The 72,089-nt window shown below is 31.4% G+C and overlaps 2 long non-coding RNA genes across 2 annotated transcripts; both read right to left on the bottom strand.

Annotated features, from left to right (window-relative positions):
- Positions 1-14,469: 14,469 nt before the first annotated feature.
- On the bottom strand, positions 14,470-62,002 carry LOC126551259 (uncharacterized). The gene is made up of 6 exons (XR_007605130.1): positions 61,839-62,002; positions 38,069-38,239; positions 24,283-24,558; positions 21,611-21,834; positions 16,240-16,357; positions 14,470-16,161 (listed from the first exon to the last, which is right to left on the bottom strand). It is a non-coding gene; the product is annotated as an uncharacterized LOC126551259 (long non-coding RNA).
- On the bottom strand, positions 29,185-33,133 carry LOC126551261 (uncharacterized). Its single transcript, XR_007605132.1, has 4 exons — positions 32,789-33,133; positions 31,631-31,825; positions 31,059-31,230; positions 29,185-29,585 (listed from the first exon to the last, which is right to left on the bottom strand). It is a non-coding gene; the product is annotated as an uncharacterized LOC126551261 (long non-coding RNA).
- Positions 62,003-72,089: the final 10,087 nt, after the last annotated feature.

The raw sequence follows: 72,089 nt of genomic DNA, 5'->3' as shown, positions 1-72,089 counted from the left end.
TGTGTAAAAAAACATTATTTTGAGTACAGGATATATTATAATATTATATTATTATGCAAATTTAAGAAACATTATCTAATCCTGTAAATAGTTTAATTCGTTGTTATTCGTACTGTTATTTCAATAAATTCAAAAAAACAATATTAATAAGTTATTAATAATAACTATAACGGACATGCATTTGTAGAACTTGGACTAGAAAATAGTGTGTATAAATCAGTCCATGTCCATAAAATCAAAGAAATCATTTAATACAATTAAATAATTATTAATTTTAAAATGTTTAAAAAAATTATAAAAAATGTAATTTATTATTATTTTATTTTTTTATGGCAAAATCAAAAATTTTAGATGTATACATATTAAACGTATCCATTATCTAAGCATATATTATCATAGCAATATTTTATCATCAAAAGCATCAGTAATCATAAATTTCCTTAGTTCGTACTAGTATATATTGTATAATGTGACCGTATAATGAAGAAAATAATTATTTGAATCCAATCTATAGACCGTTATTATGGAATTCTTTGTCACCATTCCAAGAAGGAAAACCTAAGGATTTTACATTCAAAGGTTTAAATGATGAGATTTCACGACTTATTAACAGAAACGTATTCATTCATTTGATTATACAAGGTAAAAGATCTTAAATTCTTAGAAAGCCAGACACAAAAAGTCAATCACCTCTTTTAATCGATTCCTTCGTTTGTCGATGGGTTTTGGTTCACTAAATTCGTATGGTTGTTTGATCGCTGTTACTACGGACAGATTATTATCTACAACTACTCCGTGCCTCCTCCCCCACATTATTTGCACTTTTGACGAGCACTTAAATAGAATTCAAAGACTTAAAACGATGAATAACATTCGCAAAAAGTATATTATATATATATTATATGTTTAATCACGTGTTTTTGTAATCTTGATTTTACAAAAACCAAACATTCAATACGACTAGAGCTTTTGAATTATAATAATACTTCACCGCGCAGTCACTGAAAACGACGTAGTCACCAAAGTTTGTTTCAACGCGGAAGAGTCATTGCTGTTTATCGTATATATTTTATTATAATAGTAATTATTGTAGTAACTAATAATAGTATAATAGTAGTATGCTGTGGATGGCCTTGTCGTACAGGTGGTTTCCTCCGATTTCCATGATGTGAATATTAAACTATACTGCCGCTGCCACACCTTGGAGGTATATGTTTTTTTTGTATATATATATATATATACACATATATTAACAGCAGTGGGTACTGCGCATCTCATCGGTTATTATCATTTATATTATTATTATTATTATTATTATTATTATTTAGTGAACATTTCACGCCACCATCGTAACGAAATCACTGACACAGTAATACTACGATAATATTATAATATAATATTATATCAGCGACAATAATATTTTTACAATCAAACCAACGTAGTAGGTGAAAAAAAATTACTATCACACAAATTATTTAGAACCCCAAAAGATAGTTTCGTAATAAGTCAGTGGTTTTCAATACAGTCCACATTTCAGAGTAGGTATCAATTATTTATTATTAGTGTTAGCATTGAATATATTATTGTTATTATAGATTATGGACAGAGCGGTTTTAATTTTACAACAACAAATGTGTTGTTTTTTTTTTTTTTAATTTTAATACCTAAATATAATATGTTAAGAAAAAGTTTTCTATAGTGATACAACACATAATTATTATTATCCTCTGTAGTGTTCTTTTTGCTTGAACAAAACAATATTTATGGATCGGAGATTATTCACTAATGATCCATCATTACACTTGATTGTTTAAATATCGTTTTAACACAAGCAATTTTTTTGCGAGGCGAATACTGTATAGTTTGTAATTATTACTTATTAAGCTAGCAAAATCTAAATCTTATAAGAGCCCGGGCAAAGAAAATATTATACATTCGTGCAAGGAGTTCTTCGTTTCACCCAACAACGTCTCACGTGCTGAAGACGACTCAAATTATGGTAGACTTAACCACGGTGCACGTCTCTGTCGTATTCAATACTGTAATACCGTCTTAAATAGGACATATTTCAACGATTTAAAACCTCCCTCACTTTTAGATGGATTATTGAACGACTTACCGTCCCCGAGTCCGAGATCGCTTTATCCCACATACGGATTTAATACGTGAACGACCCGAGTTACCCTTTGAATGATGGACCGTTAATTTGATCATTCAACTGGACGTGTCGATTACACCACATATATAGCCATCTACGATCATGTGTAAAGGGGATATACTCGTATTACGCCGCGGTCGATGAGCTACTACACTACCTATAATATAAGATAATATTTTATTCACTTCTCACCCAAATACCGTACGAAGGTAAAGCTAAATAGGTTATAACTTATAAATACTATTGTAAACGACCATATGTCACTTAGGATGAAAATACAATGATCATATTATATCATTCTTATATGAGATATCGTCGAGCCTTTTTAAATGGCACCCTCGTAATTCTACTCTGTGAATCATAGTGGCAGGGATCGTTATATGTGACTCATATCTGACTGTTTTTCTACGACATGAGTATTGTGCAAAGTTTGGACAATACGATAATAAGTAACAAAACTATAACTTATTGTATACCAAAAACATATACGCCCTCGCTGCAAACATGAACGGAATTGTTTGAAAGTAAACAGAAACTTAATTGAAATCTAACGTTGTTATGATATTCGTGACTTGTAATTATAAAAATTCTTCCGATTTTCATTTTTAACGAATCACCTTAGAATTCTGCTAAGTATGAAAAAACCGATTCCTAGAAAAATCATTGACCGACGGTTCAGATACGTAAAAAATCGCATTTTTAAAATTAGTGATTCTAAACCAACCGGTTCTGAAGGTATTAAGAAATGTTCAGATCTATCAATTTGACGATTAACTGATAACCTGATAACTATAAATTTGTCACGTTGGTATTTTTGCAATATCTCAATACTAAATCCGTAATTTAATTTATCATACTTTAAAATTGAATACAAATAATATTATATATCAATATAATATTAATAATTATACTTCGTGTACTTAACTGTTAAAAGGGTGCTTCTTTGTCAACGTCAATCTTTCCGTTTTTTTTTTTTTTTTTACTGTCAAAATCTATGTATAAATATAAATAACATTACTTTGTATTTCCGACACAATTTACAGTGAGTTCAAACCAGTATTATATTCAAATACTACTAAAATAATGAAAAAAAGAAAACTCTTTTAATATTAATTTAATTTCAATAGTAAGATTTAAAATTTAAGCGTTTTATAAAATGTATTTATTTTATTTTTCTTCAAAAATAAACCAATATTCTTGTACTTAAATTTCACAATTTACAAAAACGTTATAAATATTTTAGAAAAGTAAAAATTTATATTTAAATACAAATATCCTATGTAAATAAATATTTAATGTAAAACGATAGTAAAAAAATACGGTGTTTGTTATCATGTATGAAATACATTATAAAAAATTAACATTTTTATTTTTTAGCAGTTACAGTACAAACCATAGTAGCACTTTAAATAAAAAACTTAAGCCGACAATCACATTTATTTTTCTGTACATGGTTAACGTTTTAATTGCATGTGTATCGGTGAAAAATATTTATTCGTTTGTTGCGTGAACAATTTTGTAAAGAGTAAGTACATATTTCAACCATTGTGTTTTACATCACATTCTTTGTATACAATTATAATATTTTTTTCTTATAACACATTTTTTTTAAAATATTAAAACTTCTTGACAGAGTAAATTAAATTATTGTTTCCACGGAAAAAATCATAATATCATTTATATTAAACGTGTCTTATATAAACTTCAACAGAAACACAAGAAAAACCATACAACTTGAATTTCATTTGATATAAGTACAAAATATTTCGTAGTTTTAATGTTTGAAAATTCTTCATAATTTCTTTAAGAAAACCTGCACCTAAAAAAACTTTAAACCAAAATTCTATACATTTAATTTATTTTTCCCCCAATTTCTTATGGTTACTTACAAAATCAAAAAAAACCTTGAAGAAAATTTCAATTTACTATGAGGATTATTCTCTAAATGATAATATTAATTATGATCAATTCATCATCAACGAGGGCGTTCACTTTAACACTCCATTTAATTATAAAACGTAGACTACTAAACACGCTATATTGTTTTATCATTAAAACATGAATGTTTTTACGTCAGTTCTTTATGAAACAAAAATAACAAATTCAAACTTCACAGTGCATAATTTATTAAATTCATTTTACACCATTTTACACGAATTTCATTTCTACATACAACATATATTTTATTTCGTTTAAGTGTAATGTGTAAAGTTTTATTTATTATTATTTTTTATTATTTTAACAGAAAATTTGTTGGAACGCCTCTATTAAAACCAAAACACATCATAGACACATTCGCTTGTAATATAATTCATTATACCTATCGTTTTATGGCCATGTATATAGTATATTAACACATAATATTCTTATATTAGTATATAACAGGAAGAGATAAATAAAAATAATGTTGTTATTCTATTTTGAAACATATCAATAACGTATAATATTATACAAGAATAAAATATATATTATTTATGTAATAAGTTGAACTAATTAGGTAATTGATATATTAAATAAAAAAATAAATAAGTATACAATATTTATCATATAAAAAATAGCCACTCAATTAAAAACAAAAAATAAATCATAAAAAAACTCGTTGTCCTAGTAAGGGATTCCTAGTTTCCCTAATTGCAGTATAATGGTTTAAGACTTTGTTGTAGGTACCTTCATGTATCGTAGCCGAGTGGGTTATTTGAAAGCTTAGTAGTTTTGAAAAAAAAAATTTTAAACTGATGGTATTAATAGTAACAAGTAAAGCTCCTAAGGACAGACGTGCCAAGGTCGTGGGCGAATTCATAAGTACCTATGTAATTTTAAACAACATGTGTTATGTTTATTATTCCACGCACATAGTAATTACAAATGAATTAATTGTATAGGTTTTTTCACTGTTATTAACAATATTAATTCGAGTTTTTTGTACATTTAAAAATAAATGCAATTTTATCCGTCCTAAAAGCAGTATCTCGAATAAGCATTGTTTTTAATTACTATTGAAAAATTCGAAAATGGTTCGTGATAAAATTGATAATCTACCGTAATTAAACATTGTGTTAGTTTCTCAAGAAGTCTGAGTATTAATTTATAGTAACGATATTTTGATCAAATATCTGTTTGTCGAATATTCATCTTATGTAAAATCGATTAACAATATGATAATATAGCTGTTAAGTTTTGAACCATAATATGGGTGGTTAACGGTTTTTACTTTATTGAATTAGGTAATTGTATTTAGTGTGATGATAAAATGCGTACTTAGTATTGGTAAACTAATTTATTATTAACGATTTTTCAATACTTCAACCAAAACATTTATTCATTAATCATAAACATTTTGTATAAATAAATTAAATATTTAAATAACTTGAATTTATCGTGCAAAAAATGTAAAAAAAAAAATTAGTAATGATTTACTTCAAAAAGCTTAGAAAATGTATCATTCTATTTTAAGGAATTTAACAAATAACTTAACTAAAGTTGTACATAAATTTAAAAATAACAATTATATTAAACATTTTACACTTCAAAGATTCTAGAAAAATACTACTAAGTATGAATTATATATTATATATGCAATTTTTTTCAATGATTTCAATTTCTAGTTTGAGTTCAAAACATTCATATAACTAAATACCTTTAAGTACCTATAATTTGCATGTTTGAATAAGCTAAACAACATTTTAATATATATTTAAACGTATTATATATATAAACAAAACTTTTCATAAGACTATAAAATATTTTTATACTTGTCCAACTTTGAAATTATAGTGGTCACTGTTTAGAATCGATTTTTTCCTAATTAAAAATGTATAATATGCAAATTATGAACCATTTATATTGTTAGCCACAAAATGCTGATGTAATGAATACCTATAATGAGTTTAGTTTAAAATGCGCTTAAACCTATAATTATTTCAGTCAGTGAACACGAATTCTTACTTAAAATGTACAGTCAGTTCTTATAGAATAATACATTTAGCTGTTATTCTTGTTCTTATTATTTTGTTCAATAGAATGTTTGTTCCAAACCATTTATAACATTGAAATTGTCTGAACAATATAAAGCTTTTAAGAACCTATTAAATTTTTAATAGAAATAGAATTAACCTGAAACAAGTTTAGCACCTATTTCATAACTGCCCACTTATATTTATTATTTTTTTTATTTTTGAAATATATATATAATACACAATATATGCAAATTTTTTTATCATGCTACTTTTTTGTAAATGAATGCCTCGAAAATATCCTAAAGCGACTTCAACAAAAAAATCTGGTTATTATAATAGACTTTTTAATACTATGAAAATATATATCAATTATTCATTTATTTTTTGTTGTGTTTTGTTTTTTTTTTGTATATAAGTTTATTGATGTATTTTTTTTTTTTTTTTTGTTTAACATAAAATAGAAAATAAATTCCACTTGGTTCAAAAAATATTAAATACTGATATAGGTGCAGAAGTATCGAGCACAATGATGACCCACAAAACAATATCGGTTTCACATTAATAGGCCTATTCTGTTCTCTTTACCAAACAAATACCGCGAACAATGCTCAAAATCAATATTAAATAATAAATAATACGCAATACAATTTATCAAAAACGGAACGATGGAGCGATCTCGTGAACATATTTTTCTATATAATATTGAATGTTTTTTTTTCGATGTATTGAATAGAGATTATCTTTACAGATGGTCCAGTGAATTATACTGTGAACTTTATTTTATAATAATATAAGACTTGAAAATAAAAATATATACACATACATGTATAAAGGAATACAACCTGCAGACTGTCTGAATGCGAAAAAAGTGTCCTTGAAAACGCAATTGCTTATATGATAAAAATCAGAAATGTACATTGCCAACATTCTGTATGAAAAAAAAAAATGATCAAATACTTGCCCTTTAGACCAAACGAACATTAAATAAATTATTTAAATACTGTAATGTCGCAAATAACATAATACAACCCGTGAACATTGCTGTACACGGCCGAGTATAAATTAATTATGAGTATATATATATATATATATTTCACTGACCAAGTATTGCAATTGAAAGTGCACCTAAACGCGATTTATTACAAAATGATACGTACACATACCTGTTTGTATCCCACAAATTAAAGATTACTGATATAATAATATGGAAATTATGTTTAGCGATAACCGCAGTCCGATCGATTTATAATATGCCTAACTAGTATCTATACATACCTAACGTAGATTATAATTCATAATGGTCTATAAAAACCACCAGAAGATCGACGATACCTAAAAGAATGAATAGTTTCGATTTACTTGGCGGGTCTCGTAGAGTTAACATAATCGAAAGACTCTTTTGGGAGTAAAAATTAATGAATTATGAAAAGTTCTCATCATCGGCGAGTGCAAAATAAATTCGTAGGATGTTGTCTGCGGCGTGTTACTCGAGCGTGACCAACTCGGCGTTTAGATATGATTCGTCGAACACTGGCGATGCCATTTTGCAACTGCAGTGTGATCATCACACTGCAGTACCGCCGATCGAAATTTATGTGGTGTAGACTGTATAAAATGCATCGGGGCCGGTCGATTATCGGATTTAGTGATCAGGACGAGTGCGACGTCATATTATTATCGTACAAAGCGCACTTTTCGACACGAGCACTCGACTCTGTATCGATGTACCTGCAGATAGACGAAATTAATATATTATATAGTTCGCGACATATCATGTATTTTATTATAACACTGTCTGCGAACTCGTCCCAACGCTCGCATTCCACAATACCGTCGTCGGTAATAACGATGACGACGATGATAATAATATAGCTCAGCTGTAGATCTCCACCCTTGTGGTGTGGAGATGACGCTTCGTCCTGCACGTATAGTGATGTCTCTGAGCGCCCAATTATTTGGTTTGTAATCGTCGTCGTCGTCGTCGTCGTCGTCGTAGTATACACGCGGTCTCTCTCTCTCTATCTATCTCGCTCTCCGTATATATATATATATATATATAGGTATGTGCACAGAGTAAACAAGACGTATTAAATACACACTCGCACAAGGCGCATCACACAAAAATATTATACAGAATATACGCGAGTGTGTATATTACGCGACGTCGCGTTGTTTGTTTTGTCGGTATCGGTTTCGACGAGGGTTGACGTCTGCTGCACCGCGCCGGCGTCGTCGTTTCTCCATACACTGCACCGGCAGCTACGACGACGACAATATTAATATATTGTACGCACTCGGAGTGCGTGGGGAGCAACTCAAACCCTTTATACGCTATATATATATAATACGTAAATTATTATAATATACGGATACACCGTAAGCTGCACCCACACACCCGCACGCGAACGCCTAGCGCGTTTATCCATTAACGTCGCCGGGTAAGGACTCCGATGAGTAACGCGTTCGTTTTTTCCTGCCGCGGATCCTTCCGCCGCCGGTGGTAGCTCGCTCTCGACAAAAACGGTTTCGATTAAATCGTTCGTTTTGACCGTGGTCATGTCGGTGTATAATATATATACCATACTCGCGTACTATACTATTACATTGTACACAACGCTATTTCGTTATTGAACTCGTCCGTAACTCGTACGAAATACAGCGAAAAACACCATAGCGGAGCGGTTAGGTTATGGTTAGACCGTTCGTTTCTGATGTTTAGCGTTTATCCGTACCTACGTTTGACCGCCGTGTACCAAGCGCGCCCGCGAAACGAGATCGATGCGACAGAGGAACTAATGGCGCGTGCTTTACTGGTTATTATTTTAGTCGTGACACTTATTACGCGCGGTAAACAGCGCGCACAGACGTTGTAGGTACGAAAAAAAAAATAATAATAGTATAAGACCGACGAACGATTCGAAAGTCAGACCGTCACATACGCAATTGCCCATAATATCGTTTCGGTCGGATGTGTCTAAAAACTACGCCGATGCCCGACATGTCCGGGATACACGCTGCTCGAACCGAAGGACGCCGATCGAGTGCCCCGTCGTTATTATAATTGTTTTACGATTTTGTTTTTTCCAGACTCGAGTCGGACTGCAGTATTATAATAATATCACGTGATATTAATGTGGTCACGGTGTACGTATTTAATAAAAAAAAATCGTTCGCGACAAACTCGTTTTCATTTTTCTTCTTCACCTCCCCCCCGTTGTTATCGTTCTGGTTTCACGACCCGGTGACACGGTAAACACAATATTATAATATTATTGTGCGTTATATACCTACGCGCTCGTCGTCCTATCTCTCCGCTTTTTTTTTTTTTTTACGCGCTGCTGTTGACGGGGAGAAAGCGCGCGTGGGCGCTCGCGTGCGCACCTTTTGACCCGGCGACATTTCAGATTCACCGCCACCGTCACCCGTTTGTTTTAAATTATTGTAAATGTATCTCCGCCGCTGCAAAACGTGATCCACTTTGTACGATGAGAGAAGAGAGCAAAACGCATACTAAAAAACTCTATACGACAACTGCGGCGGCGGCGGGGTCACGCGGCACGAAGAGCGTATACGTTATGAGTACACGACGTTTATTTTATTTTAAATATACACATACGCGATCACTGTGAAAAATTATTTAAATTCAGACAAAATGTACAGCACTGCACCACACTTTCGACCAGGATACTCGTTCTGAGACTTAAACACTCGTACAATCTGCCGAATTATCGGTCTAAATTTTATTTCAAAAATCTGTATATGATACTCGTTTAGATTTAATTTTTAAATTATTATTATTGATATTATTATATTCAATTTTACGATCATGTATGCAATGAATAAGAACAACACAGTTCGATTCTATCCAGAATAAAGGACACAACGCAATTCCTCATATACATATTCGTAAGTATTTGCCAACTAATGGCACAAATCAGCGATAGGTTTATGTGCGTCAACTACGAAAATCAAACATCAATAATTCATACATTGAATAACACGTCTTATAATACCTTAATGTATGTGCCTATCAGACAGCATTTCTATCCGTCGGTATTATATTATTTACAACTCGATCACCGCATGCTAAAAAAATAAAACAAAAAAATCTCAATTTAACTGCAATCGAATTATATACTTAGCTTATTATTATTGAATTATCGATATTTAGCCCTATCGTACATTATTATAATTGTTCGTGGCGTGTCGTAACCTTTGTAATATGTAATTTACATTTTTCAGTTTTATAATTGGACAAATCATGTAATACTCAAATGGCTATGAGCATTGACCGCTATTTCATTAATATAATGTTTTTATTACATTCAATTAATGGCATTAGTTGTTTTATTTTCCTTGAAAAATAAGCAAACAGCCTTAGTGTTTAGTCAAACGTTCAAATTCTCAAAATACTTATAATGACGATAATTTATAGATGTTTTTTTTTTCACCAATTACTATACACGTGCCTTTAAATACGTCGCATTGATTTATGCGTACAAATACTTGAATTATAAATTTTAATTAATAACCCATCCTTCTTTAACTTATCACAACGATATTGATTTGTTAAGTATAAAAAGAAAAAAAGAAATGTAATTGATGTTTATTTGTGAAAAAGTAGGTCAACAGTTATGTAGACAATTATGCGATTTTATTTTTTCATGCGATAATAATAATACTTGCAAATAATGGTTTAATAATATGAATTTTTTTAAGCTTATCATTTTTACAACATGTTTATTGTTTATATTAGGTGTGTTCGTAGAATATTATTATTATTATTATTATTATTAATATTAATATTAGTATATGATTATATTATACTATGATAATGACTTGTATCATACAATTATTCTAATACTGTATAAAAATAGAAACATTTATTTTTACTTCAAACACATTAAATATTTTTAAATTAAATTTCAAATATGATCGATATTTTTAATAAACTATTTGTTTGTTGGATATTTTACAAAACGAAATATAGAGCCACATTTGTCAAAATCTTACTGTAATATTGTAAATTTTTGAGAAAATCAACAAAATGCGATTTGTGAAGAAACTAAAATATACCCAAAAATCTGTCTGCTGTGTTTTCCTGTGTACATTTAAAAAAGTATAAAATAAAAACCCAAGAAATACTATTGTTTACTAGTCATTTTAACTAAAACCATAATAATGATATTATAATATTATACTTCATGGTATAAACATCCTATTTCTTCTTTCAGACCAAGCTTACTAGTGTTTCAAATGCAAATAAAACAAAATGTGTCCCAAGTCAAATTGGGTCAACCGCCTATTTAAAAAGGCATATACGTTATTATTTATAACAGAATTGTATAATATAATATTACTACGTAGGTACGTTCAATAAAAAACAGGTTTCTGTTTATATTTACGACTATTATTATCCCTCGTGATTGTATGTATCGATTTATGTACCTACGTCGTACCCATTTGTACAATATAATTTATACTATTGTTCAAATTTATTCTGATTATTATTTTATTCTATTGTACATCGGCTTTACGTTCAAAATCTATAAATGATAAATTAATCGATACTACTTAATAATATGTAAATATTGTAAGTACAATAATTAACACTAATAGACGATTATTATTATATTATTATTTATAGCTAAAAGTAGTATAAGAACTGTGGTGTATCTGATGTCAAATCAAAATGCCTTAGTAAAATGCATATTTTATGTTTAATTAATGACTCTCGAGATTTCATAGAAATTTGTTTAGTGTAGGCGCAATGAATAACATTTTGTATTTAAAGATATATTATTATAAATAGAACTTAATATATTAGATGTATATAGGTAACTATTTACATTTTACCATCTCGATCGAGTCGGATTTTTTGTTTCATAATATTAACAAAAACCAAATGTACTGCTTTAAAGTATTAATTGTTAGTTTTACCATTATACTTCCACTCGGAAAAATGTGTTTATGCATTATATATTGACAAACTACCCTTGGGGCTTGTGTGTAGCAATAGTGAGCGCATAATATTGTTATACCTATACGCTCGCACATTAGGAATAAAAAAACATAAAACAATTACCTTTAATATTCCGGTAAAAGGTATATTTATGACGCTTCGTATTTCGTTTATGGAACTCGGTGCTGGCTGCTGTTGTTATTTGTTCACAAACTCATGATTTTAAGTTGTTCTCCGACGTACCGTATATACGAGGATATTATTATAATGCATAAATGTATACAGTGGAACCGGTCCGAGTTCGTGGGTAGTGTTTTTTTTTCTCCTCTCTCCCTCGCACTACTTTTATTATAACTAAACTGTAATAACCATCATATTTAATAATGAACTATTAAATAATAAAATGAGGTGTATAAACCGAAGGGAAAACAATTATAAACGTCAGATCGTCGACGTCTGGTCTCGGCCTCGAGGCGTGGAGAGTTAGTTATGTGTATAATATATATTATAAACATATTATACATATATTTTATTACGATGATTTCTTCCTGTGATTTTTTATTTAATAGCCCAACGCGTTCTTCTATATCGAAGCCCCAAAACTGTAGAGTATTATTATTATTATTGTGTACACCGATATTTTTCGTCTCCCTTTAATTTCCGTAGGTGGGCCGTCGTACGTCGTCGATGGGATGACCGATACAAGCTGTATATTATATAGGTACGTGTTGTATAATACGACCTATGCGTTCAGTTTTTAATGTTCTAGAGACGTATAATACTCTAATGGTCAGAATTGTGTGAGGGTGAACCCGATGAACAATAAAACAATAAATCCATCGGGTACCTTCATGTTCGACGTTGTTGTGCTAAGAAGAGTAAGCCAAGGACCACCAAAGTCAAACGTCTGTAACGTTTATTATCGTTATGAATATTTTTTCTACCATTTGTCAAACCTAACGGTTATTTTATATTGTCCGATAATAAAAAATTATCTCAACTTAAAAATGCCTAATTTGATTCAATATTTAACGTCCGAACGTATTACTTTTTAATTTTTTATATGTACTTACTTTGTAAAAATAATGTTCCAGTAATTTGTTGTTAATGCACTGTCCATTATGTTTTTAAATAGTTTAGTTTGTATAGTGTTAAGAACATGTTGTAATTATTTCATATAATGTTTTAAAAAACATTCCTATACGAATTTAAACAATTTTCATTCAAGTTTCAAAATATTACATGAATATGCAATCAAATTTCGACAGCTAAAAATAGCACATACTTTTATTTTAGGCCAACGAGCAGAATACACTTTTAAATTACTTATTTACAACTTATATTATATGTGTTATATATTATCTAATTCAATAATTAATCACATTATATCTTATCAAGATAATTAAAAAGATTTGTTGTATTATGAATTAATTTTGATAAGTAATCGTATTACCTTTATTAATATTTTTTACACAAACAATTATTACCAAAGTGTGTTTTTTAAAGAACCACTAGTCCATTATTGTTTGAAGAACAAATCAAAGTGCATACCTAATAATAACTTCAAATTTGTTATTTGGTTGATTTACGTTGTTCGTCAAAACGACTTCTAAGATACCTAAACCTTTAAAATTATAAACACTAGATATATAATCTTGAGTTATGACTATACAGTACAAAATGTATAATATAAATTAAATTGTATACACTGAAGATTTATTTTTTACTAAGTTCTCATCTTCCGCTGTTTTGCAGCATGCGCGGTCAGAAAATCAACAACGAACGGTTTTTTATTGCATTCGAGAATCGTGATTGTACAGGGTGGTCTTAATTTTCATTTAGTAATGCCCATAAATCTATAATAATTTCTTAACACCCGAGTATTCAAATAGCAAAGTTTGACTGTAATATTGTAATTATTTGGTTCGACTACGTGTAATTTATTTGTTTTTATTTTTATAGCCAAAACCTTGTAGTAAATTATCAACGTTCAATAAAAATAAATTATGCGGAATACTTTATGTGATTTTGTTTGGAAAATATGACGAAATTTATTAAAGATTTGTATTTTTTTAAAGATGTATATCATGCTTACGTTTGTGTGTAAAACACATTTTTTAAAAATTGAATTGCCATCAACTTCAAATAGTTAAACTAAATTCGATCAGATATAAAATTATTGTATTTCATGAATATTTCACTCAGAAAAAAAAGAAAAGAAAAAGTATTAATGCTTTTATGTTCACGGAATTTCAACTATTTACTTTGAACAGATGACGCTTTTGATGCGCACCGAGGTCTAATCGAGATTTACGCATTATCACAATGAATATATTATAATCAATAAAAATAAATTGAATTTATCAAATGATCGCGCCAAAAAAATACATAATCCTCCCAGGTGATAATAATATAATAATAAAATTAAATTAAATTTTGTTCGGCGGTGAAATTCGTTTCATATCCCATCCAATACTTAGATTCAATACGCGATAACCGGTGATATTTTTTTCAAAGAGCGTATTTGTAAATAGGTCTTGTCGCTGTTCGCCAAACGATTTTTCGTCGAGTGAATATTGATATCGTACTAAAAGACGTTCGAGGAATCGTGTGGATTAATCGAATCACTGAAACGGTTTTGCATCTCTTACAATAGGCAAACTAAATTATTATAAAATCTGTACCCCCAAAGACCGTGGCAGTCAAATCGTAAAACTCGGTCGACCGGACTATGCGTATTATTATCGTGTACCGTCATTGTTATTGTTATTATTATTGTTATCAGGAGTCGGGTCAAAAAAATAATATATGTTTATGGTAAAATATAATCCGAATCCGTATGGTATACGTATACTGTACGTAAAATTCTTCAGTAACTTATGATGGTTCGTACGCACTTTTTGACCACCCCCCCCCCCCCTCAACCATGAAACTCGACACACAGCTCGATAAACCCATTCTTTCGGTTGAAAAATAAAATAAATGGGGGAAAAAAAATAAAAATAAAAATGTCATCTTTGCTCAGAGGTCGTCGTCGTCGTAGCGGCCAGTATTCCTCCTTGGTGCAGCTGTTTTTAACGCGTAGCAGTCCTTAATACCTGGCTGCGTTGGTTCGACGGATTCACTAAGCGCGCACCCAAATCATTAGCCATAAAATAATATTCTCGTCGTTTGGTATTGCTCGAATGATATCATATTTTATTATTGTTGCTATAATGTTCGCTTATACATATATTATATAGATAAATAATAACAGGTATCTACAAAAGCGGCGGGCAGATGTATGCGCGAGATATCGGCGTTGTTGTATACACGTCATACATTATATACATATTATATACAGAGAGTTTGTACGGCCGGACGAAGAGAGACGAAAAAAAAAACGAAGAAGAGAGATTTCTGTTTCGTTGCCTATATCATATTTTATGTAGCTATGGGCTATACCATCGTCTCGTCAATCAGCCGCAATGGTGTTCACGAAACAAACCGGCTTGCTTGAATACGACCCGAACAATAATATTATACGACGACGACGACGGCCGTTTGGGAACGCGCAACAATAATATAACCGACATCTAGATGCAACGATACAGAGTGGTCATAATTTAAAATTTAAATTATCAGTTCGATATCATAAAATATCGATAACTGTCCAAAGACAAAGAACTATAGTACGTCTTGATCGAAATACTAAGTGTTGTGACTTTGTAAATATGCAAAAAACAAACGATTGTAACGACTATTATTTTTTGTACCGTTCAAAAAAAAAAAATAAAAATGATCCTGTACGCTTTGAATTAGAATAATGTTTCACTCGAAGATCGATTATTTCACATACCAGCTATAATAATTAATTTACGAAGGCAGTTCGAATTGGTACTAAAAATACAAATCAGCCAATAATAAACTTTACTCCGATAATTGAAAACATCTAATTGAATCAAAACATTCTCCTCTTATTTCGTGTGTGGAAAACATTGTATACGTCGTGTAGTAAATAAATTCTATTGTTTTATTGGTACGCCTATTGATTGGGTTTGTCTTCTGCAGAGGTGTGTAGCCGTGTATAAATTGTCGTATGCATTCTGAAAGTAGATAAATATTGAATTTTAAAAAAGATTTTGAACAAAATTCATGTTTTAAAAACGATGAGCTAAATTTACTTTGAATTTAGTACATCGCCTTCTTGTAGAGCAAAATAAAATGTAAATTTTTACAGACGGTCGTTTAAAGATTTTTGAATGTGTTTTTACTGAATGGATTGTCAAGTGAAACAATTTTCTGTAAATACAATATTTAAATTTAACAGTTTTCAGTGAACTTATGAATAGTTAACTATACTATGAAATTTTGTTATAAATTATAATATTCCGTAACGATATATCGTTATTCTAATATTATATTATCGATCAAACGTTATAATATACATATATTTACATGATTAAATTGCATACGTATAGCGATATGAGTACACGACACGAGACAAAACCTTCTTAACGGCAAACACGACTTACGGGTTATTTTTTCTTACAGAATAATTATCTTTGAATTAAAATCAATATATTCTATTGGGAGTGTGTGTTTTATTTTTATTTTTTACGACTTCCACGAATATAGAACGTTTCGCATCACAAATTATGCAAAACAACACAACATACGCATACATTTTGTTATTAAATAACTCTGTTGAGTTAATTTTATAATATTATTATGTTCGACGTCGACTTCCGACCGTATCCGAGGTACGTCCTGAGGCGTACGTCTATATCGGAACATCGGAAACCGTGAATAGGATTGATCAATATTGACGGTATTACCTACGTACTGAAATTAAATTTGTAAAATACTTGATGAAGATCAGTTTTATGTATACACGATTCCGGCGTTAACGTGTAATGCGTATTCGCATAAATAGCGTATTGTATTCGATTGTTTTGCACGGTTAGGTTAGGTTTTGTAAACTGCTGTAATTTCGATGAATTCTATCGCTTTCGTTTGCAAAAAAAAATATACACCATTTTCGTGGAAACATTGCACATATTATTTAGTTTTGTGCGCCACAATCTATGGTGCCATAACATTTTTAGTACAGGACGTGTGCTTTCTCGTCAACTGTAAATAAGTCAAGCTTGAGCAGGACACGACTAATATATATATACACATATACGTATACGCGTATACAAACACATACAAAGACTAAAGAGCGTTCAGAGTGTTTCAACAATAAATGTCACCAAAAGGATACATACCATGGCTGAGTGATCGAAAAATGATTTTTTTTTTTCTATCACTTTTATCGTAAGTACCATAAGTAACAGCTATCCCGGACGAAAGAAAACGGATACGACTATACAGAATACGTACAGTTCAGAAAATTTCGTGTTCGGACCACTTCACCCACGAGTACCGTATTTATTCTGTTGATGACATTCGTCGTGTCCACACTCTGCAGTTCCTATATACATACATATATATAACTATATAACATCGCGGTATAAACGACTATAATAGTACCATACACACCACTGTCACTCTCAATCGTCAACAACGCCGATAAACTATGCCAAACCCGTCGTCGAGTTCGTCGTTACCTGCACAACGTTATAAATATTGTCATAATGGATTTGTGCAGCTGCAACGACGATGGAAGCGGTGTGCTCGCCCCGTAGATCTACCGAGACGGCACATATGTATACATCGTGCGGGCCCGGTAATCGGAGAGCGTTATTAATATTGAGCTGTACTGGCAAGAATGTATATATTATTCGTTAATAATATATACGTACGTCGTCTAAACCAGCAGCCGCGTTTCGACGGAGGCTGCCCCGATATTGTTACAATGCCACGCGAAATCCGCATCGCCATAAATAACGCAACCCCTACGACGACGATAGACCGTTTATATCCTCCTCCGTAGTCGAATAGTAGTATCACCGAGAAAACGCGCACTCCACTAGCTGTCGACTGGAATCGACCTGAAAACGTTAGGCTAAGGGTGTTACCCGACTATCGCGTGTGACGTATTTTAGAGTATGATTTCGAGCTGAAAAGACTACGAGCCAGAGGAGGTGCTCTTTCGTTCGCAAACGCCGCCGTTTACTTTTCGTGCGTTCATTATATTATGTATATTATATTATTAAGTATATAATATACCTACGTTTTTATATATATCGGTGAATCGATGGAACGACGGTTGTTTTTATTCGTCGTGTTTATTTACAATAGGGATGGGTTTTAATAAATATAATACTAAACATAGCGTATTTAAACATACACACACATCGATTAAACATCCCTTTGGATCGAGTAAAAAACCAAAAAAATGTCGATGTTTTATACATGTTTCCCGTCTGCAGCCCGATCGCGTTTTGCCGTATAGTAAATCCTGCACTAAATTATTGCAAAAACATTTCTTAAATAAATAATAACAAAAATAACCGACATTTAGAAACGTATAATATAAACAAAACTCATACAATCTGCAGACGATATAGTTCACATGTGTATATTATATATATGTGACCATGTCAGTATTTAAAAAAAAATCTATTCATGAGCAAAACATGACAAATACCTACATGGAGTTATATTTTTTTTAAATAAAAAATAATATTAATATACATTTTATAAGTCAAACATGTTTAGCTTCTAGTGTTTATTTAAATACAAAAAAATTGTCTGTTCTCTATTCCATACTTGAAACGGGATTTATTAAATTAATAATTCAAATAAAGTTTTAAAATAACATCATGAAAGTTTCATACACAGAATAAATGAAAATAAAGTTTGAAATACATAGTAAAAACAATCGTTAAACTATCTCAACTAAAACTCAATGCACTTTTAATTATTTACGACCAAGTCATAAATATATTTTATAGTTTACGTAGGTACTCTATATTCTATAGCCCATTATTCTCTTTAATTTGTGTACAATGTACTTGATTACTTGTAAATAATAAAACGTTTGGATTATTGTGAATCTTAAATACATTATTCGCTCAATGAATCTTATTTATTCATGAACTAGAAAAACTGACATCAGTTATGCATTATATTGCGTCGTACCTAAGTCTTATTCTAGGGTTATGCGAAAGTAACTTTCAACGTAGCAAAAAATTATAAGAGCGACGATTCGAATACCGACTTGCAAATATTTGATTTTCCTGGAAAGTTTTTGAATAAAATTCATTACATTTTCGATTGTGTACCCTTTTTACAATTTATATACAGTGAGTATACTGTATAGTCTGCAAACATGTGAGTGGGCACATGTGGAGAATGAGATTGATCAAATTTTTGGACGATCTGGGAAAAACCTTACTATTAAAAGCATACAATATATCGCGAAATCATATTTTAATACAATGAGTATAATTTCAAACTAGCATTAATTATTATCCATTTTCTACAAATCATTCTTACATAACATTTCGTTATTGTTATTCGTTGACTATTTTATATTGTATTTTTCCATCAGATTACCAATGTGGAGTTAATAAGTTGTTCAATTTGTCAGAAAATATCACAGAACGAATTGATAAGATCTAGTTTCCAAAATATATTGTTGAGACACAAATACACAATGTCCAGCCATTTAAACTGAAATCAAAAAAGGCGTCCTTGGAAATCGAAATCGATAAAAATCAGTGGCGCCGTACGAACTAGACACTCGGTCTACGAACAGGGATTAGAAGAAAATTCAGTAAATGAGTATTAATGTAAACCATTATTTCCCCGTATTGTTGGCAAATTCATTACTAAAAGCGAATCAAATGAAATCGAATAGATCAAAGAGACCAAAGAAAACAAATAAATAATAATCGCCGTAATTATTTTCATGATATTTCACTGACTTTAGCTTCTGGCCAACACGACTAAATTCCGTTAAATAACGCGAATCGGACTGACCGTATAGAATATCGATTTGACCATAGTCTCGATTGTAAACCGTCCGGAGTAGCGATGACGTACAGACGACGGCGATGATTGCAAACGAATCAAATAACCAATCATAAAACCAAAAATATCTTTATTATGCGTACATCTTTCAGCGGTGAAGATTTTGAATTTGAACGTATCTATTGGCAATAGTACGTGATATATTAATATACGATATTAATTTGATACATTATCGTGCGCGGTCGTTAAGATGTCCCGCTGGGAATAACTAGATGGAGTTTTGGAGGACGCGTAACACATTATATTATGGGAATTATTCATGGCATTGAATTTCCGAAAAACTGATCGGATCCCGAATTGACCGGTCGGTTATCCAATAATTTTTCAATAATCATTTTTAAACGCCCGTTATCGGCCGTAGACCGTATTGGTCACGGGTACACGGTTTGTAATATTATTGGTGACGGGGGCCTTGGTTAATTCCTGCAGCACGTTACACTGTATACACACAAATGCCACACCTATAATACACAAAAATGATAATAATATTGTAAGCCAAATTAATTAAATCTATGTAGGTACATGGAAAAATAACCGCTGGCGCCTTTCGATTATCTTCGGTTACCGCACGTCGTCTGCGACCGTATAATAATAATAATATTATATTATATTTGTATAAATTTCGACCCGAGTATACAATACTACGATATACCATCATACTTATGCCTTATACATACAGTCGACCGGAGTCAACACACCCGTTCTCAGAGGACAAAACTTCACAGTATTCAATTTTAGGTTGTTTTTTTTTTCTTTTTTGCTCCTACAAGCACTCCGACTCGTGTGCTGGCCGGACCGAGACCACATATCGTGCGATACAGACGATGACACGGAATAAAAACATACAGACGCACACACCGATGCGGCTTATAATGATTTCACCATTAATAATAATATTCTACCCCGCATCGATCTCCCGTAGGGAATTCATATTAGGCCTAAACGAACGCTCACGTATTATTATAAGTACCTGTATATACTACTACAACTGTAATATGGGTTCCTATAATAATATACGCTGATGATATTCTATAGGAATTTATGTGCCGCATGGACCAACCTCGTCGGGCTCCTGCGGGTAAAATGCTCACCGGCGACCTGGATATAACATATTAGACTACAGGAATCTTCTCGAGCGCGAGATGAAATAATAATAATTATTAGAAAACACGTAATTCGAGATACGGGTGATATTATTATGATAATAATAATAATATTATAGTGTCGTATGTACAGTGGAGTTCGACGGTTATCAGAAAAATACGATCGACCCAGCTGTGTGTGAATTCGTAATCCTACACTATAATAATATTATGCCTATTATCATATTATAATATGGGTACGATTTCGTGGGTGAAAATGAGCGTTTCCACGTACTTACGCAAACGTAAACAAACGGAATTGGAGAGGTAATCGTTAAAAAGAGGTTATCGTTTAAACTATAATAACGTATTTAAGTGCCTCAATGAATATTTACGAACATTTTAAAAAATTCCCTAAATATGTAGGGAAACAACGGTTTACAATAATCTACATTCGATCGCGCTGTATACACCACTGCTGTACATTTACCTGCATATTATTTTTGTCGATTTCAATATTGCTGAACTCTAGCATCTGCATGTAACTTTTCAATCATAACTTTCCGCTCGTGAAAATATACCATCACATCCAGCTTGCTCTAGGTTGTGATTGCACAGTTACTAGTCACGTTTACCTTTGGAACGGTTGTCTGACGAAAAATGGATTTCTAGTTCTTTTTTATAGTCGGCTTCTACTCATATTATTCATTATATCTGAAACACGTATATATATATACTATACGAGAAATTGTATCTATAATGCTTGGAAAATTGTATGTACACTCATTAGGTACGAAATCAGTAACCAAGTGTAGAATTTACAAAACTTTCATATAAAAAAAAAATCAACAAACTAAAATCATGCACTTAATAAAGATATATTTGTATAATTTTGATGGACAAGCAATAGTGAGGGGTCTGACGTTTTTAATAAAAAAATTACGTTTTTTAAAATCTAGAATATAGTTTTTATAATCGAACAGTAATGTTCTAAGTCGTCAAAAGTAAAACACTTATAGCGACTAAACTGATTCGCATAATGAAAGTAAATTTGGACAATATGATACCTAAATACATATATATTGCCAGCAAAAAATCTCTAAGGAAAACATTTTCCATACACCCACATATTATTATATCATGACGTTCAGGTAACACGTCTTCACCTGGTGACTTTTTCCTTGTTTATATATATGTGTATATATTTACAAAATACTACAATTCATCGCGAGTGTAAGAATAATTCGTTTTTTACATGACACATAAGGACTTGTATGATATAAAAAATCGACTGATAAAATGAAAGACGAAAATCAGGAATAGACGCAAATTATAACGGTCACTGCTTACAATGACGTGTTTATTAGTCTTCGCGCGATATAGGTACCTACCTCCTATTTACACTCACTGTTTTGTTTCGATGCGATTTTGGCGTAGGCAAACCGTGTCATTAGAAAGTTCACCGATGGATGACACAAACGAAGCCGGTCGAGGAAGGGACGGGCTAAAAAATATATTACAAACGTGCGTTTTTACGCACGTTTTGCCTATAATTATTATTAGCCTGTCGTATAGTATTATATTATAATCGTGCATGTGTGTGTATGATTTCGACGGTGCGTCAAGGCGTGCCCGAAAACGGATACAATGAAAATAAAAATAAAATATATATACAAATGTGTATAATAATGAAGTCACTCCACCCCGACAAAAAATGCGTGATAGACTATTGCGGTTCAAAAATTATCTATGTTTATGTGTGTGTGTGAAGATACCGTACAACTTTTAGGTTAATATTCGAGTTAAATGCACACCACATTCGTCTGAAACGTCCTTATAATATTTTTAATGTCAGATCATCCTTCGCGTTAAATCGCACTTGAAGCTATATCGACTTTAATTATATAGTTAACGTAGTGTGATATAAACACGTAGTGATGTGTTGTAACTCACCGAAAGTCTCGTCAACAGTTATTATATTATGATCTTTTGTTTCCCCTTACAGGAATCGTTCGATTTCAATAGCCAAATAACATATTTATTTATAAAAATTAATATCCGATTTAAATCTTCTTTATACATAATAATATAATATTCTATTCAGTGCTGTTTTGTTTTTGTTTTGGCGCACCATTAATATAAATCACATCCGATATGCATATTATTAATACATCATACTATACATAATAACGATGCTAAGCCGATTCGTTGGAAAACTGTTGGCCTCAGAGGTATTATACGTCTTGTTACGTGGAATATGCAATATTACAGAGTACCTATACAAAATAAGAAACGCGTATACTTTGTTTACTTTGTTAGTAGTGCTATACTTCTATACGATTTCCACGTAACTGTATTTAACAAATTAATAATAGTATTGTTTCAGAATTTATCAAAGTGCGCTGTATTGTATTTCTTTATTATTAAAGTTTCGTTTTTTTTGTGAGACGCTCAAGTGAAAAGGACCTTAATTGAATAATATGCCGAAGGTTAGACGCACACAAACAGTACAAAAAATAAAAAAATATATAAGCAATACCATAAACACAAATTGATGGGACAGTTCCTGCTTTATTAGAAACGAAACAATTACAAAATCTTGTTTATCTACCGTAATAATAACGCGCTTTGTAATGTATTTCAGAAGTATTTAACGTCTGGGTACCTATAAACATGCTATCCGTTCATAATTTAAGACACGTCATGTCCAATAGAATGACCAACATAGCTGCGCAGTGATAAAATTATACATTATTTCTCTCTCTCTCTCTTCCTCTCTGTCTTTCGTTCGAAATAACTATATTTCATTATGTGAAGCTAATTAGAATGAACGTGCCTCGCTCATTTTCATAATTTCTTTTTAATTTATACGTGGGTATAAAATATTAATCATGCGATATAAAAATCTACTTTAATGTTATAAGGCAATAAAATGTCCAACGATTATAAGGTAGTCAAAAAAGTTTAAAAAGGGTTAACGATTATTTACGAAGACGTTTCATGAGCGCTATAAGTGCATATATTAATATGATCACTTGATGTTTCAATAATATTTTGTTAACAAACATCGACGTCGTGATTAGCTCGTATAAAATTGTTATTGTAAGTAATTAATAATAAATTTAATATACAGACAAAGTATAACAAAAGTGTTATTCTTACTTTCTCAATTTTTCAATACATTGTTCGTCGTATCCGTCGCGTCGTATCGATCGGTGGACATCAGCCATCGCTCACTATACACAGTTACCTCCGGTGTTCGTATAATATTATATTATTCGTTTTCGGGTCGTTGACGTCTGTATTAAAACCACGACCTTATCTGTAATATTAGGCCGGAGCAGCGATCGCGGAACGAGCTTCCCAACGTTGCCGTCGTATAGTTGCATTCAATTTTCAATTCACGAATCGGTAATATTCTCCACCGGATCTGCTTAGCTAGGCACATGATAATATTATGTATATACTTTATGTTTGTTATATATATATATATATATATGTAGGTAAATAGGTTCAAATCGTACGATATTGAAGTTCCGAACACGATAATAGATCACGTAACTAAACGGGTGGTATCCACGCTACACTGATAGGGTCCGTTGAAATGGCTGAACAGTGAATAAAAAAAAAATACTGTACACGATTGATACCAATATATTATATATGTATATAGTACTTGTGTATGTAAATCGTATATATGTACACTGTACAGAGTAGGACACCGTGCACGGATGGCTTATTGGAAAACACGGAGTGGCGGCCCACGCTGCATACGTAATTATATAGCATGGTCTCACGAATTAATTTTTTTTTTTTTTTTATCGAAACCATCTCGACGGACGAATATTACTATAATAATTTGTAGTGCAATATACCTACTTATAATACACAAGAAATAATGATAATATTGTTATTTATGAGTTTATAACGTCGTTAATAAAATCGATTCAACGACATGGTGTTTTTTTTTTTTTTTTAATGTTTCCATAAAATCTCGGTCGTCGATATACATTGGCTATTGACATCGACGAACTTATGTAACATTTGGATATACACGCAAAAAATATAATTTGCACGAGAAACATGTAAAGCCGGTCACCTACCGCACGCGCCTCACGTGTAGCACAAAAACGTCACAAGGTATATCTACCTAATTTATTATACAGTTCGTGTTAAATCTGTACAACAAAATAAACGATAAATATACATCCCGGAAAAAGATAACTAAAAAATAATTTATACGCGTAATAATAAAATGTCCCGACTACAGAATATCCGAAAATTAAACGTATTCTTATTCTCCACTTTCTTAATTTGACAATGATATTAATATAAATAGAAATAATTAAGTATAACATAATTGTAATTACGTATAAAACATTATAATATTACTTATTAATTGGTAAAATATCATAATATATTATTAATTATTAGGGCTAGGATTTTAAAACATAATACCTAAGCAACTTTGTTTTAAAAAAGAAAAAAACCTGACTAAAAATTAACACGAACTAGTTATAAAAATGAATAAAAAAAATTGAAAAATTAAAAAAGGAATTAATTACCATGTATTTCTCTAGATTTTTAGTAGTGAAACTGACTCTTAATATTGTCCGGCGGAATATTTTTGTTCATAGAAAACGAATCTCTACATCCACTGAATTGATCGGTGCATACTTCATACAAGAGGTTTCAAATTACAATACTAAATCTTAAAATGTTGAAATGGTCGGTATCGATGTTATAGGCATACTGACCGTATAGGTACTGCAGGCTATATGTAGATCGACAATCTATATACTTTTAATACATTTAATAAACAAGTCGATAACGTAAACAATAATAATCTAATATAAACATTTAGTCCGCATTCTGGGTTTTTACATTTTCTTATTAATTCATTTTTTTATTATTACTATACTACTATAGTAGCATATAAAATTCTACAGCTGAAATAACTGAAAAAAGCAATAAAAGCATTTATTATAAAAAAAAAAAGCCGGAAAAAGCAAAAATAAATTGGTTTATTTGAAATCAGAAAGACGGGAAACGAATTTATGTATAAAAATTTGATTTCTATCTTGTATATAAAAAAATAAGCTTATGCTTTAAAATCCGAGCCCTATTAATTATGAATAATGAATCAACGGAATATTATATTTTATATTTTTTGTTATACTTTTTCTAAATATTTAATTACTATATATTAGTTACTGCTCTGAAATATTTTAAACAGATCTTCTAACATATTACCTTGTAATGATTTATATTGCACGATTTGCATAATTAGATACGTTCAACTGCGCGACGCTTCCGCGTTATTACACGCGTGCTAAACTCGTCGCGCTCTAACAATTGTTGCACGCATATCATTTTGTTTATAAAATACTTACTGCTAGTATTACACTTAAAGCTATAAAATCAATTAACAAAAATCTCAAAAACGACATCAGAATCATGATTTAGTCTTAAAAAGTCACAGTTAGATACTTAAACGTTAAGCCTTAATAAATAAAAAATAATCGTTGACGTTATCCTGCATATTTAAAACGAAAATTAATAAAAAAAATTCACTTTAAGGTTATTACTCGTTGAACTAAAAGAAAATAATTAAAATTGATTCTATCAGAAGTAAGTGCTTGGATCATAACAGATCCTTTTCTTTTGTTTTATTTGCGATATGAAAGCTTTTTGTTGCATTTAGAGATGCTTAAGTTGAAGCATAACCCTAAATAATCGTACCTATTGATTAGTTTATTGCGTACTTCAAATCTATACATGCAATTTTAACCTGAGATTAATTCTTTTGAAGGTTTTATTTAAATTGAAGTTTCTAACATTTTAGGTAAAAAAAATTTTAAAAATTCGTTATTTTTTCACTAGTAGGTATCTATATTAACTTTATAATAATCGAATTTATAGTGTGGTAGTTGAATGCATGCGATAAAAAACCCGTCAATACTATTCGATTTCTCTACACGTATAATGTTATTGCTATACAATATTAGTGTTTCCATCAAAACGAAAAATTAATGTGTAAAATAAAAATAAAGCGATCGAAGATAATTTTTAGTTCATGGGCGGGAAAACAGGCGATATGACAAACAAATCAATTGTAGGTAATTTCGTCGTAATTCAGATCAGATTGAAAACGAATCATTCTGAATCGTTAATAACGAGACGTTGGTTCATCGTATTTGCATATATGACAAAATCAAATTAAAATCTCGGCTCACGCGTTCAAATACATTTCTCATTTTCACAACCAGTCGATATTTATAATATTATGCACATAATATTGCCTATTATAATAATAATATATAGTTTGAGACTTACAACAATATAACACGTCAGTATTCGTGCACAGTCGTTTTTATTGTGCAGTGTTTTCTTGTTGAAATTAATCAATAATATATATATATATATATGTGATAATATGTAGGTTTATTATATAATATAATAATATTATACCTACTTAATCCTCCGCAATAAAATAGAATAAAAAAATCGTCGATCAGTCTACGTGAATATTTATAACGGCTATATTTCATTTTTATTCGAACACATAATAATATATGTAATTCTAAAATACTAAAACATCAAAACATATTTCACTCGGTCTCTTATTGGACTTGATGATAATATATGTATTTATGTTTATATATAGAATATTAACTTATATACACTTTAAAAAATATTGCCAGTAATTGCTTTCAAGAACATTATTCATTAAATTATCAAACTGAAGGATGATGTAACTAACCTTACACTATAATAATTATATGGTAATTGCTATAAATGTTTTTAATGTATATTCAATGTATGCATTTTATATACAATATATATATAATGTGCTTACGCTCTAGCACGTGTGTGTGTGTGTGTTTTTAATATTATTAACTCCACAACGATGTGTTTTTTTTTTTGTACTTTATAGTTATAATTTTATAACCATTATGCCGTTATTATAAATACAATTTATCATTAAATTATATATTTAAAAAAAAAAAATGAATAGTTAGTATAACTACGATGTTTTATATTTATATATAAGCATAAAAACAAATAAATTCATAACATTGCATGAATAAATTATGTAATAAAATATACGCGTACGTTACAAAATAATATCTAGATTATAATTGTGAATATTTCTGAAATTCGACGAAATAATATCATTAAACAATGTTTAATCAAAAACCAATTGTTTGTTTACGGCATTCATCTCCGGCATTGCGTATACTATGTGTGTGTGTGTGTGTGTGAATTATTTCCGAATATACACACGTCATATTATAATATAATATTGTTGTTATTAAGCGAAAATCATAATTGCTCGTAATAAATCGAAATTATTATATTAATCGCAATGCGGTACTATAGCTACAGTAATACACGTGGCCGATTTTAATTCACCAAAACGTGGTTGTCGTGTGTACCTATGGTTCGCTTCACGTACCCATACACACAATCGGAACAGTTTTTCGTTTCGTGTGTATTTAATTTAAACCGAACCGAACACGTATCTTATTATTTCCAGACGTCGAGCGTCATCGTCCCGAGGATTATCCATAATTTAATACTATATACACGGGGCGGATTGGCAGGACGTTATAATACTGTATATTACATACACATCGTGCATGCATATTACATGCGATCAATTCTCCGAAGAGGGTTCGAATGCACCCCAGCGCATCAATTTCGAAAATATGTCTTTCTCGTTTTCTACTCGGCTTGTAGTTTGTAATTTTTAACGTCGCACGCGTCATGTGCGGTGAAAAATAAAAACTATTGCAATAAACAACCGCTTTTCTTTCGCGGCGGCGTGGAACCCACGAGATTTTTTTTCCTATTCCCTTTGCGATGTATCTCATCGCACGTTATATCGTTATGTACCTACTGTTGACATTGTCAGCCCGGTCGTTCGAATGTTTTGCAACTAATCGCACGCACTGCCGCACACGGCAAAAGTTTTGCGGTGATCTGTTTTTATATCGATAAGTTGGTCTCGTTCCGTTGCGGACTCCGCTCGATCGCGGACTAGGACCGAACGCGCGCGCGGCGTTTATCGTGTGATTTTTAAAATTAAAAAGAACGCCGTTTTTATTGTTCTGGCCGGCCGAGGCCGTCGAAACCCAGATGCCGGTTGACGACATATTTGATGGGCTTAATTTTACGACCACTTGAGTCAATTAAGCTTGTATGGCTACGGTTATTTTGGCAGAGCTACAGTCGTGTTTTATGTCCTCTGGAATCGAAGGGTCCTCTATACGCGTATATGCTGTCCATATATATATATATATATATTTAAAAGATCCGACGACAATACAGACCGATATATATAATATGCTCACGCAGTACACCATAAAAACTAAGTTTTATATTTTTTCATCAGCGTTATTTTATTATTGCGTACGGTGAACCTTTCAATTCGCTCCGGCGTGTACGCACAGTTCAAAGCACTAAAAAAACGTCCAAATATTAATTTCGTTTATTTTTCCCATAAAAATTAGAAAATAATTTTACATCACGGTTGTAAAACAAGAAATAAATATATTTTCGTCGTTAACAAGTATAATAATGTGCACACGTACACTATGTGAGTTATTGTGAGATTTTTAGCGCTCTTCGCATTTTATTATTACTTTATTCTTTTTTTTTTTTTTCAGGTATTGGGTTATTGTTATTTAAATCCATATAGGTACGCTCGTAAAACCCGCCCATAAACTGTGCTCACCTTTGCGGATATATAGGTACATTTATTATGAAATATCATATAGTCGACTTAAGCGCTACAAATCATTTTTGAAACGTACGGTTAAAAAAAAAATCCTAACGAGTGTGTAGAAAAACTATTGTCGTCCGCCATTTCTCTATGGTCGACAAATATACAAACAACTGTAGCGCTACGTGTAGTACAGAGTGATGGAATAGATTGCATTATAGTTACACTGTAAACTACGAACATTAATAGAACAGCCAATGCACTATTTGAATATCCACCATACACGTATTCACAAAACCTAACCTATCAAAATTCAACAAAAAAAATTATTATCTTTATAATATTTTAAATATGGGCATAGATTTTCCAGATTTTTTTCATGATCTTAATATCGATAATAACCACATATTATTGTTTTTAAATAAAAAATTTAACCTATTCTACACACTAATAGGTACACGGCTAACCGCGCAACGTTTAAACAACAGTCATAAATAAAAATTGATAAACTCACTTGTATATTATAAGCCAGTAAACCGAACAATTAAAAACAACGTCGGTATAATTATATCAAATTAAAAATACTTAGTAGTAAGTACCTATTATATTATGTATAGGTAGGTCATACATTATTATTAAATATATATATTTGAGTGTTTGTTTGTTTGTTTGTTTATTCACCGGCACTATACTATATACCTATATATACTTAAATTAAATATTTTTGAGATATTGTTATATAGTAAATACCTTTATAATATTAAGTGATAATATTATCATTATGTATATTAATTATTCGCGGACGTTTTTAAGTGTTTTGACGTGTCAAGGACACGACAAGTATTACTGATGCCTTTTTTTATTACAATTTCTTGAAGAAACAAATGCCTATGCACAATTATTTGATAAGAAAACTTTAATATGAAACGTGACGGAGTGAAGCGAGGGGGAAGAGGCAATAACGTGGCAACACGCGGCAAACACGAGTCGTACACAGTATAATATAGTTAATATTAAAATAGCATATCAACACTGTATAATGTGTATGGGATACAACGCGCATAGATCATTATTATATTATTCAAAACATTTATGAATCGGTAACCACAGGTATATGACAATTTTATTATTGCGTGTCCGTCAATGTAAAAATATATAGACCAGAAAACAATCACAGATGTCTGTTTTATTTATTTTTTTAGATACGTACGTTTATATATCTACGTGTGCGTACCACGTGCTATTGCGCAAACCTCTCCGACTTCAATCCATTCGACTTAAATAGAGTTATTATTCAAATCTCGACTTTACATTGGTAATTTCGAATATTCCGTCATTCACCGGTCAATGAACTTTTTTTTCGCATAATATCGATGACATACCTTGATAATATAGTACATCAACAAATAAATAATAATCACATTACATCCATCAACCTGGTATTCCAAATTTAAATTTTATTTTAAATATAATGCTTAATGAACAGTAATTTTTAACTGAGAGTTAATATTTTATCATTCAAGTCACAATACAAATGCACAAATGCCATAACTCGGCACTCAAAAAATAAAAATATACATTAATGCCGGCCAAAGGATAGGAAAAGATAGGTTACAACATTTGACATTTTAATTACAAACTCTTACTAATTGAGAACCAAATTTAAAAATAAAAAAAATCGATTTGGGATAACAGGTAATAGATTTGAGAGCATAGGTGGCATTTGAGTGGTGCAATTTTTATTTTTGCATTATTCAAATGGCATAACAATTTTTGTCTTACCCTATACCAAAATACTGTAAGGTGTAGAATGGCCATAGTCTATAGTGTAAATCCTACACCAAGTGTGAAAATACGAACATGGTTGACAGGATGGTGTGCCCATAAAATACGATATAAGCTGAACAACGTTGCGGCATCAGATATTCGTCGCTTGATTTATTCGTTTGCTTTAACGATTCTCCAGGCCTGTGCGTTCTGAATATTAAATCCACCAAAATAATATACATAATTCGAAGCTAGCTTGAGTTAAAAATAGGAACATTAATGTATAGCGGGTGACCATAAAAATGCAAAATATCGTGCAGCAAAGCAGGGGTTCTAAACCCGCCCGCCATCAAGCCGAACAGCGGGAAAAAAAACAAAAAAAACTTGTAGGTAATTGTGCAACGGAAAACGTGGTGGAAAATAATAGTAAAACGAGACGAATAAAAAAAAAAATAGAATAAAAATTGATCGCGTGGTCACGCGCAAGCCAGAGATCCGATCGCGAAATCGTTGTGTGTTGGACGTTTGCCAGGGACGAGGTCAACTGGTCGAAGAAGGGTTTTAGACTTAAAAATCATATTTTTTCTACCTAGACACCACCGTTGGTTAAGCGGGCGTGTCGTCAAAACGATTACAGAAATCGTATGCCCAACAAACAGATAATAAAAAAAGAAACTATTAACTTTTCCAGAAACATCGTCCTTCGTCCAACGTATAGTTAGTATATACTTATTATACTTTGTGTTTTTAATGAGAAATGTTAAAAAAAGAAATTATATACATTTTAACATAATATCATATTATCACATATTATACAAACCAACATAGTGTAATGGCGTATTATTTTTTTAAACTTTGCCTATTTTTATATATTTCTTAAATGCTACATAAAAATCTACATGTTTATAGTATATTTATTTAATATTTTAATTTTGTATTTAGGTTTGGTATATACTATACAAATATTATCATATGATAGTGTTTTTACCATCATAAAAATATGTAATTCTATTAACTCGATCGGTGACAAAGACAACGTACAATATAGAATTAAATTAAAGTAAGCACAAATATAAAATCGGGCTTATTTGTTTTAATTTCTTGTATTTTTAAATATATAATTACAAAATACCTATTTAAAATACAGAGAAATATTTATATAATATACTTCACCAGTGTTAGACGTCCTCGTCGGGTGTAGTTACAGGTCACATAAAGTTATAAGCGCGTGTGTAAAACCGAATTTACGTTCAGCGTGAATGCAATGTTAAGTAACGTTTCAATAAAAATATGATTATTATTTTGTAATCGCATGCATCGGTATAATATTATTATTATTTTTCTATACGTCTGTCCTCGTTTACGAGTGTGTTTTAGATACCCACACGTTATATTCATACGGTTTTACCATATTGTTTGCGTGATAACTCGTTGCTACGAAACAAAGTAAAGCGTACATATAGTGTTATTATTGTTATAACATTATCATATCAAATATTTTGTACATTGCCGGGTAATATTTAGATATCTGTTTGGAATTCGCGCAGACCATCACATATAGGTAATACATAGATCAGTGTTGAATCCAGACAATTTCTCTGGAGGGGCTTACTTTTTTTTCTTTGGTGAATGGCGATACAGTCAGTAGATAGTTCCTATATACTGGCAATACGGTATAAAAACATTGATATAAATAAATTATATTTTATCGAACGCCATTAGGCGTGGTAATCGCGGTAATGAGTATTGCGCGTACAGGTACTTTTTGTCGAAAGTCGTATTTGTCAGTGGTGCGAAAAAAATTTCAGGGGAGGCATTTGCTCCCCCCGGAGTATACCTGGATTCAACACTGATATAGATGACCGTCGCCGCAGTACCACCTACCTATGATGTTGTGACGAACATGCCTATGTGCAGAGTACACAAATAAAAACGAGTCTAATTGCCCTTTCCGTTTACTACGCGACTCCACGACACGACCGCGACGTGTCACGTCTTTATATCATGATATACGAAGAGTGAATATTATAATATATACGTGCGATCCGCGAACATCGAAACGAATAACGTACGTTTTTTTTATAATCGTATATTATGTATTTTGTAATAATATGATATATTCGAGGGATGTAATATTATAATATTTCTACGTATACATAAAATCATTTAGCCTCTGTTCCCGGGTCTCGTTTTAAATGCAAATGTGCATGTATACGCACAACAACAGTCAGTACGAGCGGCGCAGGTACATGGCACACCTCCCCGTTTAATTACGCTAAGAGCATTCGGTACGATTCCGGGGGCCCGCGATACATTTCGAGAAACGGTATGGGTAATGCGATATAACTGAGTTTCGCGTGTACACAATAATATAATAATATTATAACGATGTACGCACCGTCGTAAGCGAGTGTAATACATATATTGTGTGGGCACGACACGCGGTGTTATGCACTCGTTGCACATGGTCTAGAAGAAAAAATAATAACAATAATAATAATAATATAAACCGTCTCTGAACCGATGTAGACTTTTATCAAAACCTTACGATCGCCATCGCCCGGAGCAACCCGCGCGTGACTACAATCGTTTCGTAAACGGGCCGACCGATGAAATTCGCTCGCTAGAACTTTATTTTTTGTCATTATACGCACATCATAGGTAAGTATACGTATATTCGTTTTGCGCGCTTTAATTCGCCGGGCCAACGCTCTGCAGACGCGTCTAAACTTCGCCGTTTTCCCCGATTAATGTTCTCCGTTAACGTAGGTAGGTAGGTAGGTATATAACTTTTTGCCAGGTAGCCAATTTGCATGTTTTAGTACATTAATATAAGACGTAAAGCATCGTTGCGTTACATGCTACGCGATTGTGTCATTCGACTGAGCGGAAAATAAATTACATTTTTTATGTTATTTTTTTTTATATTATATAAAAATATAAATATTAAATATACATAAATTATATACACGGCGTATATAGTTTATTTATTTTTCGCTTTATGATAAACTTCAAAGCATTACTGCAGTGCAGTAACTAGCTGTATCAAAAACAGTATATAATGGCGTATATTATGACCGTTTTTTTTTTTTTTTAATGTAAAAGTAAAATTACTACTTGTTAATATTATAATTAAAAAAAAAAAGTTTGTTAATGTTTTCTTATATTATTATTCTCATCTATCATATGCCTTTAGAGACATCTAATTTTTATACTGTAGCATGAAAATTCTAAAACAAATATTAGTCAATTTAGCTTATTAACAAAATCTTGACATTTTTGATACATAATATTGTTAAGTCCAGGTGTGTACGTTTATACATCAATTTAAACAAAATTCTACTTTAATGTACCTATGTAAGTAATATTATAATATATAAAAATGTATATTATGACATGCGTACTAGGATTTAGTTTTAATTTTAAACCTGACGTTAAAAATTATTTAAAATTATTTTTTCAGTTTAATTTAAATTTATTCCGTTAATAAACGGCCAAGAACTCGTTAATTTACTAAAAGGTCTTGAAAAGACGCCAAGCATAATTTTCTAGTACCAATTTTTTTGTTTACTATTTGTATTATTATATAAGCAGCTTAAAAGAAAAATCTGAAAATATAATATTAATATTCCGGAAGTACTGACGATTAATAAAAAAAATTACAAAAATAAATTATAGATAGTCTCTCTTACCGGGAGGTAATTACGGTGTAGACTGTAGATCATATTAATAGTGGTATAATAACTCTATTTGGCTGCTCGTCACACGGTCTTCTCCGACTAATGATTCTAGTGACTTAAAATAATATGAGACGTGTACTTATATGCATTTACTGAAGACAGGGGGATGACGAGATATAAAAAAAAAACCCAAAAATAATTATACTGAGTGTTATTTATTATAATTACTTCTAAGGTTTCACAATCTTTGTAACCAGCAATATTAAAGTAATTATTTACATTTTGAAATAATATTGTATTAATTAGATTATAATCTTCAAATAGGTTTAACATATGGTCATAATTAATAGACCCAATTTGCTACTACCCCCACCAATTTAATTTCAAATTGTTTATTTCAATTTAGTTATGTATACATTTTATAACAACAATATTAATATGCTCTAATAGATTCTATATAGAAAGAAATAATGTTACCACAAATCTATACAGGTGAAATAATTTTATTCATTGGTCATTTTTTTTTTTAAATTTTATCCTCGAGTCACTTTTGATAGTTAAAAGTATTTAGTTTTATTAGGTACGCGACTCATTAAATATTATTTACGAACATATAATTGATTATACTCTTGAAATAATCTTAACAATTTGATCATAAAACCGTTATATAATTTTAATGTAAAAATGATCAAAACGTTCGTTGCAATTATTTGCCTTATTGTCAATAACTGTAAATTTAAATTTCGAATCACTACGTTGCAGAAGATGTGAAATATTCTTGGTTGATCATTTTTAGCACAACATACCCACACGTATTCTTTTTAGTGATATCAGCCTTTCTCTATCCATTGTCAATTACCATGACATCGTCTTATCAAATACAAGTATTATAGTTCCTTCCTCTAGTTAATCCAGTTTCTATTTTAAGCGCAATCGTTCTATAGACATTTCATATAGTCTGGAACACTTCCTATTGATATTATTATGCACTAAAGTGCCTACTTTCTCAAATGCGAATTCAGCCCATCGAAATTCCCTAATATTCAAACGTATAATAACATAATTAAAATACCTCAGAAAATGGCATGTCGTAATATTATTTACATTTCCAATGCGTTATCATATCACGCATGGACTTTGCAAAGACAATAATTATTATTTGAATTAGTATATATATAATCGTTATTTGACTATATGAACTTAGAAGTAGCAATAACATTTCTGTGTGCGTGTATGTGACGTGTTTGTGCGAACTCAAGGGTCTCATGAGATTGTGGGTAGCGGTTGGCGTGTGTTTTATGACTTAACCAACCCCGTAGGCACAACTTTATCGGTATTAATAATGTTTGGTCGAAAGTGCTCGTCAGCCATATGCGCGTCGTCATTAGGCCTATTGGCTATTACTACCAACATGTGTTTATATGTACACACGCATATGACTACACTAGTGTGTCTAAAGAAAATTATGATTAAACTTTTTTATTTATTTATTTCAAACTGATCAACTTTCAATGCATTTATTACATTAATTAAACTTACACTAAAAATTAAACTAAAAACTAAGACTTCTCGTTTAGGTGAGTATCAATACACTACGGAATCGATATACCTTACTGTTTTAGTACATTACGTATATTATTGGTCTCAAACATACACGTAGATCAAAATGAACATAATATCGTAAAACAATACACGTATACATCTCGTAACGAGTAAACTTTAAGCGTGAAACCTTCTCTAAGATATCGATGCGTAGGACGGTACCTTACCACAGTTTGGTTTTATGTCTTTCGCGAGAGAGCATACAAAGTATATTATTATGCGATCGAGTTTTTTTTTTTGTATCTGTCGTTATGACACACCTACGCAGAAAACTCGCATAAACGATTTATGATATAATATTATAATAATTGGCTCCTGATTATTATTACAATATACATTATCGTACCATTTACCTGTGTTAACTAAGTAAAAGTATCTCTCCATCCAACCACCGTCTATAGTCAATAAATTTGCGTATCTGATGCTCGACCGAAAAGGATGCAATCAAGATTATTATAAGATTAAGAAATATGCTTCTTAATTTGGAGGACTTTACACCACATTCAACACTTAAATCAGTTCTCTACATTTTTTTAACAACAATATCCATTATTTATTTTACTTAATACTAATTTTTTAATTTTATTAAAATTAAATATAAAAAAATCCATACATAAAAAAAAACCTAAAATTATACTTTCCCTGAATGCTTCCAATCCAAAAATATTTGGGTAAGCACATTGTATTATATGGACAATTTTAACCCAGGATAAAGGGAGACAATTGTTATCTTTTTGTCACAATACCTTTAGTAATAAAGTCTATTTAAATGTATTCTATACAAGCAAGTCCCGATTTTTTGTCACGCATACAAATTCATACCGTTCAACGTATCGTCACCAAATTTTTTAGTGTTATACCTGACAGTTTTTTGGAGGTTTTAACTTTTAATACCACTTTTGTTAGGGAACATGTCCAATATTTTGACATTTTCAGATTTTTACAGAAGTATGTTATTTGTATCTAAACACACTATTTAGTGTGAAAACGAAACATATGTACGTGTTCCTATATAGTAATAGTATATGTATCTTTATTTCATTTGTTTCGAAAAGAGATTATAATAAATTACACAAAATAAGCTTTGTGTCTCTCCTGAACGATTTGATTTCGATATATATTATGACGTATTAAATATTATAATATATTAAAATAATTGTTTAATGCGTACCTTGTTAAGCAATAGCCAACGACCCATTTCAGAAAGTGTACATGGAATTGACGATGAACCAATTTTTATTGTTGGCGTATATGAGATGTGACAACAGCTCGGTGCTTTGAACAGTCCTGCGGAATTTGAAGTATAGATCACTGAGTTCAAACTACGACTGACGTACTTAATCTTGAAATTCAAATAGTAAAGATAGATTAAAAAGCATCCAATAATAATAATAACCAATAGAAAAGTAGTACAGTAAGTCAGTAGCGAGCTGATTGGCTGTATGATGAGAAACCCAACAAAACTCCATACCCGATGTTGTTTAATAATCATTATTATTGTTATTCATTTAACAGCGTTATTATATTATTATATAATATATATTTTCCGGGTGTAAGAATAATGATATTAATGTGAGAACAAAATTGTTTTTATTATCTATACGTATATTTATGAGAATTTATTATTAATACTTTAAATTATAATTATTTTGCGTATATATAAAGTATGTACACTTTATAGCATTTTATGAACGAAATAACTGTATAAGACAAAGAAACAGCCCCATAATTTGCAAGCAACTATCCATGTGGATGATAGCTAGTACCTGTATGAATAAAGTATAAAATTAATCATCAACCATCCTTATTTTTAATTATGATTTACAAACAATTTAAAAAATTTAATAAAAATCGTATAACAATAAAATAATTACCAAGTAATTAATAAAATGCTGAAAAAACGATATTTGTCTATTCATGTTTTTACAAAATCGTCAATCACACTATTTAAGATCATATTTTATCAGTAGAATATCAATTTTCTCTTTCAATTGATAATATTTCTGTATAATGAAGACGTTCGTTGTTCGTAGATTTCAACTCTCAAGTTTGTTATGATCCTAAGCATTGTTGAACATTTTACAGCTCTACATTTTGGAATTACCCAGACTCTAAAGTAATCATTTTTTTTTTTATCTCATTAAATACTGGTTCAAATTTAAGTTCGATATAGGCTTAATTTTTTTATAATTTCTATTGATTTGATGATATATGATCAATACTCTTCATAAGATAAGTATACCGTACATGACTCACCTAAATATCGTAAAATTGTTGTATTTTTTAAGTATCGAGAGTTGTACTCGTTTTATCCCATAAACATGCCACTGTCCAAGGGATAAAATCCATACATAGCATACTTGAAATATTTCAAAAACGGTACCGTTTTAACTCGAATATACAAACCGCATAATAATGAAGAATTTTCTACTTAATGATTTCGACGTCCAGACGTATGTCAACTATTTTATGGTTCACTGAATATACCGAAAAAAAACACGATAATCTAGGGGTTTCATCCACTCATATCCCACCTCTCGAAGTCACTATGGCTGTTCGCAAATAATATGCTAGCTGATATCATATAAAATATAACACTTTATGATATATTCTATACAATTTTATGTGGGAAGCGCACACCCACGAAAATATTGCTGCAATATGTCGTGAAAAGGTGCTGAATTTTGAATAATTTTTATTTGTCGTATAATATAGATTGATAGTAAATTGAATGAATAAAATTATAAAGGCTATCACTAAGCAATTTAAATGAATGCCAAAACATTATTATTTAAATTAAATGAATATATTATATTACGCTGAACATCGCTATAGTGCAGTATAGGTGTGACTGTTATACGTTTTTTGGTACCTAATTAATATACATAAAATATATAATATTTTCGGTTGTGGCCTTAGGCACGATGGTTTGAGTGTTTCCATACCACGGTATCCGATGATCGAATAAAACAATAATAATAAAAAAATACTCTTGCATTTCAAATCTACTACCTGCACCGTGGTAGGACATCGCAACGGTTCACTATAGCTGCTGATAAACAATCGAACAAGACTGCAGATCTGACGAGAAAGCGTTTGCCAAAGGCAGATTATTGATTTTTATTTTTTTTTTTTTTTAAAGATCTTTTACTATTGTGTACGCAAATAACTTATACTATGTACATTATAAACACTTAGCCGACACTCTAGCCTCTCGCCTGGAGTCTACACAACATACCTATACAAACGTGAGTGTGTGTGTATGTGTGTTAGCGTATATCGTATACGATTATCGTACGATACGTCATAATAATATGTACTTGTGTGTAGCTTCGAGCACTACGGCACGAACGTGGGTGAAGAGTGTTTTCACGTACGATAATATTATATTACAAACATTGCACTGCTACTTTTCTCCACTCGTGTACCTATGGTGTATCTATGTATATATATTTAGTTATTTTTTATGTATGTATAAACGACCCGCTACAAACAACGTTATTAAAATCATGTACTAATAAAATGAATATAAGTCACCGTGTGTGCCGCCCGCCGATACTGTGTAAAACACTGCGAATTTATGGTTTTTCCGGCAGGACGAAATCGTTTATTGTCATTTAAATTATATTATTACTGTTTTTAGAGTTACGGTATTAAAATAATAAAACTCACCTCCCCCCCAACCCCTTAGCCCCTCTGATTTTTAATCGTCTACAATAGAAGCCGTGACACGACAACACGCGCTCGGAAAAGTCCGTCGCCTGCCGAAGCGGAATCGTTTTTAAAATATTGTATATAATATTACACGTCATGAAAATTGTATATTATACTCTGTGATTTTATGACTTTGTGATTGCCATTATTTTTCTAAGAGAAATGAACGCGACTGTATTGTTTTTTTCTTCTACCTACCATGCGATGTAATTGCTTAGGGTATAATTAAAAACTCGACAAATGATATCTGTAAATATATATATATATATTATGAGTGTATGTATTCTATATATATGCCTAGGTATTTTATAATTTGTATTGACAAGAAACTAGTACTTGACCTACATGACGGTTTTTTTATTTTTTTATGATAGCAAAATGTCACGATACATAATTTACGCGTATTATCGGTTACGTTAACAAAATCGCATGATTAATAATAGTACCGACCGATTAGAGTATTCACATTCAAAGTAAATATTTTAATAACGCTGTTGACTATTGTAACACCTCAAACCAATTAGGTTGGTAAGATCAAATATATCAAATTAAGATATACTATAATACGGTATTGGGAGATAATAGTAAAATTATTTTTTCATCAAGTGTTTTTCATTATTAAAAATTTAAATGTTGAATTTTGTTTTGGGCGATAGTAATTTTAAACAAAACGTGTAAAACAATTCGTTTCTAATCATAATACACGGTTGCATAATTAAAACACTCATAATAATAATAATAAACGTTGGTAATTATTATAAGTGAACGAAACTCGAAGCGACTGCGTTAAAAAACCACGTCCGCAAATTGCAAACAATCACACTATAAACTTTTACGTTTCGCGTTATTATTATTATTGTTGTTATCATTATTATTATTATTTGTTTTATTATGCCTAACCAGGCGCATTATATTATTATTATGTCTTCAGGTTAAAACATCGACGGCAAATCACCGTTCAATTAACGCTGCGATATTTTTTTCTATTCTTAGAATAAAATTAACATGGAAAAATTCTAGTAATCATTACTGCTATTGTAAAGCAATATCGCCGACAAACTGCTTTTTAACAGTATATTCTCGGTAACTGCGTGTTTCAGAATAACAATTATTCGCGATAACAACTACACACTGCAAAACAAACACATTATCAAACGACTTTTTAGCTGGTGTGTGAACGATACGACCGATTTCATAACATAACGTAATTAATTTTACTGGAATCGTTCTACGACAAGATGGATACCGGGTTACGGTGGCTCATCAATACGAGGAAGAGAGATAGAGTAAGAGATATTATTAATTATTGTTTTCAATTATTTTATTGTTTTTTGAAAGCTGATCCGTACAAACATTACAAACAATCTACTTTTAGGTATGACGAGTTACCACGGTTTACTTATAAATTGTTTTCGCCAGAGATCAACATTATTCCCGAAAGTAGTATGCTTTAGTTCCTCATCCGGTGGATCCAACGATCTCAGACTATGGTTCTAGCTATGTTATCACGCAAGTGATCGGCCCTGCCCCCTACCCACCCAATTTTATCCATATGTTATGTGATATACATAAAGATTAGAATAATAAGGAGACCAAACTAGTACGGCCGCCTGCATGAAAATGCGTATCGAAATGAGTCGCACGATTAAACGACCACAGGTGGCGCTGCGTGTGCTAAAAGGTTGCTTTATTTCCACTACCGCAGGGTTATGTTTGGGTAAACCTCTAAAGTGTGACAACATTGACCAATGGTCAAAACGGACTACTAAACTCAATGAAATAAAACAGTCAATACTCCCATGGCCTCCTTCCCCTTAGATAGTTCCAGGAGACAAGAAACCATACTAAATCGCCTCAGAATAGAACATACATTAATGACCGATCAACACCTAATGACTAAAGAAGAGCCTCCTAAATGTCCCACCTGTGGTGTTCAAATTACCGTCAAACACATCCTCACCGAATGCCGCAATTTTCAGAGTGACCGCGAAGACATATACTACGCTCCACACATCTATATGAAATCCCAAGTCCGGAGCCAAAGTCAACACAAAAACTTTTAAGGTTTTTAAAAAAATCCAATTTGTTAATAAAATACAAATGTTTAATTTTAAGTTCTTAGGTTAATCAATATAATATTATATGTACCATAATGTCAGACCAATGGCCAGAGCCACCACGGGTCTTTAATTAATAATAAAATTTAAAAAAAAATTATTTTAGTGTGTGTGTGTATATATATATGTGTAATATTATGACACAGATGTTTTAAATTTTATCATTCCTTAATTGAAAATTATTTACGAACAATTTTAGGTTAATTTTTTACTGCCATAACACGAGACTAAACCAAACCATTTTTTTTTTCATAATATATAGGTATTAAAACAATAACATAATATTATACAAATCAAAACCAATTCAATTTCTCCAGTTATAATTAAAATATTAAAAAAAAAAACATTAATTTTATAATATTTTATAATATGGATATAGATTCCTTCTAGTCCTAGCTGTTTCTAAAGAAAAAAAAACAGAAAATATATCAATGCAATTGTAAGCAAGTCCAGTTTTGACAATTTTCTATAATTAATCAACCTACGCTCAGAATCGGTATAGTTGAACAGTTGAAGTGCAATATAATAATTATTATAATAACATAGTTTATTGTTGTTTTCAAGTATAAAGACACCCACTCAACTATAATACACTCAGCACTTTTTATCATTATGTATTAATGTATTATTATTATTGAATCATCGACGAGTAAACATATACGTATGCAATGTTTTAAAACGGACCCGAAAAAAAAAAGACATAATCAGACAAGAAGACAGACATACGCGGTTGTGTGCGTAATTAATACGATTTCGTTGTACACTATACGCGTATTATTCATACACAAGAAAATAAATTTCATTCGTTTGATGTGTGTTTTGACTTTTGATCACGTTGCACTGCAGTATACTCGTATCGGAATATTCAGATGTACTTCATACATTTTAATTTCGGTTATTGATCTCCGTAGCGTCGAATAACACATGACCTCCTTCGTCAAGGTCAATTTATAAGAATCGAGTATTCGAATTGGGATGATGAATGATGATATCATAATGTAATATGGACATTAACTACTATCAATAACGATACTAGCCCGGTAAGTCACTGCTATACCGAAGCCATTCACAAAATTCAGACTTTTCTGAAAGTTAATTTGAACACGTTGTGCGCGGAGCCTAAGTACGATATAGTATTCAACACACGTTTTGCGGAATTCGACGGAATCCGTCAGAAATCTCCTCGTTAAGCCGTAAATCCGATTTTTGCCGTTTATGACTAATAACGCAATCACCGTACATTATAATATTACGTATAATGACGATAATAATCATTATTATTATTATTATTATTATTATTACGAGGTAATGATATTATAAAACATTAGTCATTTAAATATATTGCTGTTAATTGCGTATATATTAGCGTTATTGGAGATAAAAAAAAAAAAAAACAAAAACAAAAACGATAGCAAAGACCTTTATCGTCCGTCGGTTCGATTACGAAAATTCGTAGTAGACGAAAATAACTTTTATTGCGCGTCGGCCCGTCAAGAGCCTGTAATATATTATTATAAATTGCACCTACGCCGGATACACACGCAACTCTCCATAACATTAAGTCCGCACCGAACTCGGTGAGTTTACGAGCGCAAACCAGTAAAAGTATGGCAACGAGTGGCGAACAACGTGTAAACACACACACACACACACACACACACACACACACACACACACACATACAAATACACGCGAACGTGTAGTAAACAAGCCGAATGGCGAAGAGGGAGAGGGGACGAAAGTTTTTTTTTTCAATTTTTTTTTTTTTTCATCTGCGATTCCGCCTTCAGCGAGGGGGGCAGACGAGGTTAGCTCGCCGATAACCAGAGTTTATTACACCACCGCAGTGCCGCCACTGATAACACTTTTAACACGCGTTCTGTATGTTGTTGTATGTGTGTATAACTACACTATAAGTATGACGCCCACTCGATGATTGATTTTTTCGCAAAATCGTAAGCGTCGGTTCCCGTCTTTGAGATACCCAACGACAGCACAGGTCTTGCCGGTCGTATACGCTATGACATGCCAATACTCCTGTAGGAGGAAGACAGGTAGTTAAACTGCTGCAATGTGTTACGAACCCGACGAAACGGTTCGTACGGAAAACCGGGTCAAACGATTCGCACTCGTGCTAGCTGTACTCTGATAATATACATATTATTATCAGTATAAGTACTATTATAGTATACTGTTATAATATAGTATTAGTATACGACTTTAATAACTAAATATTATTACAGTGTTAGGTAGTAACGGTAGTAACGCGTTACGTAAATTCATTAGAATTATTTCTAAGTAACGAAAATCTAATGGAAATTACTTTTGCAGATAAGTTATATTTCTATAATATAACGCGTTACGATTTCCAATATTATTATGTACCTATTGCGAATTACAAAAAAAAAAAAAATGTCCAAAAATATGTTTTATACTCTAATATCGTAATTGGTATACCAATAAAATAAATATATTATATTATATATTTCAATTAAACTCGCCTTCATGGTTTTGCTACACAGAGTAAGAATATAATACTATTTGCCTTTGCTATAATATACTATAATATACACTGCATGAAAAAATGTAACGGAGTAAAACATTTTGAGAATGAATTGTCATATATTTTAAAGCGACCTATATTTTCACTCAATAAGTTACCTCACCATACAGTTTTAAAATAATTGCCAATAATACATTAAGTTAAAAATAAAAAAATAAAATATAGAAGATTCATTAATCATTATCTTAATTGATACAAATACAATACAAAATCAAATATTTTTACCAAATCTATCGATAATGATATTTTTTAAGTAGGTACTTTTTACAAAAATAAATCAACATCAAATAAAATATTTGTTAAAGTTATAGGTTAAATAAATAGTGTTTTTTTTTTTTTTGCCGTGAGAACTAATCGATATGCCTATATAAATACTTAATGTGTTTTAGAACAGTTTTTTTCTACAATTTTATAATTTTTCTTTCGTATAGATAAAGATATAGAGTATTCGAAAAGTTTCATTGAATTTCTATATTTATTAGAGGTTCGATATAAATCGTACTTATGTAATTTTTAGAATTTTCTATAAGTTTCTCGAAAAATGGCTAGTACTAACAACAGCAACACGTAGAAGATTTGGTTTTCTAAAGAAAACCTTTTTACTACTTAGCAAAACTTTTTTATTGTTTCTCAGGATTTGAATACATTAGTTTATTATTTATTTTATAATTTATTTATATAATATAAATACTACTATGTTATAGTTTATTGTATTTCCTGCAGTTTGACTTAATATTATGATGTTAAATTTAAATGTTCAGAAGACCACTGTAGACAATGTTCTTATATACATTAAAATTTCAAAGCAATAAAAATTTTAGTTACTTACATGTATAATGCTTAAATATTTTTCGTAAGAATTTGAAATTTTTATTATAAATTATATGTATTTACTTTTTCAAATGTTATTTTTGGGCAAAAAATATTACAACCTACCATCATGTTACTAATATTACCAATAGTAAAATAAATTTTTTATAGCAATATAAATTAATCATAAATTAATGTACTTAGTATTATAGGCCAACAAATCGTTTTCACTTAGAAAATTATTTGTTGATTCAAACGTAACACATATACTATACTAGCTTACACTCACTGTACATAGCAGAAGGTTACCTACTTCTGCCCTTTTTGTTTTTCGAATTTTTGGGTTTCTCTACATCGTTAGACTAGGTTACATCATATATTTCCGTGGTCGTGTGTCGGCACAAATTGCGTAGTCCACTCGGTACAAAAGTGTTTTTCTACCGTTCTACCCTCATTTTACACACGTGTTTCTACCCGGTTAGCGATAAACACTGTAATCGTTATCGTGTCGTAATCATTTGTTGTTATTTCAATGATGGTGAATTCTCGTTTCAGTGTAGTTACACATAGTGATTTGCTCACGAAAATTTGATACTTTAGAAAAAAAAAAACCAAACGGTCACCTCGAAGCACAGAGCTAGATATATAAATTCGAATATCCTCGTCCAGACTAATTGTCGCTCTCATTTTTTCCTCGCTGGAAGTTAAATGGATTAAAGTTCATACAAAATCAAATCGGAATCAGTATAGGTATATAAGTCGTGCAGTAACCTCGAGCCCGGCCTTTGATTACTCTCGCGAGCTTATATCGCCTTATCGATATTCATAATAATATCGTTAGACATGAGTCTGCACAGCTGTTGTCTATACGTCGAACGCGTACGATATCAACGAGATCTCTGCAACCTCCCCGACACCTCGTCGGCGGTCGAGCGCGTACCGTCGTTGTGATACCACACACATACAAGAAGTGTGATTTTATGTGCCGCCGTTATGTGTTATATTATAATATAATATTATGCGTTTCGTGACCGACCCGCTGGTTGCAACGACTCTTCGCGTCTGTAACGTACGGCCTGTAATATATTAATACGCTGTACCGGCGACCATCGCTCACGCAAATACAAAGTGATGGCCCGAACTCGTGCGCCGCGTACGGACGATGGCCGCTACACGTTTAATATTAAAATGCACACTGCGTTATAGGCCTATATGCGCGTTATTCGGTGTGCGTAAAGCCGATCGTACGAGTCGATATTGCGTATAATGTCGTAAAAAAAAAAAAATGCAACATCACACTCGTCACGACGCGCACACTCTCGACTTCCGAGGCCCGAGCCGGGCCGTCGTCGGCACGTTAGTCGTCCGGACGGATACTTTAATATTATCGTGCGAGTTCTGCGGCTAACCGTCATTATTATACTTTTATTAATATATACGGTACAATACGTTACAATATAATATATGACTGACGGACGATATATATATATATAAATACGCCATCGACGACGACAAGAGGACGCTGAGCGACTGTGCAACTCGGCTGCGACGGATAATATTATGTCGTGCGGGCGGCCGTCATACATATATATATATAGATCGAGTAGATATCGGATATAACGAGACGACAACTGCCGTCTGCGAGAGATCTGTATAAATGGTATATTATTATAACGTATACGCGTGTATACATTATTATCGTGTTCCGGTAATCGCTCACAATCTATATATTGTGTGTTGTAAGTACCTACTCCGTACGCCTCCGATCGTCCGACGTTTTAAAATCGCTGTTTATTCGCTTCTCTCGTCCTGCGACGGAGCCGGGTGTCTTCGCACAATCGCGTATCCCGGTGTTTACCGTTTGCGATAACCGCCGCACGGGATACTATCGTCCTATATGTGCACACGATGCGGTACGAGGCCATAATCGAATATTATCAAACGAGTAAATCGTACACGCAGCCCCCCCCCCCCCTAAAAAAGCGACCGAAATAACGACCGAACTCGGATTAATACATACACCGGCACTAGGGATACCGTATCGCACAGTCTCTACTCGTGTTCGTACGAGAACACCCAAAAAATAATTATCGATTTGCAAAAAAAAAAACGAATGCTATACAGTATGACATTGTTCGTATAATACAATACGTATACGACCGAGTGATAATGATTTATATTTACGGGGTACGAATACCCGCGAGGCTATACCGAAAGCGTAGACGTCGTCGAGTGCGCGTGTAACATGAGTATTGTCGAGCATCGTGTTACTACACAGCAGAAAACGATGCGGTATTATTGCCAAAAAAAAAAAATTATAATAATAATAAAGTTATGAACAGCAGTAAAATGCGATTGGCGAAATCGGATCATGGCCGGGCTACTGCACTATATCGCCAAATCGCGTGTGCAGCAATATACTCGCCGCCGTATACAAGTAAGGAAAACGCTTTTATCGCCAAAAAAAAAGCAAATCGTAGGAAAATTCAATAGAGTGAGTGCTTATAGGTCGCGGTTACGCGTTGTGTATTATCGTCGTATATTTGGGATATCGTGCTCGCATGCATATTAAAATAATATTATACCGATACGATCTCATTACCGGATTGTCGACGTACGCTGTACACTAACCACGCACAACGTGGGATACCTGGTCCACAGTCGACCCATTCTCCCGTCCGTGTGTGTGTGTGCGTCTTTATACGTACGCGCTGAGTGTACATCACTATATACGCATACGTATAGTGTATGTGTATATTATGTTGTGTACCCGTATACATCCGACCCGGGGCGAAAACCGAAAATAAATTACACTCGATGTACGAGTTATGATAAGAACTCGCCGACGCCGGAGACCCCTTGATAAATTATAACAACTACGATAGCCGCTGTTTATGTATTATATCGTCGGACCGCGTAGGTATATAACAGACGAACATCTGTCCAGCGCCGGCGAACGCGGACGAAGGGGAAGAAAAAAAAAATTATACGGCAGTTCCTCCAATGCCTGCGTGTAGTGCGCGTTTGGTCGTAAACAGCCGGTGTGTGTGTGTGTTGTACGCATTCCTCGGCTGCCGCCCACTACCGAAATTCGTCCTCGACATATCTCCAAACGCGTACGTAATACGTTTATATGCATGGGTAATACCCTATACCCTATACGTTTTACGTTTATTATACATATATATAGGTACGTGTGATGCGTGTGAGTCTAGTAAAGGCGACCGTGTGTGAGGGTGTGCACCGCATATACGTGCAGTCGATTTCATAATTTACGAGGGTAAGAGTGAGCGAGAGAGAGAAATAGAAAAACCAAAAGGGAAAATTCACACGTTACTGCGCCCGCTACCGCGGTGCATTAGTATAATAGTGGGAAATAATGACACGTTTTCCTGACACTATAATCGTACTGGACGCTGCCCGCACAGTGTATGTATACGCCGCCGCACACCATCACGAACTTTCGAACGAAATAATTAATAATATTACACACGTATATTATATACACATACACGTATTGAAATGTGTGTGTTTCCGTCCATTTCCTTTCACCGAGTCCACCACCGCCACATTGTCCCGTTCTCGTACTTACATAATATATATTTTATACACCCCTAACCGCAATCCCACCGAGTGGCCGCAATTATCGGTACACGCACGTATACATGCTGCAATTTCCTTTTTCCGACATAATATTATGTGTTCGATATGTAGACCGATACGATATAATTACGTATAATAATAATATAATGTGTTTATTACAATCGGCGGCACCGTGGTATGACGACGATTATAATAATTATTATTTAATACAGCCCGGCGTATACCTACAATATAATTTTATTTATTGATACCGTGGTACTGGTACTGAGCAACGCATCTCGACCGTAAAATTTTTGTAATTCTTATATTAAGTTGACGCTTGTAAAACTCGATTTATATTTGTGTGTACTGTGATCGAGAAAAACGACAAATCATACAAGTACCTATTGCTGCAGTGTATGCGTCGTCTTCTGGGTACCACGTTTACCCACTATATACAACACACCTTAACATAATATCTGTAATATCAAAATACATTTTTAAACTATCTTACTCATTCCCCCCCCCCCATATAAACGGGGCATTATTTTCTGCTTTTTCCATTTGAGTTAAGAATAAAGTATATTTTTACTATTTGTTTTAGTATATTTGTTACACGAACTCATCGCCTTATTGGAAACACCATTGAGATTTTTTTATTATTATTATTATTATTATTAAAACATATTTAAAATATAATAATAACATAAGAACCTGCACATAATATAGTAATTATAATAGATAATCATATTAGTTGAAATACATACAAAATTTTTATAAATGTATTATTTAGTTTAAGTATCTTCAATGATTAATATTAACCATTGCTATCGACACTTATTATATAATTATACATTTATTATATTATCTAGATTGTATAAATAGTAAAAAAAATTAAAAATCATTTCGTGTTTACAAATATATATTTATACATCACAGCGATCATTATTTCATATCCTTGTCTAACTCACAGAGTCATGTACTTAGAAATTACAAGCTTGACTACATATTTTTATATTTTACTACATACTTTTATTTTATCTGAAAATGACTAAAATATAAAATAATATTCGTATTAATCATACACATCTGAGTTAGCTTAAATTAAGCAATTATTAAGTTATAAATTATATGTTTTTATGTATTGATTTTCAATTATTTTTCAAATAAAAAATAAGCGTATTTTAGTTATTTTAATTATACCTTTATTTTAAAGAATTTTAGTGCAATAAGTCCTGAACCCTATACTTAATTATACACACAAAAAACAACAATAAAGGAGGCTATTTTGTGATATAAAATATAAATAAACTAATTAATAAAGGGTCCTCATTTAATTAATTAGTCTATAAATTTTCTTTTTTTTCATGGTACACGATCAAAACGATACTAACAAACTGCAAGCACATAATTTATGTAATTGAAAACAACAAATATTATTTTATATGCACGAGTCTCCTTATACCTTAGGTTAGGTATTAGCAGTATTACTAAGAAGTGAGTTATATTATACATCTCGGCCATCGTTCTCGTCGTTAATTGAAATAAACAATTATACATTTGTTGACAAATATTTCATTCCAGGATCTAAATAAATTATAATTAATATGCTGAGTACAGTAATAACTGCTGGTGGCTTTTCATTCGATTCAGCCATATTTTTATCTTATAAAACCAAAAAATAAAAAAAAAACCAATATTTATGTGTTTAGTATATGATAAGCGAAATTTAAGCTTGTCAGTATATCACGTCACATTGGTTTAAACAAACCGTTTTTTCGTAAGTGTTAATGTAAAAAACACAGTCTAAGCAAATACGCCAACGTATGGTCCACGTATACGCAGTATGCATATTGCATTTTAAAAACAAATCATATTGTTTGTGTACATAGGTTTCTCAACTTGAAGTCATTTTTTATATTTTTTCCCCTTACATCTTGACGCTTCACCGCTGTTATATGTTTTTAGTCCCATGACGACGACGACGGAGTATTTTATTACAAATTGTATGAAAACATAACAAAATCAACCACAAGCCAGTAACCATGAATTATGACTTGACATATTTAAACCACATTATTAACACTGAACACGACTTTTGATGACATCGCGACACATATAATTAAAAGTGTCCCGAGTTAATTATTTATACACATGGAAATTAAAGAAGAAAAAAAACCGAAACATGATAACTTTTTTAATGTGTTTATGAGCTACATGATATGATATAATTACTATATTTACCTCGCATTTATCAACGTACCTATATTATATACCATTTCGTACAATTGAACAAAAACGATAAAAACGTACACTGTTTATTATAATAAATTATGTACGGCTAATAAGAAAAAAAAATATAATACACGATATTGGCTGGTATAATTGGCATGTACCATATATTTTTATAACTTTGTGTATAGAAAGTCCGAAGTCGCATATTATTATATTCTTTTTTTTTTATTTATTTTTTTTAAACTACGCATTAGCATAATACGTTATAATATTATATTATGTACATAGATTTATACAACGATATCCTTTTGAGTTGTACCTATATAGGTATATATTATACACTGTGTCACTAAAAATAAATTGACCTCGCCTCTTCGATAAAATGTGTATGAATTACAATAGTACACGCGTGTATGTGACTGCCACTGTGAAAAGCGTTAATAATTGATTTACACGTTGAATATTTCATACGCATAATATGGTACCTATGCGTATACAGTTGGTTTTCACTACGACCGGAGTCACTGCGAATAGTTTTCTCAATATTGATCTTGACACAGAGTCATTTGTACAGAAGGAGGGACAAAAAGAGATAAAAAATGTTTTGTAAATTCGAAAAATTTAGAGAACAGCTGTTGCTAATAATATGATATTTAAAAACGAAAAAAAATAATAACCAACAATAACGTTATGATCGACGAGATGTACGCTTATAATGATAGACTGGTCGATCGTAAAATGAATCACTTTGAGCAAACCATATTAATACTATGAACTTATTAATTATCCAGTAATTGGAATATAATGTAGAATACGATGTTTTATTACTACATATATTAAAATCGAAACGTGCCATAAAATATGTTGTCTGCGATAGTTTATGGGCGGCGTTACGCTAGCCGCGTTTAATGCGGATTGACAAAGGTTCCTTTGGAAACAACCTACTAAATTATTTCTCGTAAAACAGTATTAATAATGATCGATATTTTATGGACGGCATTATTTATCAAGCAGTACGAAATAATGTCCAATGTAATTATTGGTTCGTAATTTCGTTGAAACGGAAGGGATAGGTTCTTTATAAAAATAAAAATCGTTACGTTTGTGTTAGACACGATTCATATGTTTAAAAATACACGATAAAATATTTTTCTAGGGTCGATTTAACAAGCAATGCAATCAACTTTCTCAAATTACGAGTTTGTTTTTTTTTTTTCGTAATGTCCCATAAACGTTGTCGTCTTTGTGGCCGCGATATAACAATACACTAAATGAAATAAAAATAAAATTTAAAAAACTGGGAAGTCTTCCTGTTATCGTTGTGTTTATTAGATATTTAGTGTATCCAGTCAATGAGTAGGTCGTAGTAAAGACTGTATTAAATTTTAATTAAACGATAACTTAATATACATAATATATTATGAAAAACAGTTCTGAACGGAGACTGTCTGTTATAGCGTTAAAATAATTTCTGATTTTCAAGGATTTCGTATACATTTTAAATTCACATTTGCCTTATAAAATATCGGTGATGTATGTATTTTTGATGGTTTTTAATTTAATATGTTATATATCAAAAAAAAACTTTCTATTCAATTTTCAAGCGAAATAGTAAAATCGAATAAAACTAAAAAAAAATTTAGAACTAGGTATAAATGTCTATAAACATCATAAACATCATAAACATCATAAACATAACTAAACTGTATTTAAACGTTATTATGTCTAAAAATTGGCTATATAATTAATATTAAAATAAGAATTGCATGTTTTTGCTGTTTATAAAACAGTTTTTAAAACCTTCATCAAAAATGGAAATATTTTTTTCTTTTTTAAAAACTGTCTGACACAAAAAAAACTGAAATACAACACATTGTAAATCTAATATATTCATTACTCTGTTAATAATCTAATCACTAATAATTGTTCTTCAAAAAAAAAAAAAAAACATTTGTAAGCAATTATAAACTTATAACACACGATATTATCTAATTGTGTATAAACACAATTGTATAGATTAATAGTATAATGATCATTTTTTTCTCACTGTTTTTTTTTTTATAATATATACAATAATATTGATAAAAGAAGGTTGCTGTAAAAACTCGTGTGTAAATATTAAATTGATAATAAAATAATACGATTTATATTTTATAACAGAATATTATAACTAATATAATACATGAAATAGAAACATCGTAATTTATATATTATATAACATAACGAATTAAACTATTAAGAACTATAATAGTTTTATTATTGTTATTATTTATTGCATATCAAGAAATTCTCTCAATAATATGTAAGCAGGTACGGATCACGTTAGACAAGTGCTGACAATCGAGGGCCAATTAACATTTTTGTTAGTGCACAATTATTTTTAAACTATGTTTTATTGATTAGATATATGGACGTTTAAGGCAATAATGCCAATAAGCGTATATAATAGTCAGTGATAACTTAAATAATACCGAGGTGAGAACACAATATCTCACCACGCGACCAACGACGGGTTAACGATAGAACTAGAAACACGTGGTTTGTATATGACGTGTGTTTATGTTGTGGTAAAAAGAGACAATTATTGAGTTAATACGATATTAATATACGTTATAAATGTGAAAAAAAATTATAATACCTAATTAAAATAATTATAGCGTGTGTTTGGATAGGAAAAAATTACTTTTGAAAATAATCATTGTCTAGTTAGGAAGATCCACACACTATGATAACAAAAATTATACACAACACAAAACAACACTATATAATAATTTCCACACTAAATATTTAAGTACACGACTGCGACGTTCCGATGCACACGGAATAAAAAATAAAACGTTAACAAACCATTTATAAACGACCGGTATGTTATTATAATATTATTCATGGTAACTGGATGAATATCTTTGGAAATAATCATGCCGAATAAAAACTAAATAGTAAATGGGCAATAGCCATCGATTGATGGCTTATAAAAAGTGGTTCCGAAACGGTTAGTAGTGGATTACCCTTTGTAAAAACATAAGAGAGTGAATGCCTATGATTTTCGCCTCTTTAGAACAAAAAAAAAAAAAGAGATACAACTTTATGAATAATAATAACGAATATTTAGATTACATTTTAATTGATATTAATGTATAATCTTCTCGTGAAAAAAAAACATTTAAAATATATAATAATGTAATTCAATTATTGTATAATGTAACTGATATTTAGTTTCAAAACAATAGTCAAAATCAGTCATAATGAATTCTGAGAGGTGATCATTTATATTACTAAAAAAAGTGCATAACAAGTAACTGCAGAAGTAACCTAGTACAGACTGTCAAATTCGTACCAACTATCAATATACTAAAAACGTATGCTATTATATAAGTTTAAAAAAAAAATCATTACTTAGTACCTATACCAACCAACTTATTACTTTTTGTCAACATTTTTCTTTTAATTACAGACTTGGTATGTAATTCTAGCACTGCAAAATTCTGTTGTACATGCTTGTGTGTTAATATTATATGCTTTGTATCTACATAAATTTAATGAAATTGTGTTTTTAAGCTATGTTCGTATCCAAGGATGTGCTGAGCCCAGGGCTTGGAATGGACAGTTGTACAAATACGGTACAAAAAGTAAAAATATTTACCATTCTTGTTCACAAACTAATTTTATATAAACACAATATAGTATAAGTGTATAGTATACTATAAATACCATGATATTATGTATTTAAAGTAAAAAATTATGTGTTTTAATTCAGTAAATTCTACGTTTCGAGCATTAGTTGAAGAATAAAAAAAAATTAACAATAATAAGCATCCATGATGACAACCAGAAAAATAGCATACTTTAACGAGAATTCTTGAGTATAAAAACTGTCTACTGACATACTCAAGCCGTCATTTTTAAGTTAATTATAAATTGTAAGCTATATTATATTAAAAAGTGCAGAATTGTAATTGTCCACAACAAACTAACAGTAAATATAAGTACGTGAATACTCTTTTGTTTGATGCAAACCAACGTGTAGACGATAATAATATTATGTCTTAATGTTTCATATATAGATTGCAACACATGCGAGTAGGTACGGATATAATTGATATATTTTTTTCCGACTAAAAAATAGCGTCACAATTAAGGTACAAGAGAAAACGAATACTTCGATCAAAGATGTATATTACAACGTGTGAACACACAGACATGCTTATATTGCCAATGATATATACGTTGAGAATTCAAGATCGAAGAAAAATGCCAGTGGCATTGACTGTGCGTTTATCTTTCTATCGTAACATTTTCTTTGACGGCTGTCAAAGAGAAGACCTTTATCGTTTATTATGACGCTATAATAAGATTTCGTCGTAGAAATATTCGTTTCAGTCATTTAACGGTATATAATATTATATAGGAACGCAATTGGACCAATATAGACGCTTACGATTGTGGTCGTCGTGATGGAAGTTTTATTTTTATTTTATTCTAACTACTTTTTATAGGGGACTTTTTAGACGGTTTTCTTTCGTCGCGAGGATGCTTTGTAAACAATTTTCATTTGAAATGAATAAAAGAGGCATTTATATTTTGACGTTTGTATAGATCTCTTAACTGTATATATGCGTCATCACCTATGTGTATATATATTATATATTGAATATATATATAGATTATATCGTTAGAATGTTCGTGTTCGGTTTATAGTTTTAAAAAAGCAAATAGGCTTAAACTTTTATAGTATTCTGTTGAAAGCCAGACCGAGAATTCACCTACATATATAACACACACTTAATGTACACATAATGATTAATGATATGATATGGAGGTATATAATTTTAGTTAGTAATAATATGGGTAATATTATAGGAAACAGTAATGGGGTATCCGGAATACATAACACAACTATATAAGCCCCTATCAAATGGTAAAAAAATAAATTAATGATAACTATAATAATTATAACCTAGCTCATCACACAACGCCTATGTAAATTCATCGACGATGAACTAAAGGCATTGAAAATACGTTCGATACCAAATACTCTTAAAAACAAAAAAAAAACCACCATTAATATTCTAGTGAGTACCTCTATTATTTTTTCTATCTAAGTTTAAGAGAATTTGAAGGTATATAATAAATTTCCTACAGTATAAAATCCATACACACGAACCCTATAAGTAAGCCAGTGATTTTAAGATATAGTCACCTGAAATTTATTTTTATATCATCCTTGAAACAAATACGTGACGCACTAACAGATAACGTTCAACAAATTAAGAATATTATAGACTGTTGAGCGATCCAACGAGACATATACACTACAGCTAGAGAATTGATGTAGATTGTAGACAATGAAACTATTAATATATTATGTGTAATAACAATTATACATGTCCTCCGACGGACGTAGTCGTACATGGTACAACAAATAACAACACTATTATATCTAATAAAACGTCTATACACGATAAATAATAATTTATATTATTCGTGTACACCGGAGATCTCAAAAAGATGATTTATAGACTGTAGAACATACGAATCATTATGCGTAGTCCTGTCGACCGTCAAGAAAAACGTTGATGAGTTTCCACCATCGAAAATGGTTTTGTTTTTAAACGTAAGGGTATATAATATAAGACTAGAATAAAATCAGCTAGCGCACTCCATCTTCCACACGGTTGTGACGCTCAAAGATTGAATTATAACAAATTTATACCTTATTATGATTAACATATTAATATATATCAAAATGTTATCATTATAATATAATATAATATATACTAGCTGAGAAAAAACCTAACCTAACCTAACGAAACGATCTGTTACAGTTTGTTTGAAGATCAATATTTATAAACCAAACCGTTTACATCGATAACCGAAGAGATAAGACCCTACCCAAACGACACACATTGATTACTTATATACATTATACATACATATAACGTCTCCGGTAAACAAAAATTCGGTGACGAGACCGTAATATATTGTGCAATGTGCATATTTCGTACAAGTATTTTTCAAAATTCTTGAACGATATGAAACTCCTAAATTCTCATTGTTTGGTTTTTCTTATTTATCGAACATTCCAACTTATACGTAGTGTATATTATTATTATATGATGTGAAATTTTATAATAAATGAAAGTTGATGAATTGGCTACCTAAGTATTCGGGGACATATCAAAATATTTATATATATATAAATCTATTTAAAAGCAAAATAATTTAACTAACATTTAGTAATGAAGTATGAAAAAAGTAAAAAAATATTAATAAATATAATCGTTTAGTTATAAATGTTATTTCAATCAACATTGGAAATCCAAATAGAAAAAATTAGCTCTTAAGACTTAAAAGACTTCTACAAATTACCCCAAGAGAGATTCTAAGCATCGTCATTAGGAGGAAACAATAAAATAGCAAATCATAATAAAAGTATAATTAAAATTAAATAAAAGAAAAGCTCTAAAATTTGTCAGGTTACTAAAACAGTTTCATTATTTTATTATTACTTTTAAATAGTTTTAATTATTTCTACTATTTTTTAATGGTAAATGCGGTAAAGCTTTTAATAGATTTAGATTGTTTAATTTTAATTACTTATATTCAAAAAATAACTGTTGAAATATAAATATAAGATTTCAAGTTAAATTCATCAGAAACTATGAAATAATTTCAATGTTTCCGTTTATAACAAGGTTTGATAAATGAATTTTATGGTGGTCCAGATAATTTGAAAAAAAATCTCGATTTGCATATGCGAAACCTTGGTTTGGAGGATCTAACTGGAATCATAAATACAAATAAACTTTATAAGAACTTTTATCCTATGAGTAAAATAGTTAAAAATGAATTATTATTTCTATTTTTTTTTCTTATTTTTTTTAATTAACTTTAAAACCCCACTTAGTTAATAATAATAAATTGCACTTGCACCTATTCTATAACTAATATTAACTACACTTATTGTATTTGAATCGTACACGGTATTGAGCAAACACAAAAAAAAATTGTAGAATACCTACAACCTCAACAAAAGAATTTTTAAGTTACAACAGTTCCTAGCGAGTGACTATACACCAGGCCGAGACGTTCAGACGCCTTGTGCTTTATGATACACGATGATAATAAAATATTAATTGTAACTTATTAGTTGTGGTTCGAGTGCGTTTGAGAATGTTGCACGCAAAATGCGCACTAAACAAAGTGTAGACGATTTGTTTTGCACATTTATTGTGAAAATAATAAATTAAAATAATTGAAACGGAACGCACTGTACCTGAGCGTATGTATAAAACATATGAGGTAATAACGACTAAATCCGTTTAAACTCTTGCGCTGCAATAATTATTATACTATTACATCGTGCGTGCGTTCTTTGCTAAATGCATCGTGCCACCACCGTACCGAAAAATTGCCTTTTCTTAATACTACCACCGTGTAATGTATAAAATATTATCATAGAAATTTCCGTGTCGATTTACGTGGACGACGACGTCGAGTTTGAAAAATAATTATGGAGACCCGCTTATGGAAAATCGTCAATTCGTCTTCACGGCGTCGTCGTGCAGAGGGAGAGGGATGTCGAACCCGGGATTTAGACTCGTTCAAATCCTCGACGACGAGGTTCCGAGTAAAGAAAAATAAAACGCAAAACACAAAACAAAAAAATATCCCAACGAATCGCCTCGAGTGGTATTTACCGCCAAAGGCGTTCCAATACACTGTATACAATATTATTATATAAATACTATACCGTTGGTGGAAGTGAAATGTTTGCCCACTTCAGTGCGCACATAATACGATTCCGTTTTGTATTATAAAAATTCGCCGCCTTCGCTCGAGAAATGTATCGGAAAATACGTTTTTAATTGTTTTATGTAAATCGTTTCGAACCGCTCGCACCGCCTTGCGGTCCATTTAATCCGGCAAAGTTGGTCTGGAGTTTTTAATTTACGATTTACCGAAAGGAAACATTATATATATATATTATACGAATAAAGTACGAACGAAATATTATACTATCGCGCGTGTGTGTGTGTACGTCCCAGGTGGATAAATGGGCGGTATAAAAAAAAAACGAATACCTATTGTTTCTAAAGTGTTTTTATTTTTCGCGAGCGCCCGAGTTCGACTACCTACGACAAATTCGACTTTGGTTTGACGGACACAAGCCGATTATACTTAACAATAACAATATTGAAACGCCCCCCCCCCCGGAACACGTATCAATCGTTCGGTCGTTTCGTGCGCCGCTTTCGTTCCGAGAATTTTTCACTTACCGACTTCGTTCGGCTTTTAACTACCCACGGCCGTGTGTTAATTCCACTCGTTTGCTTTTATTTCTCAAAATTCGGTTTCTCAAAGGTACGCTTCACAGAAATGTTACTACCGTATATCCATTAGAAATAATCATCAAAATTTTATTTTATAAAATTATAGTTGTATAATACTATAGATATCAAATGTATTCGAATTGCTTGCCAAATTTCAAAATTACATCGAATTACGTACGTGTTTTATAGGGTGCAGCAATCCAATTGCATACTTGCATTGTATAATTCAAATATACGATAATGCAATCGTAAAATCGCTCTTTCTACTCGGCCAGACATACGACTGTCTGGCATCAGTTATCAAAGTTTAACTGTCGTAGTTAAAAATCGTACACATCTTTATGTCGTACTAATAGTATATTGTGTACATATATTTTTTAATAAATTATCTTAACTATGATCTCCAATTTAATAAATTATATTTTTTGTAAAAATGTGCACCTACCTATATTGATTTGTCTACGTTCTCAAACCAAGATATTTGATTATTTTCATACTTATCCACTATATCTCTTATGAAATTTTCTTTGATCATTACATCTCCACTTTATACTAATATATGACGAAGAATTTGTACTCGTACTACACAATTTTAACAACATATACGATTAAGTGAAGAAAGTAAAATACCGTGAGACACGTTAGTGATAATGCCACACGCAACTCGGAGGCACCAAAAATAAATCTCGCGTGCAATTCAGTTGTTATGATTTTTAATCTTTATCTGCCGCACGCAATTCGGGTATGCCACAATATTTATGTAATATAATGTATATATTACCAATTTTCACTTACATTTCTTTGACCTTAAAAACAAATATTTTAACTTTTTGTGTATTAAAAAAATGTATAGTTGGTTTAGAGGATATTAAATATCATGTTGTCCAAATTACCATCGAAACAATGGATTAGCTCAAACATCAATAACATTAATGTATTTATAATCTCATAAGTCATAATACTGTTACAACAATATAATAATGTAAATGTCTAATGATAGTTCATCATTAAGAAGTATTGTATAGTTGTAAGGTAAAATATACAATTGCACATAATATGACGTGTAGATTCATTTACAGTCTTACAATATAAAAACATGATTTCAATGTATTTATACATCACATCGTTCAATAATTGATAAACGAATGTAAACGACCAGTCAAAAACCATTAAATGTTACCTACTCAAAAGTTATAAGTTATATTTTAATTTTATAAATGAACTATATTTATATGATAAAAATTATGTTAAATATAAAATTCATCTAAATTTAAATTACAATTCCAAACTTATTGTTATCGCATAACTCATTTTTTTTCCTAATATAAGTTTATCTATATACCATTATTCATTAACAGTGATATTATCTACCTTCACGGCATGCCATTCCATATGTAAAGCTCTGTATACCTAATGCCCATACACTCATACGTTATATATTATTACCAGGGCTCGGATTTTAAAACATAATAAGCAACTAAAAAATCACACGATTGTTTTAAAAAAGCAAAAAAAAACATGGCCAAAAATTTACACGAACTAGTTATAAAAATGAAATAAAAAATTTAAAAAAGAAGGATTAATTACCATGTATTTCTCTAGATTTTCAGTAGTGGAACTGACTCTATATTGTCCGACGGAATATATTCATACATAGAAAACGAACTCTCTATACGCCCACTGAATTTATCGGTGCATACTTCATACAAAAGGTTTCAAATTACAACACTAAATCTTAAATTTTGAAACGATCGATATCGATGTTAAAGGCATACTGACCGTATAGGTACTGCACGCTATATTATTTAAATCGATAATCTATACTTTTAATACATTTAATAAACAAGCCGATAACGAGAACAATAATAATCGAATAGTCCGTATTCTGGGTTTTTACGTTTCTTATTAATTAATTTTTTTATTATTACTATAGTAGGTAGCATAATAAATATATAAAAATGCTACAGCTTAAATAACTGAAAAAATCAATAAAAGCATTTATATATACATACATGTATATTATATTGGTTTGTTTAGAATCAAATTGGTGTGAAACGAATTTATGTGTAAGAATTACATTTCTACTTCATATAATTATAAAAAAGAAGCTTATGCTTTAAAATCCGAGCCCTAATTATTATTACATAAGTATGCAATGTACATCGTACACATTGTTACATACACGATTACACCAACGTTGTTTTTGAAGCCAACTACGGTTATAATATTACTATATATTACGTATATTACAATACTATAAATGTTATTGCCGTATGTGCATCGGCGTCTCCGTCGTGAATCGCGGTTTTTTATACCATTATACGGCTTGTTATGTTTAATAATATCGTAATATTTCATTATGGCTGGTAGTGATGATTTAATATACATATTATAAGAACACGGCGAGAGTGTCGCTTGAAAGACTCCGAGTCGAGTGTGCAAAATTTTGCACCAAGGTCGTTTTTTTTAAAACTTTTTTTCCATTATTATCGCAAAACGAATAACGCACACGCATTATATAATGATATACACATGCCAATAGTGTCGCGTGCGAGACTGTCCGCCGCCGCCGCCGATGGAATCACCGCAGCTAGGAATGTCGTATTATACTATAATGTAATTTCAATGATAATATTGTTATAAGTAATAAACAATTACTATTAAAGTACTCATTATTGGATGACTAATTCTCACTGTTCCCGCCTTTTGCGCACGTAAACGACTGATGACGAATCTACGATTATAAAATAACGAAGAATTATCGTTACCGTCGTCGTTCGATATAATATGTCATTTCATAACAAATATATATAGAACGTGTCGGATCGATATTTGCGAACGGTTATAAACTGCAATGAAACCAATCATTTTCGTCCACGTCTATACAGTGCGAAATTAATTTAAAAAGTATAATTTACTTTATATACTAGTACAGTGTATGTATTATATATATAAATATATATATTTATAAGTTTGATCCGCTCAGAAAGTAATTAATCAAGCAATTAACGCTTGCGACGTTACTCGAATATTTCCTCACAGCGTTGGTTTAAAAATAAATTTTAAATATTCGCCAATCGAATAAATGAATATTAAACTGCAAAATAATTTTGAGAAAACATGACGTATTCCGAATTTACGTATAGGTTATATTATTATAAAACGTGTACACACATACGTACACAGTAGTTCATTTTCACGCTAGACGAAATTCAATGAAATGAAAACATCGAATACAATATTAATTTACTATTATTATTATTATTAAAAACAGATATGAACTTCACACTAATTGGTTTTTAAATACCAAATCATTTCTTAATACCGCGTCGTTCATTAACGACGTACCTACTACACCTCGTATTGATGGACTTCATGGAGTAGCCGAGTTTTAATTTATATTCCAACACACGTCAATAATTACTGTTACAGACATTAATTTACGAGTAAAAAATCTACCACCGCGGGGTCCAGTCTTAAATAATGCACGATGCGTACATGATACACCCTCCTCCGCCCTACACGCCGGATCGGAAAATGTGAAATTAATTTTCTACATGCGTGGTTTCAAAAATGTCATTTACCCGCGAGAAAATTGCATTTATAATATTATAATATCGTATACTATTCCATAATATAATATATTGAACGCGAACGTTCGATTTAAAAACCCGTGAATAATCTAATCGCTTGTGTGCGCGCCTATAATAATATATAGGTACGTACTTATGATATTATGCACACGCGAAATTGAGCAATCGACAGACTCGCCGAACGTTCTATGAATACGTCGTGTACGCAACAAACCAACATAATATTATGATGGTATCGTCGTACGCCGAGTGCTAGAGAACGCGACACGGAATGAAATTTCGTATTTTTCGGTTTCGATTTGTAAATAATAATAACAATAATAATTAATAAAAATCCAATATAAACGATATATATATATTATAATCTATATATATATCGTGAATGGCAACCGTCAGGACTTCGAGTAAAAAATATAGACGAGCTACAATTGAATCCCAATTAATTTCAGCCAAACCCAGTGCGTGTGTGACAATAATAATAGTGTCTTGGTCGTAATTAAATTAATTTCTCGACGCGCACTGCGCTGTATATATCATAATATGTACACCTAATATATACAACTGTACGTCTGTGTAATATATTTGTACACGATAAGTCGATTGTTTTTTTATTTCTCCTGACGGTGCGGTTTTTATTTCGTGTCACCGATCAAAAATCGACTTGGGCGTCACACTGCCGCTGCATGAAAAACACCTGACATTTAAAATGGTCTGTATATAATAACAATAACGCGATTCTAATAGACGTAAACAGAGAGTTTAATGGAAAAAAAAAAAAAACTTGGCAAACGACTGCAAATTGATATGCACTCCTCCCTCTCGGCGAGCGACACGTACGTTGTACAAAATTATCCAGTTAACAACGTAATAAACGTGAACGGAAAATTCGTTTTAGAGGAGATCAACGAACTTCTATAATATGTCATACATATAACATATTATGCGTGATATATAGCTGTGGCAATAAACGTATTTACGATTGTTTTTCAGTGCGAACCATTTTACTTTTCCGTTAAAATGAAAATACACTGTTCGGCAAATTTGTTTTGCCTTACGCGCGCGACTTATATACACCGTCCGTATATACACGTAAAATAATAAGTACGCAGTAAAACTCACGGGCAACCTAGGTTTTGAACGCTATATAGATTGTAGCAATAAAAAAAAATATAGACCCACGCCTTGACATTTGACCGGAACTCTGTTTTAGTTGTACCGCGATTGAAAAATGAAATAAACATGATTAATAAGGTAGCCGCTAATCATAGTACGATGATAATAGACTATTACCTATATTATAGTAAAAGAATTTTATCTCGATTACTGAGTGTTCATTACACCTTTAATCATTGTAACCTGACGATGTGAACTGATGAAAGTTGCAGACAAGGTTTTCCTAAAAACGAACAGATGGCCAAGTCTAATGATTACTTCTATTTTTTTTTTTAATTACGCCAAAATAAATGTCTAACACGATGATTTCATACACGACATTTTTTTCGGAACAAAACTCTAGTAAAAAAATAGTGTGTATAATTACATTCGTTTTATCAGATGATTTCCGGTTTTAGTCGATAGAATATTATACATTTTTAATATAATATTATATTTCATAGTGATAGTATAATAAACCCTAACCACATTTTTCTGATAAATAGATTCCTTGCGTGTTTATTGATATAATCCATAAATTCTCATTAAAGGTTTTATACGTACCTACAACAATAATAATAACAATATATTTAATTAATAACATGCAAACAAAGTATTCAAATATTTTTGTCTCGTTCATACGTTTTAAGTACAAAATAAAAAATAATACAATTATATTATGTTATGCGAGACGTCTAGGTATTGCATCCATACAACAAAGTATGATATATAATATTTTACAAACGTTCGTTGCACTCATGTTTTTGAATTAAAGCGTACCTACAATGTTGAATGTACAAAAACTTTAATATTTGTCGGTAACATACAATACACCGTATACTTTGTACATATTTATCCCAATCGGATATCCATTACACATTACGTACGCCGTAGAAGTTTAATTGAGTTTTTGAAAATTAATATTTTAAAGTAAGCACATGATATTATAATACTATCATATAGCATTTTGTAGGGTGGAATTAAAATATACGAATATGAAATAATTAATTTCGCTCACCTCTAAGCCTGCCTACATCATAATATACTCTTATTTAAAAAAATAATGTATGAATACGTAATACATACTTTAAACAGTGAACAGTGAACAAGGACAGGTGTGCCATCACACTGTACGAGATTTAAAAACGTTTATTATCGCATTATAACAAACGGCTTTACCTAAAACTTTTTTTTCAGAATTGTAATCGAATACTTTTTAAATTTATATAATATACAACCTATAGTTCATATATTTATGTAGTTTTAATTATAATAAATCACATATACCCACTTCCGACATCCGAAGAAGTCTGAATTTATAAAAAAAAATAAAACACACAAATATATTATTATATTATATACGTACATTATTTAATTGTTTAGTACCATAGGAATTTTCTTATTATAAATAATTATTTTCACGTTATCTTTTTCTTTTTTTTGTATTTTACTTAACTTACATTTTGTGGGAACAAAAATTATGTACTTTAAATTAATAACAAAAGCTGTCGGCTGTCAATATGGCTTATCAACAACTGCACCAAAGTAGACGGGGAAAAATGTAATGCCTCTGCAAAAACCTTAGCTCCGCTGTCTTTGAGAGTATACACAATATTATGAAACCGTTGTAAAACCGTCTATACGAGTTTCTTAATATAATAAGGTTAAAACATAAACGACAACGAACCACGAACACATACACAATATTATAATATGGCCCGTAAACACAACAAATTTGCGCGCTCGTCGGATATCGTTTGAGCATTTTATATCTCACATTTTACAGCGTACAAACGACACCCGTCCGTAGAATGCTATTACGCAATTCAAGCATTTTTTTTTTCTACACTACCGAATTAACCTAGTTTATTTTTTCATACGTCGTCGTCTAAGTACTCTGTGCGGTAATAATGATAATAATAATAATAATAATATCACCTGATAGGCATGAAATAACGACCGGTAACGGACAACGTCAACGCATTTTTATGTATACGAGCAGGCAGGCACTATAATACGTCTATAAAATAATGAACTTATCATGAGCGAGACGCTCAACGGTGTGCCTATCTGTGTTATATTGGCGTAGGTGTAGTTACGGAGAGTATTGTACTATATACCACCGACCACGTTATTATGCTTACTGCGTTTTACGGTCTTTTGTTTCGTATATATTAATATATAATATCTCTCTTTCTCTTTATCTAAATTTTTAACTCAGTCTGCAAGACTCATATTACATTATTATTATATTATTACTAAACGGTCGGACGGTCGTCCCAACGACGGGTTATTATTATTTTTTTCTATTCTCTTGGTTGGGAAATTTTGTATCTTCTATATTATGCCCAACTATATACATTCTCCTACGAAAGGCGTTCCACCGATTACGATCGCGGACCGCGGACCTCGCGTGCATAGGTGTTGTATGTATGTATGTGTGAAGTCGACGTCGACGTCCTCGTTCTCCTTTCAACTGAGTCCCGTCGGTCATTGGGGAGGTATTGGAGACACGATATCCATCTTCAACGAGTTATGTATCCTGGTCGGCGTTCATAATATTGTATATTATAGGTATATTATATATTAAATGCGTAAACCGGAGGGTTAGGTCAGGTTAGTGTACTTGGATCGTGCTCGTGTACAATATATAGAATAAATACAGTGGACTTAGGTGAAACAATATAACCGTGGACGTTATAAAGAAAACAAACAGGAATTTCATGTTGTGTTACGAAAATGGTTTTAAAAGCGTGTGTGTATGTGTGATACGACTAGATACGGCGCTGTTAATATAGTGTCTATATGGATGGTAAACGTATTACAAAGAGAGAAAGAGAGAGAGAACGATATAGACTTAATTGTTATACAAACGGAGGCGCAGCAGCGTCCAACACGTTAGAATTCCAGTATATACTTAAACAGTGTCGCTGGACGGAGATAACAACGGACTACGGAATCTTACGTAACGCATTTCGAGGGGAGGAAAGATGAATAGTAAAAAAAAAAAAAAATGAAAATAAAACCTCCCATAAAATACCTATAGCGGAAACTATGAGAAAATGTGCGTGTTATCGATGCGACGATAAAATATACCTTTTTATACACTGCGTGTGTATAGATATTACTTAATGTTGCGTTAATAATACGAATATTAATACTGGCCGGCCACAAAGCGCGCCAGGCCTATTGTATTCCCGCGTATACGAACACTATTTACATTATAATATAGTGTAACCACAACGATTGCCCGCCTGCCATACACGCGGTAACTATATATGTACCGAACGCGTTCAAGTCTATATTAATATACACACTGTGGCGAAGTTATCTCTGTAAAACGTCCGTTCCATTCTTGTACCGAGCTGTATAATATACGCGTGTCCATTATTGCACCTCAGAAAGTTCCTTTATCGCCGCACTCATTATTACCGCCTGTACGTCTCGACCCGTTTATCACGTCCCCGCAACAGCACGCATGTTGTGTACATATTATAGGTACCTACGGTTAAAGGGTGCTTCGAAATCGACGATTCCTGTGTTAAGAGACGTACGTTCGACTCCGTCTGTGAACCATTTGAATCGGTCGTTTCGAGTATCCCGTCAAATTGCGAAGGTGTTATAAAATATGTAATAAAATAAAATATCCTCGAAGGACTAAGACGTCAATTCAACGCGTTTTCGGAATGAGCGAAAAATAACGTCTGTGGTTCTTTCACGCCGCGATTTAGGTAGATTTAAATTATTGAGCGGCATACCGTAGTATTATATTATGGAGTTGAGATGTATTTTTTTGTATCCAACGTATCTTTAAAAAATATACTTTTATAATATAGTTTATTGCGACCAACAGTATTTTCATCATTTTTTCGGATCGAAAAAAAATAACAAAATGTTTTAAGTATACGAAAATTCTAGTCCCATAATTGAAAAACCTCACGACACATATCCTATATACTGCATTTGAACGTAATCCGTTGAATACTCATCTCCTTGTAATCCATATACATTTCATCGCACTTGTTTAAGAATCCTGTGATTAGTTCCAAAATGTATCCTTCATATCTGTGCTTTTCTCGAAACGAAACGCCAATCCGATAAGATTTCACATAATTACGACTTGATGAAAATCGGGTTTTTCTGAAAATGAAAAAAATATAGGTTACCCTATTTTATATACATATCGTATAATATATGAACGACATCTAACGAAATTTTATAATGCATAAGCATTACGTTTAGAAGTTATTATATGCAAATATACTGAAAATCTTTCGATTGAAATTTACATAACACATTACTCCAACACTATAATCTTGTCATCATAAAAATAGACGACCTACAGCATGTATTGTAAAAATAATATGACATGTAGTGATTTAAATGCTAACTTTTACCATATTTTTAAATTTTCTACCTTTGATATGGTAAGATTTACCACAATATATTAATTACATTTCATATTTTTAACTTTTTAAGTAATTAAATTTCAAGTTCATAAATATTCGGTGAACGATAGTTTTGTTCGTCCAAATGTATACAGAAAATTGCGGGTACACGAATTGATTATATGACATGGAAGTAGCCATTTAACCATCACACTTTTATGCATATTTAACGTGTAAAATTAGTTAAATTAGATGTATGTGTACTGTGTACACTACTGTAGTCAATATTTAACACTCAAATTTAACATTAAACATATTTTACAGTGTAAACTATAATCGTAATTTATTAAACATCGGATACAATTATAAGAAGCGCTAAAATTGTAAAATACATAAATAATAATAATAATTAAATTTTTCTAAATTGTCTTAATCTTATAAACGAGTATCTTACTTCGTTACAAACAACATTGTTATAATTTAATGACAAATTACAAAAATATGACCAATATGGTTACTAAGAAGTGTATGATTTATTTTTAAATTAAGTGGAGAATATATATCTTGGCTTTAAATATTTTAAATATATTAAGGTCACAGAAATGTTCCTTCTCGCACATCAGCACATTTTATACTATTAAACATCATATTTACTTATTAAATGTATGAACATATGTTGTACATTTTTTCTTTTTTAATAAAAATATATAATATATATATACATACATTATACATATGTGTGTATATTAATAGTTCACTCAAGCAATTCGAAGAAAATGAGAATATTTTTTTTCTGTCAAAATGTTTTTAGGGAAAATTGAAATACTTTAGTTGATTTGGAGTACTTTAGAGGGAGAAATGAGTCTCCTAGTCTCCTAATCTCACCCCCTCTATACTTCCATCAATGAAATGTTTGCTCGAATTTACTTTTCGTGTCACCGTGAGCTGATGAAAGATTAGCCGAACTCCGTCGTCGCTATCGGCGTGCCTTTATCATTGATAAATTTTATCAATACATCTTTATTAATTTTACGCGAGAAACTACATGTGATATATTATCATTTCAATCTCAAGTGTGCCTCTACCTAGTTATAGAAATTAAAGCGACCGCTAAATAAATATCATAAATCCTACAACGCGGAGTCTATTTATTGGAAGCCTACATAATAATATATTATATACGTATACGTTATTATTATTGAGAGTTGGTTAAAAAATTTTTTATTAAGGACGTCGAGCTATCACTCGATATTTCGTCGGTTCACAATCCGTTTATTATATACAATTACAATATAGAACCGAGAGTGTTATCAATATGAATATACGGATTGGATTCCTTCCTGACTGAAACGTTGATCAAATGCAACGGACATCCATTGTGCATTGTACGTGCAGTACAACAAAAGAAACATTTAAATTATCAAATACGATATTATAAGTTATTATTATTATTACTAGTAAATTGTTAAGCTCAGCGTGGCGCAGCGGTGGCTGTGCGGAGCTATTCTGACGGGTACTTCTAGGGTGTGTTCCGCTCACAATGATCTGATCGAGTGCGTCTGACAACCCGGACAGGGAAGCGGACAATGCGTTTCACGCAATGGCTCGATTCAGATTTAACCACATGAGAAGCATTTAATCTTCGTACACGTTTATTATACAGACATATTATAGAGCACTGCAGTACCTATACACGCACGCGTATAGGTATAACGGTATTAATGAAAGACTATTTATGTGCTCTAAATAACCATCATATTGTTCATATTACCCAGCCAACCACTGGCATATTTAAAGATTAAATATTGTGGGTGCTTTTGTAGAAAAAAAAACCGTGTAAAAGAAGCGATTGTATAGCTCAAATATCTAATGTGAGAATATTTATAATTATCATGGACGGGGGAGTAACAATCACTCTTATAATCCCGAAATACGCCATTGAAATCCAACAATTTTGCTAATACACGTTACCTCTTCACTTCCACCATAAAAAAGTTGCTTAAGAAATTATAATTTTATTGCAATATATTTTTACTGAAAATTACATACAGAAAAACTAGTTTTTTTTTTTTTTAATTCAACAATTCATAATGTGCATTATACATTTATGAATAAAAAAAACTTATTTTACTAATTACAATCTACAGAAAATGTTGTTGTTTATATTAATTAAAACATGTTGTACATTTATTAGTAATTAACTCTTAACAAATATCCTTGTGAGATGTGGACTTTTTAATGTTAGCATCAAACTTCTAAGTCTCACAGGGCTCATCGACCTATTAAGAATATTATTTAGAATATCATAAGCTATTATGGCCCCACAATGCATTAAGATAGGCTTCGGCGCCACTGAACTATGAAGTCAGAAACGTAAGTGGATTGATGAATCGATCGCAAAATATGGCAAAACATCAAATTTAAAAGTAGAACATTGGCAGCGGTCTTCAGTTTATGATATCACGTAAATGTGCATAATATATTATTATGTACGATACCCAATTTATAGTTGATTCGTTATTTGTACGTTATCCGCGAAAATTCGTTTCAAATATAATAACGTATGAGCAAAAAATGTATGTATACAACGAATGTCACGGATACGTGAAAATAATACTATATATTATAATATTATAATTTTGAATCATCGTATTCGTAATATCAAGCATAACAACAGTATGGATAAATTAGTATGATAACGACAT

Source organism: Aphis gossypii, chromosome 3, assembly GCF_020184175.1.
Source record: "Aphis gossypii isolate Hap1 chromosome 3, ASM2018417v2, whole genome shotgun sequence".
NCBI classification, from domain to species: Eukaryota; Metazoa; Arthropoda; class Insecta; order Hemiptera; family Aphididae; genus Aphis; species Aphis gossypii.
The sequence above is the reverse complement of the archived record's forward strand: the minus strand, read 5'-3'. Positions and strand labels throughout refer to the sequence as shown.